This window comes from Pseudopipra pipra, chromosome 8 (genome assembly GCF_036250125.1).
Source record: "Pseudopipra pipra isolate bDixPip1 chromosome 8, bDixPip1.hap1, whole genome shotgun sequence".
In the NCBI taxonomy this organism is placed as follows: Eukaryota; Metazoa; Chordata; class Aves; order Passeriformes; family Pipridae; genus Pseudopipra; species Pseudopipra pipra.
In genome coordinates, this window is record NC_087556.1 from 4,211 (window position 1) to 70,119 (window position 65,909).

At 52.5% G+C, this 65,909-nt stretch overlaps 1 protein-coding gene and 1 long non-coding RNA gene across 3 annotated transcripts; both read right to left on the reverse strand.

The window, feature by feature from the left end:
• Positions 1–49,548: 49,548 nt before the first annotated feature.
• LOC135417690 (uncharacterized) lies at positions 49,549–53,507 on the reverse strand. The gene is made up of 2 exons (XR_010432178.1): positions 51,047–53,507; positions 49,549–50,919 (listed from the first exon to the last, which is right to left on the reverse strand). It is a non-coding gene; the product is annotated as an uncharacterized LOC135417690 (long non-coding RNA).
• Positions 53,508–53,742: 235 nt separating this feature from the next.
• Positions 53,743–58,757, reverse strand: LOC135417691 (uncharacterized). Of its 2 annotated transcripts, XM_064662066.1 has the most exons (7): positions 58,130–58,757; positions 57,703–57,834; positions 57,010–57,184; positions 56,625–56,754; positions 55,061–55,364; positions 54,128–54,960; positions 53,743–53,872 (listed from the first exon to the last, which is right to left on the reverse strand). In XM_064662066.1, exons 1-5 carry the CDS (start codon positions 58,314–58,316, stop codon positions 55,083–55,085), a joined length of 906 nt encoding a protein of 301 aa, XP_064518136.1. In that variant the 5' UTR covers positions 58,317–58,757; the 3' UTR covers positions 53,743–53,872; positions 54,128–54,960; positions 55,061–55,082. The 2 variants fall into 2 exon arrangements, 1 of the variants encoding a protein (XP_064518136.1); XR_010432179.1 differs by lacking the exons at positions 55,061–55,364; positions 58,130–58,757 and having other exon boundaries at positions 57,703–57,927.
• Between the last annotated feature and the right edge of the window lie 7,152 nt (positions 58,758–65,909).

Below are 65,909 nucleotides of genomic sequence, written 5' to 3' on the forward strand. Positions count from 1 at the left end.
GCTCTATTATGAGGTGTCTGGGCTTTATGAGGTGAGTGTGATGATGAGGCCTGCACCATTATGACGTGGCTGGGCGTTATGTGGTCAGTGTGATGATGAGACCTGCATCATTATGACATGTCTGGGCTTTATGAGGTGACTGTAATGATTTGGACTGCAACATTTTGACATGTCTGTGCTTTATGAGGTCAGTGGCAAGAGGTGGCCTGCACCATTATGACATGTCCGGGCTTTATGAGGTCAGTGTGATGATGAGGCCTGCACCATCATGTCATTTCTGGGCTTTATGAGGACTATGCCATGAGCAGGCCAGGGCCATTATGGCATGTCTTGGCTTTTTGAGGTCAGAGCCGTGATGAGGTCTGCACCATTATGACATGTCTGGGATTTATGAGGTCAGTGCCATGATGAGACCTGCACCATTATGACATATCTGGACTTTATGAGGTCACTGTGATAATGAGGCCTGCACCATTATGACATGTCTGGGCTTTATGAGGTCAGTGCTATGAGGAGGCCTGTACCATTATGACATGTCTGGGCTTTATGTGGCCACTGTGATGATGAGACCTGCACCATTATGACATGTCTGGGCTTTATGACATCAGTGCGATGATGAGGCCTGCACCAATATGAGGTGTCTGGGCTTTATGAGGTCACTGTGATTATGAGGCCTGCACCATTGTATCGGGACGAAGCTGGGATGTTATTTTTTGGTCTGTGTTTGGCCTTAGCCACCTGCAGTTAGTTTATATTTTCTCCTGCCAAGTCTTCTGATAAGCCAGTGAACTTGGTCTTGGAGGGAGAGCTTCTGTGTAAACTGTTTTAATTGGTCTGTTGTGATTGGTCAATTGCTCGTCAGGGGCAGTTGGAGGACAAAGTGATGATGATGGTGCTGAAGGCCATCCCCCAGACTCAATTGGGAAGACCCCCCCAAAATCACTGCGCCTGCGTCAGGGGATTTCCAAGGTGCTCACGCACGCGCAGGAGGGGTGCACTTACATAACAGAAGGGGTGGGATTCAGAGCCCTGACGGGGCGGTGCTGGCCACACCTCTCCGGGGCAGGTGCTCTCAAAAAACTTTATAAAAAAGCAGAGACGCTTCTTGGGGGGCCGGCTCTTCACGATGGATCAAGTTGCTTTCAGCGGGGACGCCTGCTTGAAGTGGGAGCCTGCCACCCCCCATGAACCCGCAGCTGCTGCAGAGGGATTTCATTATTGGCTAGGATGGGTAAGACTTGTCTATAGGTGATACCTTGGTGAGTATGGGGGGGAAGCCTTCTTCCTAGGGTCTTTTGGTGCACTTTTTCCTCCGCCCCAATGCTTCTCCCTCAGGTGCCTGTTTTGTTTTCTCCCTTTTCCCTGGTTGGCCACCTTTTCCTAATAAATAGCTATTATTTTTGCCAACTAGCAATGGTGTTTGGTTTATTCACGTACCAGTATCTCTCGAACCTGTGTTTTCCCTTTGGCTTAGTCCCTTCCCTGTTACATATTTGGCGACGAGGATGGGATACTGGTCATGAAAACTCACCGTTGGTTGGGGGCGGGGGTCCTGTAGGGACCCCAGATCTGGGAACGCGCTGCAGAGAACGCTGTCCCGAATGTGAGGGTGGGGCTCTGACAGCGGCCCCGGGAAACGCGCTGCTGGTTATTAGCGGGGTCCCGGGGTGGTGGGTTTTTTGTTTTTTTGTTTTGGTAGTTTGTCTGGCCGCGGGCGGCAGAGAACGCGCCGCCCCTGAAGTGGGCGGGGCTCTGTCGGGCTACACCGGGGAAACGCTGTTCTGGGTGAGCAGGGCCCCGGGGAGGCGTAGCAAAGCCGCGGGGGACGCGCCGCCCCTGAAGTGGGCTGAGCCGGGGAAGGGCTGTTGTGGTAAACAGGACCCCGTTGGAATAGGTTATTAGCCGAGTTCAGTCCCTGTCGCGCTCGGTTCCCCTCCACCCCCCCCCCTCGAGCCGCTCGGCTTTCCCCCCCCGCCCCGAGGCGCCCACGGCCCCGCACCGCGTTCGGCTCCACCCTTCCCCCCGAGCCGCTCGGCTTTTCCTCCTCCCCCCCCCGAGGCGCCCGTGGCCCCGCGCGGCGTTCGGCTTTGCCTCCCCCCCCCCGAGGCGCCCGCGGCTCCGCACCACGTTTGGCTCCGCCTCTCCCCCCCCCCCGCCGCGCTCGGCTTCGCCTCCTCCCCTCCGAGCTGCTCGCGGCCCCGCGCTGCGCTTGGGGCCCCCCCCCCCCCCCCCCCCCCGCTGAGCTGAGACTCTGTGGAGCCCAGTTCCTGGCCGAACCCTGGCCTCTGCCGCGTTCGGCCCCCCTCCCTTGCCGAACTGGGACTCTGCGGAGCTCAGTTCCTGGCCGGGCCCTGGTCTTTGCCGCGCCCGGCCCCGCCCCTGCTGAGTCCAGTATGAATCGAATAGCAAAGCTGTTAACCTCCCAGAAACGGGATGTGGGAGGGGGTGCTCCTTCCATGAAGCGGGCTGGGTGGACCCAGGAGTCCTGGAGTGTCTTTGAGGCCACCTAGAAACCTGTACTGGGGCTGTTCTTGTACTGTGGAGTTACAATAGCCCGACAAAAGTAGTGAAATTGTGGGGGCAGTGAGACAATAACTGCTAGCCTCCCAGTCGTTATGAGTTTAGGTTCCTGAAAGTCTAAAAATCGTGTTAATCTTGGGTTCACGCGGTGGCTATTTAGTTCACGCGGTGGGCACGTGTGAACTGGGATCACAAACTGATACTATAGGTTGGTATGAAATTATCAGTATGAGAAGTATAGGGGGTGTGGGGTTTTTTTTTTTGTGTGTGTTCTCTCCCACAGGACCCCACTGGCTTCCGACATGTGTGACAAAGCTTATCATGAGCAGCAAGAATTCTGAATGGAGTTAAGTGGAGGCTGAGCAGCATAAGACCAGCCTGGACATCGCCTAGAAGAGGGCATATCCTTAATATGGTTCATTTGTGTTCACTAACTACTACTAACGGGTGTGATGGTTCAGTCATCGTGTGTCTGTCGCTCAAGCTGTCTTGTCCATACCCAACGTTGTGATCTGTGTAATGAACAATGATGAAATTAGAATCTCAGGTAGAGTTTTCAACTGATACTGTTCCTTAACTGTGTGGGTTGCGCAGGAGATCCCCAGTTTTGGAGCGAGTAGAGGCCATAAACCAGCAAATATTAATGTAGGCTGCAGGGTTTGCAGAGCCTAGAGCAAGGTGCACCGCTTTGCATCCAGGTACTCAGGAACCATTCATACAATCCGTGGAAAGGCTGCCAGTTGCTGTAGGGAAGCAGGTTTTGAGATACTTGGTTACAGAAGCTGCTAGTTACGTAACTAGCTAGGGGTTATGTTAATACAAGCTGTCAAAGGTATTATCCTTGGTGCAGTAATGCAGGCTTGTGCCGGGATGGGGTCCTCAGACCATCAAATAATTGCATTTGTATCTGCTATGACAGTAGTGGGGGTTGTTTGAGCTTTTCTTTGTTTTCCAGGATTTAAATCGGGAGTTGTCTATGTTGATACCTTGCTGGTTCAGCTGTCATGGGGGGTATTGCTGACCTCAAGGCCCTCTTGTGTGCCTTTCCAATGACATCTGTAGCATTGTGGATAGGGTGTCTTCAAGCCTCCTCGGTGGAGGCCAAAGCAGACTAGTTATGTTGATCAGTATACTGTGTACGCAGAAAGATAGACTGCTTGTTTCCTACCAGACTTATCGCTTGCTTAATTTGTAAGCGGTGTTGTTCTGTCCATTTCCAAGTTTTTTTCCAGCAGCATTTGTACTCCCAGGAACTCCTTTTAACAGAGGATTGTTCACCCCTTTGGAGTTTTGGGAGAAACACGGTGCTTGGCCAGGGGCCTCCTTTAAGCTGATGATCTTGTAGTCCCTGTGGGAGCTGGGGGCAGAACGCAGTTTGCAGGTGGGGACCTTGTCCTTCTCGCAGTAGCATTCCAGCAATTTGCCGTGCTGGGGCATTTTCCTCTCAGCCAACACTTGGGCGCCGCAGAGCCCACCAGGACGTAGTTTGTCTATTCCTTGGGTGTTCTTTGTGCTGTGCTCGCTCAGGTGAGCTTGGCACGGGGGGGGGGGGGAGGGGGCCTTGCATGTCAGGCAAGTCTTCATGGCTGGATAGGGGCCCTGAAGGCAGAAATCATACAGGATCACCTCCGCTTGTTGTCCCAAATTCTCCTCCTTCTGTTTGCATTGCACTTTCTGCTTTTCCTCCCCTTGATGAACACAAGCGTCCAAAAGGTTCCCCACTATGTTGCGAAGATGGGAGTTGGGCTACAGCTCCCCGATGGGGCCTGTGGGGAGAGGCAGAGTGGGCACTTGGAAGGGCCCTGCTGGCATTTCTGCCCCTTCTGGGTGCATTCTGTGACCGCACCCCGGAGATATGGGGTTCCTGTAAATATCCAGGTCAGATAGAGCAGGTTAGCCCATCCTTCGGCCTGGCTGCAGTACCCGCCTCGACCATAGCGACTGAGCCTCGCGACAGAGCTGACAGCAATGAGGAGGGCACTGGTAGGATGCGGAGAGCATTAGACATGTGGCGTGCAGTGACTTTCAATCCTGCCGCCCAATCTCGACTGTGCTGAAGGGGTGTCAGGGGAGCAGACAATTGGCTAAGCTAGCTGCTATATGGCAAGCAATGGATGCGACGCTGTATAATCAAATCTGTTACATCTACACTGATCTTGGGATGTAGCCCAAGGTTTGGTAGACTGGTGAAGTAAATGGCAGCGCGATTCCTAGAGATAGGAACAGAAGAGGGGTGGATAAGGAATTTTGGGAACAGATCTGGAATGCGCTGAAGAATCGTGACGTCGTGTATTCATGTCAATGCCCACATGACCAGGAGATTGTGCCCTGGCCTTATGGGCACACGATAAGTCTGGGCACGCAGGGCAGGATGCAATGCTTGCTTGGCAAGGGCCCAAGACATTCTCATGCCCCAGATAGCTACCAGCAAGTGCTTAGCGAGTGTACTGTTTGTCAATTCTTGAGGGAGCGCAAAGTGCTCTCATTACCGCTAGGGCATTTGAAACGCAGATCACGCGGTGGAGAAGTATGGCAAATTGACTTTCCTGGTCCGTTGACAGGATATCAAAGGCAGAGGTATTTGCATAGCAGCGGTCACCCATTTTAGCCTTATAGTAGCCGTCAGAAATGGTTGCAGGTGGTTGGGTGTGGTACCAAGCCCCAGGTGAAAGGAGTCCTGTGGCTGCTGAGATTATGGCAGCCGATGATTCTCAGGCTGTTACCATTGCAATTGCAGGTCAAACAGAGGTTAAAGGAGTTCTCACTCCGCATCCGAGATGACGAGAGTGAGGGTGGGAGAGGGTGTCAACCTATAACCATTTTCCCATTCCTTCCGCATTTAGGTATCCGGGCGAGCGCGCACAGCTAGTCCAACCATCATGAACATGCTATTCCTGCAGTAAGCAAGCTGCATGTATTGAATAATGGTACACGTTTTTGTGTTTTATCTAGCAGGTTTCTCATTGCACCGATCTAGGGGGTCACTCTGTCAAAGGATCCGAGGAGCTGAACGTCATGGACATGTTATTTCCTGTTACTTGTGATAAAAGGGGGATAGTTTTCCTAATGATGGTCGCGCGGGTACTTATATTTTATGTTTGTATCTTTGCAATTGATTGTGGCGTTCCCCTTCCCCTTTGGACTGATGTAACACCCTTTTCGGGCGGGCAACCTCATGCGAAGTATATGGAACTAAGACCTGTGCCTGGTAGGCATGATGGTAATGAAAGGATTGTCGGTTATGTACCTTCCATGGGCTTCGGCCTGATCAAACCAGTAATACTGAGTGTTCTGTTTCATTTGTGCTTCAATTTCACAACCTTCCGGAACCCTCCAGTTGTGGACAACTGTCTTTTATAGCATGGAGGCAAGAGGTACCTGCACTACCACTCCATGAGGTGGAGGGGTTCGATTGCAGTCAGGGGCTCGCTATGGCAGGATGGCTTGCCCCCGATGAGGCCTTGAATTTACAAAAGGAGTGAAAACTGTCCGAGGGGGCAATGATTAAACCAGGCGGTTGTCTGGTGCTAGACCACACTCCAGGTGTACGGGACCTGCAATGGCTCCCCATAGGCCCATAAAAATGGTGGCTGGCAGTCGACCGCTTCATACTATAAAAGATGTATCGAAAGTATTAAGTTGTCCTATGGTTCAAACCGAATTCTAAGTTCTTTTATTGCAGTGTTTAAGCCCATGCAAGCGGACATACCGGCTCATCCGTTTCACCGTGATATCTGTCAACCAGAGACTGTCCAATAACTAATCACCAGAACACACGCGGACCTCCTCCCCGGGGATGGACATGATGACCGGGACAGTCTTGTCGGGACTCTCTCTATTTGAAACTCACCGGTGCCATGGTCCAAACACAGACCACGCGGTGGCATGTATCGGGACGAAGCTGGGATGTTATTTTTTGGTCTGTGTTTGGCCTTAGCCACCTGCAGTTAGTTTATATTTTCTCCTGCCAAGTCTTCTGATAAACCAGTGAACTTGGCCTTGGAGGGAGAGCTTCTGTGTAAACTGTTTTAATTGGTCTGTTGTGATTGGTCAATTGCTCGTCAGGGGCAGTTGGAGGACAAAGTGATGATGATGGTGCTGAAGGCCATCCCCCAGACTCAATTGGGAAGACCCCCCCAAAATCACTGCGCCTGCGTCAGGGGATTTCCAAGGTGCTCACGCACGCGCAGGAGGGGTGCACTTACATAACAGAAGGGGTGGGATTCAGAGCCCTGACGGGGCGGTGCTGGCCACACCTCTCCGGGGCAGGTGCTCTCAAAAAACTTTATAAAAAAGCAGAGACGCTTCTTGGGGGGCTGGCTCTTCACGATGGATCAAGTTGCTTTCAGCGGGGATGCCTGCTTGAAGTGGGAGCCTGCCACCCCCCATGAACCCGCAGCTGCTGCAGAGGGATTTCATTATTGGCTAGGATGGGTAAGACTTGTTTACAGGTGATACCTTGGTGAGTATGGGGGGGAAGCCTTCTTCCTAGGGTCTTTTGGTGCACTTTTTCCTCCGCCCCAATGCTTCTCCCTCAGGCGCCTGTTTTGTTTTCTCCCTTTTCCCTGGTTGGCCACCTTTTCCTAATAAATAGCTATTATTTTTGCCAACTAGCAACGGTGTTTGGTTTATTCACGTACCAGTATCTCTCGAACCTGTGTTTTCCCTTTGGCTTAGTCCCTTCCCTGTTACATATTTGGCGACGAGGATGGGATACTGGTCATGAAAACTCACCGTTGGTTGGGGGCGGGGGTCCTGTAGGGACCCCAGATCTGGGAACGCGCCTGCACCATTATGACATGTCTGGGCTTTATGAGGTCAGTGCCATGATGAGGCCTGCATCATTATGACATGCCTGAGTTTTATGAGGTCAGTGCCATGATTAGGCCTGCACCATTATGACATGTCTGGGCTTTATGAGGCCAATGTCAGGTTGAGGCTTGCACCATTATGACATGTCTGGACTTTATGAGGTCAGTGCCATGATGAGACCTGCACCATTATGACATATATGGGCTTTATGAGGTCAGTGCCATGATGAAGCCTGCACTATTATGATATTTCTGGGCTTTATGAGGTCAGTGCCAAGAGGAGGACTGAACCATTATGACATGGCTGGGCTTTATGAGGTGACTGTGATGATGAGACCTGCACCATTATGACATGTCTGGGCTTTATGATGTCAGTGCCATGAGGAGGCCTTCACAATTATGACGTCTCCGGGCTTTATGAGGTCAGTGTGATGATGATACCTGCACCATTATGACATGTCTGGGCTTTATGAGGTCAGTGCCATGATGAGGCCTGCACCATTATGACATGTCTGGGCTTTATGAGGTCAGTCCTATGAGGAGACCTGCACCATTATGAAATATCTGGGCTTTAAGAGGTCACTGTGATGATGAGGCCTGCACCATTATGACATGTCTGGGATTTATGAGGTCAGTGCCATGATGACGCCTGCACCATTATGACGTGTCTGGGCTTTATGAGGTCAGTACCATGATGAGGCCTGCACCATTATGAAATGCCTGGGCTTTATGAGGGCGGTGTGATGATGAGGCCTGCACCATTATGACATGTCTGGGCTTTATGAGGTCAGTGCCATGATCAGGCCTGCACCATTATGACATGTCTGGGCTTTATGAGGTCAGTGTGATGATGAGGCCTGCACCATTATGACACGTCTGGGCTTTATGAGGTCAGTGCTATGAGGAGGCCTGAACCATTATGACATGTCTGGGCTTTATGAGGTCACTGTGATGTTGAGGCCTGCACCATTTTGACATGTCTGGGCTTTATGAGGTCAGTGCTATGAGGAGGCCTGCACCATTATGACATGTCTAGGCTTTATGAGGTCACTGTGATGTTGAGGCCTGCACCATTTTGACATGTCTGGGCTTTATGAGGTCAGTGCTATGAGGAGGCCTGACCCATTATGACATGTCTGGGCTTTATGAGGTCAGTGTGATGATGAGTCCTGCACCATTATGACATGTCTGGGCTTTATGAGGTCAGTGCCATGAGGAGGCCTGCACCATTATGACATGTCTGGGCTTTATGAGGTCAGTGCTATGAGGAGACCTGAACCATTATGACACGTCTGGGCTTTATGAGGTGAGTGTAATGATGAGACCTGCACCATTATGACATGTCTGGACTTTATGACATCAGTGCGATGATGAGGCCTGCACCAATATGAGGTGTCTGGGTTTTATGAGGTCAGTGTGATTATGAGGCCTACACCATTATTAGGTGTCTGGGCTTTATGAGGTCAGTGTTATTAAGAGACCTATGCTATTATGATGTGTCTGGGCTGCCTGAGGTCACTGTGATGATGAGGCCTGCACCATTATGACACGTCTGGGCTTTATGAGGTCAGTGCTATGAGGAGGCCTGAACCATTATGACATGTCTGGGCTTTATGAGGTCACTGTGATGTTGAGGCCTGCACCATTTTGACATGTCTGGGCTTTATGAGGTCAGTGCTATGAGGAGGCCTGCACCATTATGACATGTCTAGGCTTTATGAGGTCACTGTGATGTTGAGGCCTGCACCATTTTGACATGTCTGGGCTTTATGAGGTCAGTGCTATGAGGAGGCCTGACCCATTATGACATGTCTGGGCTTTATGAGGTCAGTGTGATGATGAGTCCTGCACCATTATGACATGTCTGGGCTTCATGAGGTCAGTGCCATGAGGAGGCCTGCATCATTCCGACATGTCTGAGTTTTATGAGGTCAGTGTGATGATTAGGCCTGCACCATTATGAGGTGTCTGGACTTTATGAGCTCAGTGTGATGATGAGGCCTGCACCATTATGACTTGCCTGGACTTTATGAGGTCAGTGTGATGATGAGGCCTGCACCATTATGACTTGTCTGGACTTTATGAGGTCAGTGTGATGATGAGGTCTGCACCATTATGACATGTCTGGGTTTTTTGAGGTCAGTGTGATGGTGCAACCTGCACCATTATAACATGTCCGGGCTTTATGAGGTCAGTGTGATGATGAGACCTGCCGAATTATGATATGTATGGGGTTTATGAGGTCAGTGCCATGAGGAGGCCTGGGCGATTATGACATATCTGGGTATTTTGAGGTCAGTGTGATGATGAGGCCTGCACCATTATGAGGTGTCTGGGCTTTATGAGGTCAGTGTGATGTTGAGACCTGCACCATTATGACATGTCTGGGCTTTGAGAGGTCAGTGCCATGATGAGTCCTGCACCATTATGACATGTCTGGGATATATGAGGTCACAGTGATGATGAGAACTGCACCATTATGACATGTATGGGCTTTGAGAGGTCAGAGCCATGATGAGGCCTGCATCATTATGTCATGTCTGGGCTTTATGAGGTCAGAGCAAAGAGGAGGCCTGAACCATTATGACATGTCTAGGCATTCTGAGGTCAGTGCCATGAGGAGGCCTGCACCATCATGACATGTCTGGGCTTTATGAGGTGAGTGTGATGATGAGACCTGCACCATTATGAAGTGTCAGGGCTTTATGAGGTCAGTGCCATGACGAGGCTTGAAACATTATGACATGTCTTGGCTTTAGGAGGTCAGTGCCATGAGGAGGCCTGCACCATTATGAGGGGTCTGGGCTTTATGAGGTCAGTGTGATGATGAGGCCTGCACCATTATGACATATCTGGGCTTTATGAGGTCAGTGCCAAGAGGAGGCCTGCACAATTATGACATGTCTGGTCTTTATGAGGCCAGTGTGATAATGAGGCCTGCACCATCATGACATGTCTGGGCTTTATGAGGTCACTTTGATGATGAGGAGGCCTGCACCATTATGACATGTCTGGGCTTTATGAGGTCAGTGCCACGATTAGGCCTGAACCATTATGACATGTCTGGGCTTTATGAGGTCACTTTGATGATGAGACCTGCAGAATTATGACATGTCTGGGCTTTATGAGGTCAGTGCTATGATGAGGCCTGTACCATTATAACGTGTCTGGGCTTTTTGTGGTCAGTGCGATGATAAGACCTGCACAAATATGAGGTGTCTGGGCTTTATGAGGTCAGTGTGATGTTGAGGCCTGCACCATTATGACATGTCTGGGTTTTTAGAGGTCAGTATGATGATGAGGCCTGCACCATTATGAGATGTCTGGGCTTTATGAGGTCAGTGCTATGAGGAGGCCTGAACCATTATGACATGTCTGGGCTTTATGAGGTCAGTGCCATCAGGAGGCCTGCACCATTATGAGGTGTCTGGGTTTTATGAGGTGAGTGTCATGATGAGGCCTGCTCCATTATGACGTGGCTGGGCGTTATGAGGTCAGTGTGATGATGAGGCCAGCATCATTATGACATGTCTGGGCTTTATGAGGACTATGCCATGAGCAGGCCAGGGCCATTATGGCATGTCTGGGCTTTTTGAGGTCAGTGCCATGATGAGGCCTGCACCATTATGACATGTCTGGGCTTTATGAGGTCAGTGTGATGATGAGGCCTGCACCATTATGACATGTCTGGGCTTTATGAGGTCAGTGCTATGAGGAGACCTGAACCATTATGACACGTCTGGGCTTTATGAGGTGAGTGTAATGATGAGACCTGCACCATTATGACATGTCTGGACTTTATGACATCCGTGCGATGATGAGGCCTGCACCAATATGAGGTGTCTGGGTTTTATGAGGTCAGTGTGATTATGAGGCCTACACCATTATTAGGTGTCTGGGCTTTATGAGGTCAGTGTTATTAAGAGGCCTATGCTATTATGATGTGTCTGGGCTGCCTGAGGTCACTGTGATGATGAGGCTTGCACCATTATGGCATGTCTCGGCTTTATGAGGTCAGTGCCATGATGAGGCCTGCATCATTCTGACATGTCTGAGTTTTATGAGGTCAGTGCCATGATTAGGCCTGCACCATTATGACATGTCTGGACTTTATGAGGTCAGTGCCATGATGAAGCCTGCACCATTATGACGTGTCTGGGCTTTATGAGGTCAGTGCCATGATGAGGCCTGAACCATTATGACATGTCTGGGCTTTATCAGGTCAGTGCCCTGATGAGACCTGCACCATTATGACATGTCTGGGCTTTATGAGGTCAGTGCTCTGAGGAGACCTGCACCATTATGACATGTCTGGGCTTTATGAGGTCAGTGTGATGATGAGGCCTGCACCATTATGACATGTCTGGGCTTTATGAGGTCACTGTGATGATGAGACCTACACCATTATGACATGTCTAGGATTTATGAGGTCAGTGCCATGATGACGCCTGCACCATTATGACGTGTCTGGGTTTTTTGAGGTCAGTGTGATGATGAGACCTGCAAAAATATGAGGTGCCTGGGCTTTATGAGGTCAGTGTGATGATGAGGCCTCCACCATTATAACATGTCCGGGCTTTATGAGGTCGGTGTGATGATGAGGCCTGCAGAATTATGACATGTCTGGGGTTTATGAGGTCAGTGCCATGAGGAGGCCTGGGCCATTATGACATGTCTGGGTTTTTTGAGGTCAGAGTGATGATGAGGCCTGCACCATTATGAGGTGTCTGGGCTTTATGAGGTCAGTGTGATGATGAGACCTGCAGCATTATGACATGTCTGGGCTTTGAGAGGTCAGTGCCATGATGAGTCCTGCACCATTATGACATGTCTGGGATATATCAGGTCACAGTGATGATGAGAACTGCACCATTATGACATGTCTGGGCTTTATGAGGTCAGTGCAAAGAGGAGGCCTGAACCATTATGACATGTCTGGGCTTTATCAGGTCAGTGCCCTGATGAGACCTGCACCATTATGACATGTCTGGGCTTTATGAGGTCAGTGCTCTGAGGAGACCTGCACCATTATGACATGTCTGGGCGATACGAGGTCAGTGTGATGATGAGGCCTGCACCATTATGACATGTCTGGGCTTTATGAGGTGACTGTGATGATGAGGACTGCACCATTATGACATGTCGGGGCTTTATGAGGTCAGTGTGATTATGAGGCCTGCACAATTATGACATGTCTGGGCTTTAAGTGGTCAGTGCCATGAGGAGGCCTGGGCCATTATGACACGTCTGGGCTTTATGAGGTCAGTGTGATGATGAGGCCTGCACCATTATGAGGTGCCTGGGCTTTATGAGGTCAGTGTGATGATGAGTCCTGCTCCATTATGACATGTCTGGGCTTTATGAGGTCAGTGCCATGAGGAGACCTGCACCATTATGACATGTCATGGCTTTATGAGGTCAGTGTGATGATGAAGCCTGCACCATTATGACATATCTGGGCTTTATGAGGTCAGTGCCAAGAGGAGGACTGAACCATTATGACATATCTGGGCTTTATGAGGTCAGTGCCAAGAGGAGGACTGAACCATTATGACATGTCTGGGCTTTATGAGGTCAGTGCCATGAGGAGGCCTGCACCATTATGACATGTCTGGGTTTTATGAGGTCAGTGCCACGATGAGGCCTGCACCATTATGACATGTCTGGGCTTTATGAGGTCAGTGCCATGAGGAGGCCTGTACCATTATGACATGTCTGGGCTTAATGAGGTGACTGTGATGATGAGGACCGCACCATTATGACATGTCTGGGCTTTATGAGGTCAGTGTCAATATGATTCCTGCACAATTATGACATGTCAAGGCTTTATGAGGTCAGTGCCATGATGAGGCCTGCACCATTATGAGGTGTCTGGGCTTTATGAGGTCAGTGAGATGATGGGGCCTGCACCATTATGACATGTCTGGGCTTTATGAGGTCAGTGTGATGATGAGGCCTGCAACATTAAGACGTGGCTAAGCGTTATGAGGTGACTGTGATGATGAGGACTGCACCATTATGACATGTCTGGGCTTTATGAGGTCAGTGCAATCAGGAGGCCTGCACCATTATGACATGTCTGGGCTTTCTGAGGTCACAGTGATGATGTGTCCTGCACCATTATGACATGTCTGGGCTTTATGAGGTCACTGCGATGATGAGGCCTGCACCAATACGAGGTGTCTGTGCTTTATGAGGTCAGTGTGTTTTTGAGGCCTGCACCATTATGACATGTCTGGTCTTTATGAGGTCAGTGTTGTTATGAGGCCTACGCTATTTTGAGGTGTCTGGGCTGCCTGAGGTAACTGTGATGATGAGGTTTGTACCATTAAGACATGTCTTGGCTTTATGAGGTCAGTGCCATGATGAGACCTGCACCATGATGACATGTCTGGGCTTTATGAGGTCAGTGTAATGATGATGCCTGCACCATTATGACTTGTCTGGACTTTATGAGGTCACTGTGATGATGAGGCCTGCACCATTATGACGTGTCTGGGTTTTATGAGGACAGTGCGATGATGAGACCTGCACAAATATTAGGTGTCTGGGCTTTCTGAGGTCAGTGCCATGAGGATGCCTGGGCCATTATGACATGTCCGGGATTTATGAGGTTACTGTGATGATGAGGCCTGCACCTTTATGACAAGTCTGGGCTGTATGATGTCAGTGCCATGAGGAGGCCTGGGTCATTATGACATATCCGGGCTTTATGAGGCCACTGTGATGATGAGGCCTGAACCATTTTGACATGTCTAGGGTTTATGAGGGGTGCAGTTCTCATCATCACACCGACCTCATAAAGTCCAGACATGTCATAATGGTGCAGGTCTCATCATCACAGTGACCTCATAAAGCCGAAACACATCATAATGATGCAGGCCTCATCATGACACTGACCTCATAAAACCCAGACATGTAATAGTGGTGCAAGCCTCACCATTGCAGTGAGCTCATACAGCCCAAACACCTCATAATAGTGCTGGTCGCATCATCACACTGGCCTCATAAAGCCCAGACATGTCATAATGGTGCAGTCCTCATCATCACAGTGACCACATAAAACCCAAACACCTCATAATGGTGCAGGCCTCATCATCACAATGACCTCATAAAGACCAGACATGTCATAATGGTGCAGGCCTTATCATCACAGTGACTTCATAAAGACCAGAAATGTCATAATGGTGCATGCCTCATCATGGAACTGACCTCATAATGCCCAGACATGCCATAATGGTTCAGGCCTCCTCATGGCACTGACCTCATAAATCCCACTCATGTCATATTGGTGCAGGTCTCATCATCACACTGACCTCATAATGACCAGACACATCATGTTGGTGCAGGTCTCATCATCACACTAACCTCAGAAAGCTTAGACACTTCATATTTCTGCAGGCCTCATCATCACACTGACTTCATAAAGCCCAGACATGTCATAATGGTGCAGACCTCATCATCACAGTGACCTCATAAAGACCAGATATGTCATAATGGCAAAGGTCTCATCATAGCACTGAACTCATAAAGTCCAGACACCTCATAACGGTGCAGGCCTCATCATAACACTGACCTCATAAAGCGCAGACATGAAAAAATGGTGGAGGCCTCATCATCACAGTGACCTCAAAAAACCCAGACACGTCATAATGGTGCAGGCCTCATTATTGCACTGACCTCATAAAGCCCAGTCATGTCGTAATGGCCCAGGCCTCCTCATGGCACAAACCTCATAAAGCCCAGACATGTCATAATGGTGTAGGCCTCCTCATGGCACTGACCTTATAAAGCCCAGGCATGTCATAATGGTGCATGTCTCATCATCACACTGACCTCATAGAGCCCAGACACCTCATAATGGTGCAGGCCTCATAAGCACAGTGACCGCATAAAGCTTAGACACTTCATATTGGTGCAGGCCTCATCATCACACTGACCTCATATAGCCCAGACATGTCATAATTGTGCAGGACTCATTATGGCACTGACCGCAGAAAGCCCAAAGATGTCATAATAGTTCAGGCCTCATCATGGCACTTACCTTATAAAGCCCAGACATGTCATGATGGTGCAGGCCTCATCATCAAACTGACTTCTTAAAGCCCCTACATGTCATAATGGTGCAGGTCTCATCATCACAGTGACCTCATAAAGCCCAGACATGTCATAATGGTGCAGGGCGCATCATGGCACTGACATCATAAAGCCCAGACATGACATAACAGTGCAGGCCTCATCATGGCACTGACCTCATAAAGCCCAGATACCACATAATGGTGCAGGTCTCATCATCACATTGACCTCATAAAACCCAGATATGACATAATGGTGCAGGTCTCATCATCACACTGACCTCGTAAAGCCCAGACATGTCATAATGGTGCAGGCGTCACCATGGCACAGACCTCATAAAACCCATACAAGTCATAATGGTGCAGGCCTCATCATCACACTGACCTCATGAAGTCCAGACATGTCATAATGATGCAGGCCTCGTCATGACACTGACCTCATAAAGCCAGACATGACATAATGGTGCAGTTCTCATCATCACAGTGACCTCATAAAGCCCAGACATGTCATAATGGTGCAGGCCTCCTCATGGCACTGGCCTCATAAAGCCCAGACATGTCATACTGGTGCAGGCCTCATCATCACACTGACCTCATATCGCCCAGACACCTCATAATGGTATGGGCCTCATCATCACAGTGACCTCATAAAGCCCAGATATGTCATAATGGTGCAGGCCTCATCATGGCACTGACTTCATAAAGACCAGACATGTCATAATGGTGCAGGCCTCCTCAAGGCTCTGTCCTCATAAAGCCCAGACATGTCATAATGGTGCAGGCCTCCTCATCAGAGTAACCTCATAAAGTCCATACATGTCATAATAGTGCAGACCTCCTCATGTCATCACAGTGACCTCATAAAGCCCAGACATGTCATAATGGTTCCGGCCTCCTCATGGCACTGACCTCATAAAGCCCAGACATGTCATAATCGTGCAGGCCTCATTATCACACTGACCACATAAAGACCAGACATGTCATAATGGTGCATGCCTCATCATGGCACTGACCTCATAAAGCCCAGACACCTCATAATGGTGCAGACCTCATCATGGCACTGACCTCATAAAACCCAGACATGTCATAACGGTGCAGGACTCATCATGGCACTGACCTCATAAAGCCCAGACATGTCATTACGGTGCAGGACTCATCATGGCACTGACCTCATAAATCCCAGACACCTCATAATGGTGCAGTCCTCATCATGGCACTGACCTCATAAAGCCTAGGCATGTCATCATGGTGCAGGCCTCATCATGGCACTGACCTCATAAACCCCAGACATGGCATAATGGTGCAGGCCTCATCATCGCATTAACCTCATAAAGCCCAGACACCTCATAATGGTGCAGACCACATCATAACACTGACCTCATAAAGCCCAAACACGTCATAATGGACCAGACCTCCTTATCACACTGACCTCTTAAAGCCCAGACATGTCATAATGGTGCAGGCCTCCTCATGGCACTGACCTCATAAAGCCATGACGCCCCATAATGGTGCAGGTCTCATCATCACATTGACCATATAAAGCCCAGACATGTCATAATGGTCTAGGTCTCATCATGGCACTGACCTCATAAAGCACAGATATGTCTCAATGGTGCAGGTCTTCTCATGGCACAGACCTCATAAAGCCCAGACATGTCATAATCGTGCATGTCTCCTCATGGCAGTGTCCTCATAAAGCCTAGACCTGTTATAATGGTGCAGGCCTCATCATGGCACTGACTTCATAAAGACCAGACATGTCATAATGGTGCAGTTCTCATCATCACAGTGACCTCATAAAGCCCAGAAATGACATAATGGTGCAGGCCTCCTCATGGCTCTGACCTCATAAAGCCCAGACATGTCATAATGTTGCAGGCCTAATCACACCACTGACCTTATAAAGCCCGAACACCTCCTAATGGTGCAGGTCTCATCATCACACTGACCTCATAATGCCCTGACAATCCATAATGGTGCAGGTCTCATCATCACAGTTACCCCATAAAGCCCAGAAATGTCATAATCGTGAAGGCCTCATCATGGCATTGACCTCATAAAGCCCAGACATGTCATAATTGTGCAGACCTCATAATCACAGTGATCTCATAAACCTCAGACATGTTATAATGGTGCAGGCCTCATCTTCAAACTGACCTCATAAAGCCCAGACACGTCATAATTGTGCAGGCCTCATCAAGGCACTGACCTCAAAAAGCCCAGACATGTCACAGTGGTGCAGGTCTCATCATCACATTGACCTCATAAAGCCCAGAAATGTCATAATGGTGCAGGTCTCATCATGGCACTGACCTCAAAAAGCAAAGATATGTCACAATGGTGCAGGCCTTCTCATGGCACAGACCTCATAAAGCCCAGACAAGTCATAATCGTGCATGTCTCCTCATGGCAGTGACCTCATAAAGCCCAGACACGTCATAATGGTGCAGGCCTCCTCATGGAACTGACCTCATAAAGCCGAGACACGTCATAATGGTGCAGGCCTCCTCATGGAACTGACCTCATAAAGCCCAGACACGTCATAATTGTGAAGGCCTCCTCATGGCACTGACCTCATAAAGCCCAGACACCTCATAATGGTGCAGGCCTCATCATGACAGTGACCTCATAAAACCCAGACATCTCATAATGGTGCAGGCCTCATCATCACAATGACCTCATAAAGCCCAGACACGTCGTAATGGTGCAGGCCTCATCATGGCACTTATGTCATAAAGCCCAGACATGTCATAATGGTGCACGCCTCATCATCACAGTGACCTCATAAAGCCCAGACACCTCATAATGGTGCAGGCCGCATCATCACAGTGACCTCATAAAGCCCAGACATGTCAGAATGGTATAAGCCTCATCATGGCACTGACCTCATAAAGCCCAGACCTGTCCTAATGGTGCAGGCCTCCTCATGGCACTGACCTCATAAAGCCTATACACGTCATAATGGTGCAGGTCTCATCAACACAGTGACCTCATAAAGACCAGACATGTCATAATGGTGCAGGCCTCATTATCACAGTGACCTCATAAAGCTCAGCGATGTCATAATGGTGCAGGCCTCAACATCACACTGACCTCATAAAACCCAGACACCTCATAACAGTGCAGGCCTCATCATCACACTGACCTCATAAAGCCCTGACGCCCAATTATGGTGCAGGCCTCATCATCACATTGACCTCATAAAGACCAGACATGTCATAATGGTGCAGGCCTCATCATAACACTGACCTCATAAAGCCCAGACATGTCATAATGGTGCAGGCCTCCTCATGGCACTGACCTCATAAAACCCTGACACCCCATAATGGTGCAGGTCTCATCATCACATTGACCTCATAAAGCCCAGAAATGTCATAATGGTGCAGGTCTCATCATGGCACTGTCCTCATAAAGCACAGATATGTCACAATGGTGCAGGCATTCCCATGGCACAGACCTCATAAAGCCCAGACATGTCATAATCGTGCATGTCTCCTCATGGCAGTGACCTCATAAAGCCCAGACACCTCCTAATGGTGCAGGTCTCATCATCACGCTGACCTCATAATGCCCTGACACCTCATAATGGTGCAGGTCTCATCATCACATTTACCTCATAAAGCCCAGAAATGTCATAATCGTGAAGGCCTCATCATCACACTGACCTCATAAAACCCAGACATGTCATAATGGTGCAGGCCTCATCATCACAGTGACCTCATAAATCCCACACACCTCTTAATAATGCTGGTCTCATCATAACGCCGACCTCATAAAGCCCAGACATATCATAACTGTGCAGGTCTCATCATCACACTGACCTCATAAAGCCCAGACACGTCATAATGGTGCAGGCCTCCTCAGACACTCACCTCATAAAGCCCAGACATGTCATAATGGTGCAGGCCTCATCATCACACTGACCTCATAAAGCCCAGACATGTCATATTGGTGCAGGCCTCATCATCCTAGTTATCTCATACAGCCCAGACACCGCATAATATTGCAGGTCTCATGATCACACTGACCTCATAAAGCCCAGACTCCTCATAATGGTGCACACCTGATAATAACATTGACGTCATAAAGCCCAGACCTCTCATATTGGTGCAGGCCTCATCATGGCACAAACCTCACAAAACCCAGACATGTCATAATGGTGCAGGCCTCAACATGGCACTGACCTCATAAAGCCCAGACATATCATAATGGTGCAGTTCTCATCATCACTGTGACCTCATATATCCCATACATGTCATAATGGTGCAGGCCTCATCACGGCACTGACCTCATAAAGCCCAGACATGTCATAATGGTGCAGGCCTCATCATCACAGTGACCTCATAAAGCCCAGAAATGTCATAATGGTGCAGGCCTCTTCATCACAGTGCCCTCATAAAGCCCTCCCTGGTCTACCAATGGGTCTTGCTGCACCTGGGCTCTGCCTGCAGACACTAGCTGGGAGATAAAGAAGAAAAGCCATTAGAACTACTCTTTGCACTGGATGTTGTTTCCCAGAAGAAAGGGCACAGAAACAGTAAGGATGATACGGAGAAAAATTTGACGAGACTGTCAAGGTGTGCGGTTGTGGAAGTGTCCATTAGAGTTACTCGAGAGATAAGTGCGGGAAAGAGAGGTGGATTTTTGGAGTCACTGTAGAATGGGAAGCTGCGCGACTAAGCTAAGCAAGAGAGAAAGGAAAGCAGGAAAGGGGAAGGCCTCCTCTCCGCCTCCTCTCTCTCCTCTGTCTTCGTCTCCGTCCACTGCCCTCCTCATCCAACTCAGCCCGGGTGCTGTGCTTGCGCCGACGCCTCTGGGGCTCTCGTCGGGTGCAGGCTGGATCCGGAGGGCCGGCGAGAGCGGTGGCAGCGGGGCGCCGGTCGGAGCTCTGCGCCGCGGAGGCGGCGGGGCCGGGCTATGTGGGAGGGGTTAGGACTGGTCTCGAGGAGTTCAAGATTGACAGACCATGGGAGAAGCAGCATCCCCAGAGAAAGCTCGGATGTGGCATGGCATCTCCCACCTGCTTTGAACTTCCTGGAGATGCAACCTCCGTGAGGAGATCCCTTCTGTGTCCCCCCTCCTCCTGCTCCTCTTGCTCAGAGGACCAGGGAACAGCCTGTCACATCTGAACTGCATGTGGTGGAAGCAGCACATCTGCAGCAGGTTGAGGGGCGCTCAGAGGCGGGACTTCACGGTATTAAACAAACCCTAAAAGATATCTTTGGAATTTCATGGAATCAAAGGGGGAAAAAAAAGAATTCAATCCAATGACCAGAAACCATTGTATCGAACATTTCTTTAATATGTCAGCTGGGAATACATGGGGTACTCTGCCATGCATGGATCAAACATCTAGTATAAATTTCGGAATATAAGTACAGTGACGCTTGAGAGACCCCTTCCCCCTTCACCAGCAGTGGAGAATTAGGTTATGATTTTGAGGTCATATAGCATCTTGGGTTTTATTCGTGGAGCAAGACTGCCATCTAGCGTCCATTTCTTCGGGGGGGGGCAGTCATGTTCGGAGAGTGGTCCTTCTCGCTAATCAGGCCTCGTAGCGTCTCGGCTTGATCTATCCGACCTCGAACTCCTAAATTAAATGTTCTAGGACCAACTAAGACATATGTCTTAGAACTTCCCATTTGCTTAAACAATATTTAATTGACTTTCTTCTTAACAGAACAATCTCTTATTGAAGAACATTTCAGAGGCACGTAAGCTAATTTCTTGAAGATGGGCATACGATATACTCTCTATTCGTTTCCATGTGTTATCTACATTCTCTCTCCTAAAAATAACTGAAGTCTTAAAAGAATTAGGATATCATTTTTATCTTAGATAAAGCTTCTGATGTACTAAGTCGTTTAGAAAAGAGATCCTCTCTCATTTTAGTGCCATTGTGACAACATGGGGCTTCACGTAACACCTGGAACACTGAACACTGCAGATTCCCCTGGAATCAAAGGGCCATTGTGACACTCTAGGGCCTCATGGAAGAGGGAGGCAGTGCAGAGAGACCTCAAATTAGAGGTTTGCGCAATCATCCACCAGAGGAAGTTCAACAAGGGGAAGTGCCAGATTCTCTCCCTGGGATGGGGCAACCTCGGTTGTACGGACAGACTGGGAATGACATGCCGCATAGCGGTGCTGGAAAATGGCCTCTGGGATCGTGGTGGATGGCCAGCTGGCCAAGAGTCAGTGGTGCCCTGGCGGGGGCTCACTGCTCGCTCACACAAGGGTTTTCAGACACACGAGTCCTTCCCTTGCACACACCCAGCCAGACAGTTCATGGCAGCAGGGGCAGTATCTCCTGGGGCTCCTGCTGCCACGCCCGGAGCCTGGATACATCTCAACCCTTGTGAGGTGCCACTTGCTCTGCCACTATCTGAGAAGCCCCACGGCCTGAGGGATGGGCACAGGGAGCTCTGTCCACAGAAGCACATCCCAGAGCTGCATCCAGGGGCTTTGCCAGGGTTTAGTACCGTAAATTCAAAGTGACACCAGACACTCTTTGTCCCACAGAACTTCAAGGCTCCCCCATGAGGCTGATGGCAATTGTACTTGCTCAGGGTCATCTCCCCACACCACCACCAGGTGTGTGCTCAAGACTTGTCTCTTCAATGCAAAGAGAGTCACCCGCCCTAGTCCATCCGTGTCTCTCCAGGGAAGGCTAAAGAACTTCTGTGGGCTGGATGAGAAGCCAGTGCACATGGGAATGGACCACGCCCTTCCCTGGTGGTCCTTCGTGTCCTTTTACTGAGTTGAGAGCAATGGGAAAGGGAATGAACCTTTTGACTGTGCCTCAGAGTGCCCGTCAACCTGCTGCAGATATGCTGGTTCCAGCACATCCAGTTCAGATGTGACAGGCTGTTCCCTGGTCCGCTGAGTAAGAGGAGCAGGAGGAGGGAACAGAAGAGATCTCCTCACAGAGGCTGCATCACCAGAAAGTCCAAAGAAGGTGGGAGATGCCATGCCACGACCGAGCTTTCTCTGGGGAAGGTGCTTCTCCCATGCAATGCCTCTCCGTAGCACTCGTGCCACATCCCCTGACAAAAGCCCAGGTGGTCTTTGTCGCTAGCAGAAGTGCTCCTGTTACCAGTAGGGATGATCCCCGGGACAGGCCAGGAGAGGCTGACCCGGGGAGCTGAGCCAGGAGGGATGTTCTGCGTCTTGTGCCCCTCGAGCATTCTCAAAAGCGCCTGCCGTGGAGGACAATTCAGGAGTCCCCCCCGGGCCAGCAAAAGAGAGATGAGAAGGAAGAGATGATGGCCACGAAAAAAGCTCATGGTCTGTCAATCTTGAACTCCTCGAGACCAATCCTCAGCCCTCCCACCTAGCCCGGCCCCGCCGCCTCCGCGGCGCAGAGCTCCGACCGCCGCCCCGCTGCCGCCGCTCTCGCCGGCCCTCCGGATCCAGCCCGCACCGACGAGAACCCCAGAGGCGTCGGCGCCCCGGTACAGTACCCGGGCTTAGTTGGATGAGGAGGACCGTGGACGGAGACGAGAACAGTGGACGGAGACGAAGACAGAGGAGGGAGAGGAGGCGGGGAGGAGGCGGACAGGAGGCGGCCCGGCCGGAGCAGAGATGGGGCTATCGGAGGCAGCGAGAAGCCGTACGGCGGATGAGCACATTCGGCGCCGGCGGAGAGCGGGACTGGCGGCGCTGGCCGCGGTTCTGCTCGGTGCACAAGGTTGGCACCCGGCGACCGGGGGGCCGCGACTGGAGTTGCCGTGCAGGTCCCTCCAGGGAGGGAGGCTGCCGTCCTGCCTGGCAGGTTCTTCACAGAGCTCCGTCTCCCAACTAGCCTCCCGTCCGTCCCTCCCTCTGCTCCATAAACTATTCCCTCGGAACACTCAACGCTCTTTTCTTTGTCGAGCCGTTCCCGTTTCCTTGCTTTACTCTCGGTCCTTCAGAGACCTCCTGCAGTCCGTCCTTCCCCTTTTCTACTTTCCTTTCTCTCTTGTTTAGCTCAGTCGCGCAGCTTCCCATTCTTCAGTGACTCCAAAAATCCACCTCTCTTTCCCGCACGCAACTCTCCAGCAAATTCTAATGGGCACTTCCACAACTGCACACCTTGACAGTCTCGTCAAATTCTTCTCCGTACGGTCCTGACTCTTTCTGTGCCCTGTCTTCTGGGAAACAACATCCAGTGCAAAAAGCCATTCTGACGGCTTTTTGTCTTTATCTCCCCGCCAGTGTCTGCAGGCAGAGCCCAGGGCTACTAGGACACATTGGTGGAGACAACGGAAGGCAGTGAGATCATCAGAAAGTGTTCACACGCCAACCTCTGGAGCGGCGATTTTATCCCTTTCTACCGGCAGCTCCCGGGTCACAGCACGGAACTCCTCGCGCGCGCTGCTAAAGGGTGCCGAGAGCTGCGTGCGCCAGCGGGGCTGCTGTCGTTGTCGGGAGATGGACGTTGGACCTTCCTCTAACTCTCCGGACCCCGCCTTGGGGACACGGCTCTGTATTCCTTCCCCCTGGCAGACAGGGATTCATTGACACGGTCGTCTTTGGAACTTTCAGGGGATTTTCTTAGAAATGCACAATTAGTTTTATGAGGTCAGTGCCATGAATGCTCGAGGGGCACGAGACGCAGAACATCCCTCCCGGCTCAGCTCCCCGGGTCAGCCACTCCTGGTCTGTCTCGGGGAGCATCCCTGCTGGCAGCAGGAGTAATTCTGCTAGCGACAAAGACCACCTGGGCTTTTGTCAGGGGCTGTGGTACGAGTGCTACGGAGAGGCAGTGCATGGGAGAAGCAGCATCCCCAGAGAAAGCTCGGACGTGGCACAGAACCTCCGAACTTCTTTGGACTTCCTGGCGATGCAGTCTCTGTGAGGAGAGCTCTTGTGTGTCCCTCCTCCTGCTCCTCTTGCTCAGAGGACAAGAGAAGAGTCTGTCACACCTGAACTGGATGTGGTGGAAGCAGCACATCTGCAGCAGGTTGAGGGGCAGAGTGCCGAGACGGAACTGGTTGAGGAGGGCAGGGGAGGGAGAAGAAAGCAGAGGAGGGAGAGGAGGGGGAGAGGAGGCGGCCCGGCCGGAGCAGAGAGACGGGGCTGTTGGGGGTAGCGGGAGGCCGGGCGGCGGATCGCTGGATGCGGCTCTTTGGGGAGTGGGGCTGGCGGCGCTGGCCGCGGTTCTGCTCGGTGCGCAAGGCTGGTGCCCGGGGACCGTGGTGGCCGCGAATGAGGTGGCCGTGCAGGTCCCTCGAGGCTGCCGTCCTGCCTGACAGGTTTTTCACAGAGCTCAGTCTCCCAACTAGCCTCCCGTCCGTCCCCCCCCGCTCCATAAAGCATTCCCACGAAACACTCACCACTCTTATTTTTGTGAAGCCATTCTTTTCCCTTGCTTTTTTCTCTGTCCTTTAGAGAACTCCTGCGGTCCGTGCTTTGTGTAGTGGTGAAAGGCCCTTTTTTCATAGGGGCGCTACATTGCTGCCCTGTAGAAACTATTAAACGAGTAGTGCATTTCTAAGAAAATCCCCTGAAAGCTTCCAAAAAGGGGAAGGACGGACTGCAGGAGGTGTCTGAAGGACCGAGAGTAAAGCAAGGAAACGGGAACGGCTCGACAAAGAAAAGAGCGTTGAGTGTTCCGAGGGAATACTTTATGGAGCAGAGGGAGGGACGGACGGGAGGCTAGTTGGGAGACGGAGCTCTGTGAAGAACCTGCCAGGCAGGACGGCAGCCTCCCTCCCTGGAGGGACCTGCACGGCAACTCCAGCCGCGGCCCCCCGGTCGCCGGGTGCCAACCTTGTGCACCGAGCAGAACCGCGGCCAGCGCCGCCAGTCCCGCTCTCCGCCGGCGCCGAATGCGCCCATCCGCCGTACGGCTTCTCGCTGCCTCCGATAGCCCCGTCTCTGCTCCGGCCGGGCCGCCTCCTCCCCGCCTCCTCCCCGCCTCCTCTCCGCCTCCTCTGTCTTCGTCTCCGTCCACTGTTCTCGTCTCCGTCCACGGTCCTCCTCATCCAACTAAGCCCGGGTACTGTACCGGGGCGCCGACGCCTCTCGGGCTCTCGTCGGGTGCGGGCTGGATCCGGAGGGCCGGCGAGAGCGGCGGTAGCGGGGCGCCGGTCGGAGCTCTGCGCCGCGGAGGCGGTGGGGCCGGGCTCGGTGGGAGGGCTGAGGATTGGTCTCGAGGAGTTCAAGATTGACAGACCATGAGCTTTTTTCGTGGCCATCATCTCTTCCTTCTCATCTCTCTTTTGCTGGCCCGGGGGGGCTCCTGAATTGTCCTCCACGGCAGGCGCTTTTGAGAATGCTCGAGGGGCAAGAGACGCAGAACATCCCTCCCGGCTCAGCTCCCCGGGTCAGCCACTCCTGTCTGTCTCGGGGAGCATCCCTGCTGGCAGCAGGAGCAATTCTGCTAGCGACAAAGACCACCTGGGCTTTTGTCAGGGGCTGTGGTACGAGTGCTACGGCGAGGCAGTGCATGGGAGAAGCAGCATCCCCAGAGAAAGCTCGGATGTGGCATGGCATCTCCCACCTGCTTTGAACTTCCTGGAGATGCAACCTCCGTGAGGAGATCTCTTCTGTGTCCCCCCTCCTCCTGCTCCTCTTGCTCAGAGGACCAGGGAACAGCCTGTCACATCTGAACTGCATGTGGTGGAAGCAGCATATCTGCAGCAGGTTGAGGGGCGCTCAGAGGCGGGACTTCACGGTATTAAACAAACCCTAAAAGATATCTTTGGAATTTCATGGAATCAAAGGGGGAAAAAAAAGAATTCAATCCAATGGCCAGAAATCATTGTATTGAACATTTCTTTAATATGTCAGCTGGGAATACATGGGGTACTCTGCCATGCATGGATCAAACATCTAGTATAAATTTCGGAATATAAGTACAGTGACGCTTGAGAGACCCCTTCCCTCTTCACCAGCAGTGGAGAATTAGGTTATGATTTTGAGGTCATATAGCATCTTGGGTTTTATTCACGGAGCAAGACTGCCATCTAGCGTCCATTTCTTCGGGGGGGGGCAGTCATGTTCGGAGAGTGGTCCTTCTCGCTAATCAGGCCTCGTAGCGTCTCTGCTTGATCTATCCGACCTCGAACTCCTAAATTAAATGTTCTAGGACCAACTAAGACATATGTCTTAGAACCCATTTGCTTAAACAATATTTAATTGACTTTCTTCTTAACAGAACAATCTCTTATTGAAGAACATTTCAGAGGTACGTAAGCTAATTTCTTGAAGATGGGCATACGATATACTCTCTATTCGTTTCCATGTGTTATCTACATTCTCTCTCCTAAAAATAACTGAAGTCTTAAAAGAATTAGGATATCATTTTTATCTAAGATAAAGCTTCTGATGTACTAAGTCGTTTAGAAAAGAGATCCTCTCTCATTTTAGTGCCATTGCGACAAGAGGGGGCTTCACGTAACACCTGGAACACTGAACACTGCAGATTCCCCTGGAATCAAAGGGCCGTTGTGACACTCTAGGGCCTTATGGAAGAGGGAGGCAGTGCAGAGAGACCTCAAATTAGAGGTTTGCGCAATCATCCACCAGAGGAAGTTCAACAAGGGGAAGTGCCAGATTCTCTCCCTGGGATGGGGCAACCTCGGTTGTACGGACAGACTGGGAATGACATGCCGCATAGCGGTGCTGGAAAATGGCCTCTGGGATCGTGGTGGATGGCCAGCTGGCCAAGAGTCAGTGGTGCCCTGGCGGGGGCTCACTGCTCGCTCACACAAGGGTTTTCAGACACACGAGTCCTTCCCTTGCACACACCCAGCCAGACAGTTCATGGCAGCAGGGGCAGTATCTCCTGGGGCTCCTGCTGCCACGCCCGGAGCCTGGATACATCTCAACCCTTGTGAGGTGCCACTTGCTCTGCCACTATCTGAGAAGCCCCACGGCCTGAGGGATGGGCACAGGGAGCTCTGTCCACAGAAGCACATCCCAGAGCTGCATCCAGGGGCTTTGCCAGGGTTTAGTACCGTAAATTCAAAGTGACACCAGACACTCTGTCCCACAGAACTTCAAGGCTCCCCCATGAGGCTGATGGCAATTGTACTTGCTCAGGGTCATCTCCCCACACCACCACCAGGTGTGTGCTCAAGACTTGTCTCTTCAATGCAAAGAGAGTCACCCGCCCTAGTCCATCCGTGTCTCTCCAGGGAAGACTAAAGAACTTCTGTGGCCTGCATGAGAAGCCAGTGCACATGGGAATGGACCACGCCCTTCCCTGGTGATCCTTCATGTCCTTTTACTGAGTTGAGAGCAATGGGAAAGGGAATGAACCTTTTGACTGTGCCTCAGAGTGCCCGTCAACCTGCTGCAGATATGCTGGTTCCAGCACATCCAGTTCAGATGTGACAGGCTGTTCCCTGGTCCTCTGAGTAAGAGGAGCAGGAGGAGGGACACAGAAGAGATCTCCTCACAGAGGCTGCATCGCCAGAAAGTCCAAAGCAGGTGGGAGATGCCATGCAACGTCCGAGCTTTCTCTGGGGAAGGTGCTTCTCCCATGCAATGCCTCTCCGTAGCACTCGTGCCACATCCCCTGACAAAAGACCAGGTGGTCTTTGTCACCAGCAGAAGTGCTCCTGTTACCAGTAGGGATGATCCCCGGGACAGGCCAGAGAGGCTGACCCGGGGAGCTGAGCCGGGAGGGCTGTTCTGCGTCTCGTGCCCCTCGAGCATTCTCAAAAGCGCCTGCCGTGGAGGACAATTCAGGAGTCCCCCCCGGGCCAGCAAAAGAGAGATGAGAAGGAAGAGATGATGGCCACGAAAAAAGCTCATGGTCTGTCAATCTTGAACTCCTCGAGACCAATCCTCAGCCCTCCCACCGAGCCCGGCCGCGCCGCCTCCGCGGCGCAGAGCTCCGACCGGCGCCCCGCTGCCGCCGCTCTCGCCGGCCCTCCGGATCCAGCCCGCACCCGACGAGAGCCCGAGAGGCGTCGGCGCCCCGGTACAGTACCCGGGCTTAGTTGGATGAGGAGGACCGTGGACGGAGACGAGAACAGTGGACGGAGACGAAGACAGAGGAGGCGGAGAGGAGGCGGGGAGGAGGCGGGGAGGAGGCGGCCCGGCCGGAGCAGAGACGGGGCTATCGGAGGCAGCGAGAAGCCGTACGGCGGATGGGCGCATTCGGCGCCGGCGGGGAGCGGGACTGTCGGCGCTGGCCGCGGTTCTGCTCGGTGCACAAGGTTGGCACCCGGCGACCGGGGGGCCGCGGCTGGAGTTGCCGTGCAGGTCCCTCCAGGGAGGGAGGCTGCCGTCCTGCCTGGCAGGTTCTTCACAGAGCTCCGTCTCCCAACTAGCCTCCCGTCCGTCCCTCCCTCTGCTCCATAAACTATTCCCTCGGAACACTCACCGCTCTTTTCTTTGTCGAGCCGTTCCCGTTTCCTTGCTTTACTCTCGGTCCTTCAGACACCTCCTGCAGTCCGTCCTTCCCCTTTTCTACTTTCCTTTCTCTCTTGCTTAGCTCAGTCGCGCAGCTTCCCATTCTTCAGTGACTCCAAAAATCCACCTCTCTTTCCCGCACGCAACTCTCCAGCAAATTCTAGTGGGCACTTCCACAACTGCACACCTTGACAGTCTCGTCAAATTCTTCTCCGTACGGTCCTGACTCTTTCTGTGCCCTGTCTTCTGGGAAACAACATCCAGTGCAAAAGCCATTCTGACGGCTTTTTGTCTTTATCTCCCCGCCAGTGTCTGCAGGCAGAGCCCAGGGGTACTAGGACACATTGGTGGAGACAACGGAAGGCAGTGAGATCATCAGAAAGTGTTCACACGCCAACCTCTGGAGCGGCGATTTTATCCCTTTCTACCGGCAGCTCCCGGGTCACAGCACAGAACTCCTCGCGCGCGCTGCCAAAGGGTGCAGAGAGTTGCGTGCGCCAGCTGCGGCTGTCGTTGTCGGGAGATGGTCGTTGGACCTTCCTCTAACTCTCCGGACCCCGCCTTGGGGACACGGCTCTGTATTCCTTCCCCCTGGCAGACAGGGATTCATTGACACGGTCGTCTTTGGAGCTTTCAGGGGATTTTCTTAGAAATGCACAATTAGTTTTATGAGGTCAGTGCCATGAATGCTCGAGGGGCACGAGACGCAGAACATCCCTCCCGGCTCAGCTCCCCGGGTCAGCCTCTCCTGGTCTGTCTCGGGGAGCATCCCTGCTGGCAGCAGGAGTAATTCTGCTAGCGACAAAGACCACCTGGGCTTTTGTCAGGGGCTGTGGTACGAGTGCTACGGCGAGGCAGTGCATGGGAGAAGCAGCATCCCCAGAGAAAGCTCGGACGCGGCACAGAATCTCCGAACTTCTTTGGACTTCCTGGCGATGCAGTCTCTGTGAGGAGAGCTCTTGTGTGTCCCTCCTCCTGCTCCTCTTGCTCAGAGGACAAGAGAAGAGTCTGTCACACCTGAACTGGATGTGGTGGAAGCAGCACATCTGCAGCAGGTTGAGGGGCAGAGTGCCGAGACGGAACTGGTTGAGGAGGGCAGGGGAGGGAGAAGAAAGCAGAGGAGGGAGAGGAGGGGGAGAGGAGGCGGCCCGGCCGGAGCAGAGAGACGGGGCTGTTGGGGGTAGCGGGAGGTCGGGCGGCGGATCGCTGGATGCGGCTCTTTGGGGAGTGGGGCTGGCGGCGCTGGCCGCGGTTCTGCTCGGTGCGCAAGGCTGGTGCCCGGGGACCGTGGTGGCCGCGAATGAGGTGGCCGTGCAGGTCCCTCGAGGCTGCCGTCCTGCCTGACAGGTTTTTCACAGAGCTCAGTCTCCCAACTAGCCTCCCGTCCGTCCCCCCCCGCTCCATAAAGCATTCCCACGAAACACTCACCACTCTTATTTTTGTGAAGCCATTCTTTTCCCTTGCTTTTTTCTCTGTCCTTTAGAGAACTCCTGCGGTCCGTGCTTTGTGTAGTGGTGAAAGGCCCTTTTTTCATAGGGGCGCTACATTGCTGCCCTGTAGAAACTATTAAACGAGTAGTGCATTTCTAAGAAAATCCCCTGAAAGCTTCCAAAAAGGGGAAGGACGGACTGCAGGAGGTGTCTGAAGGACCGAGAGTAAAGCAAGGAAACGGGAACGGCTTGACAAAGAAAAGACCGGTGAGTGTTCCGAGGGAATACTTTATGGAGCAGAGGGAGGGACGGACGGGAGGCTAGTTGGGAGACGGAGCTCTGTGAAGAACCTGCCAGGCAGGACGGCAGCCTCCCTCCCTGGAGGGACCTGCACGGCAACTCCAGCCGCGGCCCCCCGGTCGCCGGGTGCCAACCTTGTGCACCGAGCAGAACCGCGGCCAGCGCCGAAAGTCCCGCTCTCCGCCGGCGCCGAATGCGCCCATCCGCCGTACGGCTTCTCGCTGCCTCCGATAGCCCCGTCTCTGCTCCTGCCGGGCCGCCTCCTCCCCGCCTCCTCCCCGCCTCCTCTCCGCCTCCTCTGTCTTCGTCTCCGTCCACTGTTCTCGTCTCCGTCCACGGTCCTCCTCATCCAACTAAGCCCGGGTACTGTACCGGGGCGCCGACGCCTCTCGGGCTCTCGTCGGGTGCGGGCTGGATCCGGAGGGCCGGCGAGAGCGGCGGCAGCGGGGCGCCGGTCGGAGCTCTGCGCTGCGGAGGCGGCGGGGCCGGGCTAGGTGGGAGGGCTGAGGATTGGTCTCGAGGAGTTCAAGATTGACAGACCATGAGCTTTTTTCGTGGCCATCATCTCTTCCTTCTCATCTCTCTTTTGCTGGCCCGGGGGGGCTCCTGAATTGTCCTCCACGGCAGGCACTTTTGAGAATGCTCGAGGGGCAAGAGACGCAGAACATCCCTCCCGGCTCAGCTCCCCGGGTCAGCCACTCCTGTCTGTCTCGGGGAGCATCCCTGCTGGCAGCAGGAGCAATTCTGCTAGCGACAAAGACCACCTGGGCTTTTGTCAGGGGCTGTGGTACGAGTGCTACGGCGAGGCAGTGCATGGGAGAAGCAGCATCCCCAGAGAAAGCTCGGATGTGGCATGGCATCTCCCACCTGCTTTGAACTTCCTGGAGATGCAACCTCCGTGAGGAGATCTCTTCTGTGTCCCCCCTCCTCCTGCTCCTCTTACTCAGAGGACCAGGGAACAGCCTGTCACATCTGAACTGCCTGTGGTGGAAGCAGCACATCTGCAGCAGGTTGAGGGGCGCTCAGAGGTGGGACTTCACGGTATTAAACAAACCCTAAAAGATATCTTTGGAATTTCATGGAATGAAAGGGGGAAAAAAAAGAATTCAATCCAATGACCAGAAACCATTGTATCGAACATTTCTTTAATATGTCAGCTGGGAATACATGGGGTACTCTGCCATGCATGGATCAAACATCTAGTATAAATTTCGGAATATAAGTACAGTGACGCTTGAGAGACCCCTTCCCCCTTCACCAGCAGTGGAGAATTAGGTTATGATTTTGAGGTCATATAGCATCTTGGGTTTTATTCGCGGAGCAAGACTGCCATCTAGCGTCCATTTCTTCGGGGGGGGGCAGTCATGTTCGGAGAGTGGTCCTTCTCGCTAATCAGGCCTCGTAGCGTCTCGGCTTGATCTATCCGACCTCGAACTCCTAAATTAAATGTTCTAGGACTAACTAAGACATATGTCTTAGAACTTCCCATTTGCTTAAACCATATTTAATTGACTTTCTTCTTAACAGAACAATCTCTTATTGAAGAACATTTCAGAGGCACGTAAGCTAATTTCTTGAAGATGGGCATACGATATACTCTCTATTCATTTCCATGTGTTATCTACATTCTCTCTCCTAAAAATAACTGAAGTCTTAAAAGAATTAGGATATCATTTTTATCTTAGATAAAGCTTCTGATGTACTAAGTCGTTTAGAAAAGAGATCCTCTCTCATTTTAGTGCCATTGTGACAAGAGGGGGCTTCACGTAACACCTGGAACACTGAACACTGCAGATTCCCCTGGAATCAAAGGGCCGTTGTGACACTCTAGGGCCTTATGGAAGAGGGAGGCAGTGCAGAGAGACCTCAAATTAGAGGTTCGCGTAATCATCCACCAGAGGAAGTTCAACGAGGGGAAGTGCCAGATTCTGTCCCTGGGATGGGGCAACCTCGGTTGTACGGACAGACTGGGAATGACATGCCGCATAGCAGTGCTGGAAAATGGCCTCTGGGATCGCGGTGGATGGCCAGCTGGCCAAGAGTCAGTGGTGCCCTGGCGGGGGCTCACTGCTCGCTCACACAAGGGTTTTCAGACACACGAGTCCTTCCCTTGCACACACCCAGCCAGACAGTTCATGGCAGCAGGGGCAGTATCTCCTGGGGCTCCTGCTGCCACGCCCGGAGCCTGGATACATCTCAACCCTTGTGAGGTGCCACTTGCTCTGCCACTATCTGAGAAGCCCCACGGCCTGAGGGATGGGCACAGGGAGCTCTGTCCACAGAAGCACATCCCAGAGCTGCATCCAGGGGCTTTGCCAGGGTTTAGTACCGTAAATTCAAAGTGACACCAGACACTCTTTGTCCCACAGAACTTCAAGGCTCCCCCATGAGGCTGATGGCAATTGTACTTGCTCAGGGTCATCTCCCCACACCACCACCAGGTGTGTGCTCAAGACTTGTCTCTTCAATGCAAAGAGAGTCACCCGCCCTAGTCCATCCGTGTCTCTCCAGGGAAGACTAAAGAACTTCTGTGGCCTGCATGAGAAGCCAGTGCACATGGGAATGGACCACGCCCTTCCCTGGTGATCCTTCATGTCCTTTTACTGAGTTGAGAGCAATGGGAAAGGGAATGAACCTTTGGACTGTGCCTCAGAGTGCCCGTCAACCTGCTGCAGATATGCTGGTTCCAGCACATCCAGTTCAGATGTGACAGGCTGTTCCCTGGTCCTCTGAGTAAGAGGAGCAGGAGGAGGGACACAGAAGAGATCTCCTCACAGAGGCTGCATCGCCAGAAAGTCCAAAGAAGGTGGGAGATGCCATGCCACGTCCGAGCTTTCTCTGGGGAAGGTGCTTCTCCCATGCAATGCCTCTCCGTAGCACTCGTGCCACATCCCCTGACAAAAGACCAGGTGGTCTTTGTCACCAGCAGAAGTGCTCCTGTTACCAGTAGGGATGATCCCCGGGACAGGCCAGGAGAGGCTGACCCGGGGAGCTGAGCCGGGAGGGCTGTTCTGCGTCTCGTGCCCCTCGAGCATTCTCAAAAGCGCCTGCCGTGGAGGACAATTCAGGAGTCCCCCCCGGGCCAGCAAAAGAGAGATGAGAAGGAAGAGATGATGGCCACGAAAAAAGCTCATGGTCTGTCAATCTTGAACTCCTCGAGACCAATCCTCAGCCCTCCCACCTAGCCCGGCCCCGCCGCCTCCGCAGCGCAGAGCTCCGACCGGCGCCCCGCTGCCGCCGCTCTCGCCGGCCCTCCGGATCCAGCCCGCACCCGACGAGAGCCCGAGAGGCGTCGGCGCCCCGGTACAGTACCCGGGCTTAGTTGGATGAGGAGGACCGTGGACGGAGACGAGAACAGTGGACGGAGACGAAGACAGAGGAGGCGGAGAGGAGGCGGGGAGGAGGCGGGGAGGAGGCGGCCCGGCCGGAGCAGAGACGGGGCTATCGGAGGCAGCGAGAAGCCGTACGGCGGATGGGCGCATTCGGCGCCGGCGGGGAGCGGGACTGTCGGCGCTGGCCGCGGTTCTGCTCGGTGCACAAGGTTGGCACCCGGCGACCGGGGGGCCGCGGCTGGAGTTGCCGTGCAGGTCCCTCCAGGGAGGGAGGCTGCCGTCCTGCCTGGCAGGTTCTTCACAGAGCTCCGTCTCCCAACTAGCCTCCCGTCCGTCCCTCCCTCTGCTCCATAAACTATTCCCTCGGAACACTCACCGCTCTTTTCTTTGTCGAGTCGTTCCCGTTTCCTTGCTTTACTCTCGGTCCTTCAGACACCTCCTGCAGTCCGTCCTTCCCCTTTTCTACTTTCCTTTCTCTCTTGCTTAGCTCAGTCGCGCAGCTTCCCATTCTTCAGTGACTCCAAAAATCCACCTCTCTTTCCCGCACTCAACTCTCCAGCAAATTCTAGTGGGCACTTCCACAACTGCACACCTTGACAGTCTCGTCAAATTCTTCTCCGTACGGTCCTGACTCTTTCTGTGCCCTGTCTTCTGGGAAACAACATCCAGTGCAAAAGCCATTCTGACGGCTTTTTGTCTTTATCTCCCCACCAGTGTCTGCAGGCAGAGCCCAGGGGTACTAGGACACATTGGTGGAGACAACGGAAGGCAGTGAGATCATCAGAAAGTGTTCACACGCCAACCTCTGGAGCGGCGATTTTATCCCTTTCTACCGGCAGCTCCCGGGTCACAGCACGGAACTCCTCGCGCGCGTTGCTAAAGGGTGCAGAGAGTTGCGTGCGCCAGCTGCGGCTGTCGTTGTCGGGAGATGGTCGTTGGACCTTCCTCTAACTCTCCGGACCCCGCCTTGGGGACACGGCTCTGTATTCCTTCCCCCTGGCAGACAGGGATTCATTGACACGGTCGTCTTTGGAGCTTTCAGGGGATTTTCTTAGAAATGCACAATTAGTTTTATGAGGTCAGTGCCATGAATGCTCGAGGGGCACGAGACGCAGAACATCCCTCCCGGCTCAGCTCCCCGGGTCAGCCTCTCCTGGTCTGTCTCGGGGAGCATCCCTGCTGGCAGCAGGAGTAATTCTGCTAGCGACAAAGACCACCTGGGCTTTTGTCAGGGGCTGTGGTACGAGTGCTACGGAGAGGCAGTGTATGGGAGAAGCAGCATCCCCAGAGAAAGCTCGGACGTGGCACAGAATCTCCGAACTTCTTTGGACTTCCTGGCGATGCAGTCTCTGTGAGGAGAGCTCTTGTGTGTCCCTCCTCCTGCTCCTCTTGCTCAGAGGACAAGAGAAGAGTCTGTCACACCTGAACTGGATGTGGTGGAAGCAGCACATCTGCAGCAGGTTGAGGGGCGCTCAGAGGCGGGACTTCACGGTATTAAACAAACCCTAAAAGATATCTTTGGAATTTCATGGAATCAAAGGGGGAAAAAAAAGAATTCAATCCAATGACCAGAAACCATTGTATCGAACATTTCTTTAATATGTCAGCTGGGAATACATGGGGTACCCTGCCATGCATGGATCAAACATCTAGTATAAATTTCGGAATATAAGTACAGTGACGCTTGAGAGACCCCTTCCCCCTTCACCAGCAGTGGAGAATTAGGTTATGATTTTGAGGTCATATAGCATCTTGGGGTTTATTCGCGGAGCAAGACTGCCATCTAGCGTCCATTTCTTCGGGGGGGGGCAGTCATGTTCGGAGAGTGGTCCTTCTCGCTAATCAGGCCTCGTAGCGTCTCTGCTTGATCTATCCGACCTCGAACTCCTAAATTAAATGTTCTAGGACCCACTAAGACATATATATAATTACGTGGTTAATTTTCATTACAGAAGTAAATTTAATACCTTGTACCACCACCTAATAAACTAAGGAGAAGAGCCTAAGAGAATAAAAATCAGGAGACGAGCCTAAGAGAATAAAAATCAGGAGACGAGCCTAAGAGAATAAAAATCAGGAGAGGAGCCTAAGAGAATAAAAATCAGGAGAGGAGCCTAAGAGAATAAAAATCAGGAGAGGAGCCTAAAAATATTAAAATCAGGAGAGGAGCCTAAGAGAATAAAAATCAGGAGAGGAGCCTAAGAGAATAAAAATCAGGAGAGGAGCCTAAGAGAATAAAAATCAGGAGAGGAGCCTAAAAATATTAAAACCAGGAGAGGAGCCTAAGAGAATAAAAATCAGGAGTGGAGCCTAAGAGAATAAAAATCAGGAGAGGAGCCTAAGAGAATAAAAATCAGGAGAGGAGCCTAAGAGAATAAAAATCAGGAGAGGAGCCTAAGAGAATAAAAATCAGGAGAGGAGCCTAAGAGAATAAAAATCAGGAGAGGAGCCTAAGAGAATAAAAATCAGGAGAGGAGCCTAAGAGAATAAAAATCAGGAGAGGAGCCTAAAAATATTAAAACCAGGAGAGGAGCCTAAGAGAAGAAAAATCAGGAGAGGAGCCTAAGAGAATAAAAATCAGGAGAGGAGCCTAAAAATATTAAAATCAGGAGAGGAGCCTAAGAGAATAAAAATCAGGAGAGGAGCCTAAGAAAAAAAAAACCAGGAGAGGAGCCTAAAAATATTAAAATCAGGAGAGGAGCCTAAAAACATTAAAAGCAGGAGAGGAGCCTAAGAGAATAAAAATCAGGAGAGGAGCCTAAAAAATTTCAAACCGACTCCCTTCCCCTCTCTGGCTCTTTGCCCCGCACTTATCTTTCCGAGAGCCGGGGATGCGAAGCCATCTTTGATGCACAGGAGGGGCACCTGGGCTGCCTCAGGGGTTCCTGCCATCGTCACACTACTAGCAGTCAACTGCGAGAAAGAAAACCAGACTCCATATCTGACTAGCGTGCCACGTGGCCCCAGCCCCCACGATCCCTCGACTCACTCTCAACGAGGCAGGTCCTCACGTCGCTGCCTCTCACCGGACTCGCACACTGGGGCTGTCCTCTTCTGGGATACCTGAGTGAGCGAGAGACAAAATTAGAGGCCATCTCTAAAGCTGCAGTGGATCCCCGCTCCTCCTGCTCCCTCCCCAACTCACCTACAAGGCTCCTCTCTCTTCAGCTGCTCCCCAGACCGCCCCTGCAAATGAAATGGCCAAAGGCTCAAACACTCAGCTCTCAAACATTTAGGGACTGCGCACAACGAAAGCCAAAAACCTCTAAACCCTACACACTCTTTGCTACTCTACCTAGCCGGGACTCTAGACACCCCAGAGGGCATCGCAAGACCATCCTGCTCACAGACTGGACAGCCATCAGCTCCACTGTCTAAGGGAACTGACATCTCGATGTCAGACTCCCAGCCATATTCCATCTACCCACTGATCCACGGAGCAGGGCACAGCAGGTCCAGGCTGACCCCAAGTGAGACACCCCACACCTGCGACCACACACACCACGTGACACAAAACACGCACCACACAAAGGACGGGACACAGACCGAAACTGCTCTGCCCGGCACACGTGAATCCAAAGATAAAAAGTCAGTCCTTCCTTTGATGAGTCCAAATAACCTGGCACAGGATACCCCGTGCACCGGACTCATTTCAAAAATCCCTCCAGGCCAGGCACACACTTGCACCGACTCCCAACCCCTCTCTGGCTCTTTGCCCCGCACTTATCTTTCCGAGAGCCGGGGATGCGAAGCCATCTTTGATGCACAGGAGGGGCACCTGGGCTGCCTCAGGGGTTCCTGCCATCGTCACACTACTAGCAGTCAACTGCGAGAAAGAAAACCAGACTCCATATCTGACCAGCGTGCCACGTGGCCCCAGCCCCCACGATCCCTCGACTCACTCTCAACGAGGCAGGCCCTCGCGTCGCTGCCTCTCACCGGACTCGCACACTGGGGCTGTCCTCTTCTGGGATACCTGAGTGAGCGAGAGACAAAATTAGAGGCCATCTCTAAAGCTGCAGTGGATCCCCGCTCCTCCTGCTGCCTCCCCAACTCACCTACAAGGCTCCTCTCTCTTCAGCTGCTCCCCAGACCGCCCCTGCAAATGAAATGGCCAAAGGCTCAAACACTCAGCTCTCAAACATTTAGGGACTGCGCACAACGAAAGCCAAAAACCTCTAAACCCTACACACTCTTTGCTACTCTACCTAGCCGGGACTCTAGACACCCCAGAGGGCATCGCAAGACCATCCTGCTCACAGACTGGACAGCCATCGGCTCCACTCTCTAAGGGAACTGACATGTTGATGTCAGACTCCGAGCCATATTCCATCTACCCACTGATCCACGGAGCAGGGCACAGCAGGTCCAGGCTGACCCCAAGTGAGACACCCCACACCTGTGACCACACACACCACGTGATACAAAACACGCACCAGACAAAGGACGGGACACAGACCGAAACTGCTCTGCTCGGCACACGTGAATCCAAAGATAAAAAGTCAGTCCTTCCTTTGATGAGTCCAAATAACCTGGCACAGGATACCCCATGCACCGGACTCATTTCAAAAATCCCTCCAGGCCAGGCACACACTTGCACCGACTCCCAACCCCTCTCTGGCTCTTTGCCCCGCACTTATCTTTCCGAGAGCCGGGGATGCGAAGCCATCTTTGATGCACAGGAGGGGCACCTGGGCTGGCTCAGAGGTTCCTGCCATCGTCACACTACTAGCAGTCAACTGTGAGAAAGAAAACCAGACACCGTATCTGAGTAGTGTGGCACGTGGCCCCAGCCCCCATGATCCCTACTCCTCCTGCTGCCTCCCCGACTCACCTCCAATGCTCATCTTCTCCCAAAGGTTAGCCAGATGGCACCTGCAATCAAAAAAGCTCAATGCTTCATTGCTGATCCGTTTTATACTTGGAGATTACCTACAAGGGCTGCTCGAAAGGATCAAATTTTGTTCATCACATCACTGTGAGTTGGCTTCAGCCCTGTGAGGCTGCCTACATCTCCTGCCAAAAAACCGAGAGGCAAGTGTAAGAATTGATATACTGCCCAAGAGTTTGCTGCTCCCATGGCAGTTTCTGTCTGACACCCCTTGACCGTGACCTCTTACAGGCAGGGTCTCTGTCACGCTGGACTGTACGTTAGAAGTTGGTGCATTGCCTGGAAAACAAAAAAACAAGTATGTACACAGATTCACCACAAGTACCCTGCCCACAAAAGAGCAGCTAGTTGTGTCCTGCAGTCACTGCTCACCTTCCTCACCGGGCTCAGCTTCCCTCTGGTGCCTATCGTCTGCTGGGCTGAAGGCTCCGCATCTTAAAAAAAACCAAAAAACCACAAAACTAAGCCACCAAACCATCCAAATGATCAAGTAAACCTAGGGCCAAAAGTCATGTCTTGGCTCTGACCTCACATGAGAAGCCACCTTCTGACTCTCCTCCTCCAGCCTCTTCTGTTTATCTCTGCTTTACATCCAGTCCCTCTGACATCACAAAGAAATGAGTTAGCCAAGTCAGCCATATAAATGGAGGGACCTTAACTGCTGTGCAATTCTAATTTCTCTTTAGACAAGCCATCTGGGGTCTGAAGACAACCTGCACAAACAAACACTGACCTAACTTTAAGGCCCTGCTGTACCAGTCCCATCGTCTCTGGAAAAGCCTGCTCTCGTGACTGCACTCACACTGCAGGCAGGGGCTGCCTCCGGGAGGACCAGAGAACTGCTGCCCTGAGTGACTGAGCCTATCACAGGTTACCTGTAAAGTCTCCTTCCTACTCCACCTATCCTCAAGTCTACACTGCAGGGCAGAGCAGTTCCAGGCCAAACACAAACTCCAGTGGCACATTTCTGGACAACTGCTGTGGTGCAACAATTGTGAATTGTGATTGTGAATTGTAAGACACAAAACACAGACTGGACAAAGGACACGACACAGACCTGAACGACTCTGCCCTGCACATCCTACCCCAGTGATGGAAAGTAAACTGTTCCTCCTATGTGTGCCAAGGGCCTCTTAGGGCAGACCCTTTCCCCTATGTTAATTTGAAAATCCCTCCCTCCTAACCATAAAACTGGACCCAGCTCCCATCCCCTCTCCAGGTGATAGTCCTCCACTTATCTTTCCCATAGGCGGGGATGTGAATCCACCTTTGACACAAAGGAAGGACGCCCGGCTGGCTCAGAGGGTCCTGTGATCCCTGACTCGGTCGCTATGAGAAAGAAAACAGAAACTGACACAAGAGTTGGGCAGCACGTGGGAGATAACCCTGCAATTGGCTACTCACCCTCCCCTGAGCTGAGAGGTTCTCTGGCCACTGGCTCCAACTCGAGTCAGAGGCTGCTGCCGTCACCGTGTGCCGTACCTGGGGGAGTGAGGAAAAAAAGTTACGTGGTGTCTCTGAAACATCCAGCACCTCCTCGCTACCTCCCCGACTCAACCTGAAGGCTCCTCCATTGCCAAAGGCAGGCTGGATAGCAGCTACAACTGGAAGAGGTTGAGCCTTAATTGATGACCCTCGTAGTACTAGGAGATTACTCACACGGGCAGCTGAAGACCATCAAACCTAATTAGCAGGTGGCTCCAGCCCTCTGAGGCTGCACACGTTCTTTGCAAAGTAAAAAAACCAAAAGCAAATGTACATACTGAGATACTGCCTGAAAGGATGGCTTTCCTGTGGGAGCTCCTACCTACCTCTCCTCCCCAGTGACCTCTTACCAGCAGGGTCCCTGAAACATTGGTCTGTCTGTTAGAAGGTGGCAGAACCCCTGGAAAACACAAGAAACAAAGCATGTGCACAGATTCACCACAACACCTGTAAAAGACCATCTAGTTCTGTCCTGGAGTCAATGCTCACCTTGCTCACAGGTACTCACCTGGATCACCTCCCCTCCGGTGCCTAGAGCCTCCTAGGCTGAGAGCTCTGCAGCTGAAAACAAAGAAAAAACAAACCCAAACAACAAAATCCTTAACACATCCAGTAAACATGGAGCCAAAAGCCACATCTTTGTGCTGATGTCAGGTGACCACCCACCTTCTTGCTCTGTTCCTCTGGCCTCTGTTCTGTTCAACTCTGCTTTACACCCTGTCCCTCTGACATGGTAAAGAAACCCTAACCAAAGTCACCCAGATAGATGGGGAGAGCTCAAAGAGTCTCCTTTCTCTTTAGGCAAACCACTCAGGGTCACTGCCTGCAGCCAAACACTGCAGCTGTAATCACACAGAATATCTGGGTGAAGGAAAGGAAAACTTAAGTGGCACATCTGAAAAGTCAGTGGATGCCTTCACAGACATTTAGGGGGCTCCTGGACACTGCTTTCCACCCGTACTACCTTCAAAACACCCCTGGCAATTCCTAAGATGACACCCCAGCCCTCACTCCATCTGTGGGCTGTAACCCCCCACTGACTACTTGCAAACCTGGGTGCCTGTAGCCATCTTCAACACAGAGCAGCTTCATCTCAGGGCAGGATAACACTTGTGAAAAAATGCCAAGCTGCAGTTGAGATGATCAGGAGAACTCAAAAGATGCAATGCTCCTAAGGAAAAGAAAAAAAGATAACAAATTACAAAAGCACCTTACCAACACAGGACACAAAATTAGTAAATTTAAAAACCTTGCATTTGAGTGTAATCCTCTTCATTGCCATATACAGCTCTGCTTCTTTGGATGCCAAAGCTGATGCTTCAATAAAGCAGTAATAGCTTGAGAAGTCCCATTCATTGAAAGAAGGGGAGAGCTCTTATCCCATTGAAGCCCAGCTGCTAAATGACCTCCTCGGGCAAAGGCTGGGGTTAATATACCCCTGGCCACGCCCACACACCTTCCCATGAGGCCCGAGGGAAAGGGAGGAGCCAAATGCCACAGAGTATAAAAGCTCTGGGAGGAGTAGCACTGAGTTTTTTAAGTTCAGGAGGGGTGAAGGCCCTGATGCAGGAAAACACTGCTAATGAGGATAAATACACCATCTCTCTTTCTGCAGCTATACCCACCAAAACAGCAAAGACCGGGTAAGAAACTAAACTTGTCTGTTGGGCAGAGGGAGAAAAAGATAAACAACCTAAAAATGCAGACAAAAAATTAACTTATCAAAGAAGATGAAAGGTTAAGGTGGTGGGCCATCCTGACACTCCATAGGCAGCAAGAGTTTGTGGTCCTGGCATCTTTTCTCTGAGAAAAAGCTTCAGCTGTGTTCAGTCTGGAGGCTGACATGGCAAATTTCACTGCAGGGCTCCTGGAAATGAACAAGAACCCTTTTCCCCAGGGAAAGAAAGCCCTCACCCTAATGGTCTCAGACGGAGGTGAAGAGAAATCCAGGCACTGCATAGGCAGCAAGAGCTTCCGACCCTAGCAGCTTTTCTCTGACAAAAAGCTTCAGCTGTGTTCAGTCTGGGGGCTGACATGGCCAATTTCCCTGCACAGCTCCTGGAAGTGAATGAGGACCATTTTCCCCTTGGATAATGAAGTAATTAACTTTTCCACCAGACCTTAATTAGCTACCAATTAACTAATTCTCTTTGTACAAAGCATGCTAATTATTCACTAATGACCTAATTCAGCAATTAATTTCTTGCACTGCACCCTAATGGGTTATTAATTAATTAATTAGTTTCACAGGCAGCAAGATTTTTCTGTCCTGTTACCTTTGGTTTCAGAGAAATCTTCGTCCATGTTCAATTTGGAGAGGAGGATCAGGTATTTGAGGCAGGACTCTTGCAAGCAACAGACAGCCGTATCCCCAAGGAAACAAAGCCCTGACCCTCAGGGTTTTAGGTGCAGATAGTGTGAAACTTGATGGGCAACAAGAGTTTTCTGTCCTGCCACCTTTTTTCTGAGAGGAAACTTTGTCCATGTTCATTTTGGGAGTCAGACTGGCAATTTCACTGCAAGGCTCCTGCAAATGAATTACAGCCCTTTTCCCCAGGAAAGACAGCTTGTAGCCTTAAAATTTTAGGGGCAGTTGGTGGGCCAGGCTGGACACTCCATGGGCAGCAAAGCTCTCTGTGGTGGCACCTTTGGTCCAAGAGGAATACTCATTCATGTTCAATTTCAGGACTCAGACTAGAATTTTCAGAGCAGGAAAACCAGGAAAGAACCAGGGAAAGAATCCCCAGGAAGGAAATCCCTTACCCTCACGGTCTCAGGTGCAGGTGGTGTGACACTCCATGGGTGGCAACAGCTTTCTGTGGTGGCACCTTTTGTCTGGGAGGAATCTTTGCTGGCATTCAGTAGAGGGAGTCAGACTTCCACTTTCAGGGGAGGGCTCTGAAAAGCAAAAACCAGCCCTTTCCTGTAGGAGAGAAAGCCTGTAAACTTTGGGATTCAGGTGCAGTTGATGGACCAGCCTGGGCACTCCATGGGCAACAAGATGTTTGTGTGGTGGCACCTTTTGCCTGGGAGAAATCTTCATCCCTTTTGAATTTTGGCGAGTCGGTCCAGCTATCTTGGCACTGGGCTCCTGCAAGCAAATTACAGACCATTTCCCCATGAAAAGCAACATGTAGCCTCAGACTCTCAGGTGTACTACATGAGACACCCAGGGCACTCCATGGGAAGCCAGAGATGTCTGTCCTGGCATCTTTTGTCTCGAGTTATGTTCACCTGTGTTCACTTTTGAGAGTTGCACCATCATTATCACCACAAGTCTCTGGAAATCAAACAATAGCCCTTTCCCCCAGGTAATAAAGCCCTTCATCTCAGGGCTGCACATGCAGGTGCTGTGGCACTCCCTGTGCAGGAAGATCTTTCTGTCCTGTCACCATTTGTTTGGGAGGAATCCTCGTCTGAGTTCATTTTGGGCAGTCAAACCATCTTTCTCAGTTCAGGACACCTGTAAGTGAACAAGAGCCTGATTCCCCAGGAAAGAAAGCCCTTACCCTCAGGGCCTCAGGTGTAGCTGATATGAAACTCCATGGGCAACAAGAGCTCACTGTCCTGGAACCTTTTGTCTGGGAGGAATCTTCATCTGTATTCAGTTTTGGGACTGGCAATTTCGGTGCAAAGCTCTGAAAAACAAACAACAGCATTTTCCCCCAGGTAAGAAAGCCTGCAATCCTTGGCTGTTAGTTGCACTTGGTGGGCCAGCCTGGGCACTCCATGGGCAGCAAGAGCTTGCTGTGGAGGTACCTTTTTTCTGGAAGGACTCTTCGTCCGCATTCAGTTTTGGGAGTCGGACTGGCAGTTTCAGCACAGGGCTGAAAATAGACAACAACAGCCCTTACCCCCAGAAAAGAAAGCCTGGAACCTTTGGCTTTCAGGTGCAGTTGGTGGGCTAGCCTGGCCATTCCACGGGCAGCAAGAGGTTTCTGTCCTGGCACCTTTTGTCTGGAGGAATCTTCATCCTTATGCAATTTTGGGAGTAAGACTGACAGTTTCAGCACAGGATTAAAAAACACGATCAACAGCCCTTATTCCCAGGAAAGAAAGCCTGGAACCTTTGGCCGTTAGGTGCATTTGGTGGGCCAGTCTGGGCACTCCGTGGGCAGCAACAGCTCTCTGTCCTGGAACGTCTTGTCTTGCAGAAATCTTGGTCTGTATGGAATATTGGGAGTCGGACTGCCAGTTTCAGCGCAGGATTCCTAAAAATAAACAACAGCCCTTTTCCACAGCAAAGCAAGCACTGACCCTTTTAATTTCAGGTGCAGGTGGTGGGCCAGCCTGGGCACTCCTTAAGCAGCAAGAGCTTTCTGCTGTGGTACCTTTGGTCTGGGAGGCATCCTCGTCCGTATTCAATTTTCGGAGTCAAACTGGCAGTTTGAGCTCAGGGCTGAAAAAAGCAAACAACAGCCCTTATCCCCATGCAAGAAAGCATAGAACCTTTGGCTTTCAGGCGCAGTTTGTGGGCCAGGCAGGGCACTCCGTGGGCAGCAAAGGCTTTCTGTCCTAGCACCTCTTGTCTGGGAGGAATCTTTGTCCATATGGAATACGGGGAGTCGGACTGGCAGTTTCAGCGCAGGATTCCTAAAAACAAACAACAGCCCTTTTCCACAGGAAAGCAAGCACTAACCCTTTTAATTTCAGGTGCAGGTGGTGGGCCAGCCTGGGCACTTGGTGGGAAGCAAGAGCTTTGTGTGGTGGCACTGTTTGTCAGGGAGGAATCTTCGTCCGTATTCAATTTTGGGACCTGGACTGCCCATTTTGGCTCTAAGATTCCTGCAAGGTAACATCAACCCTTTTCCCCTGGAAGGAAAGCCCTTACCTTCTTGGTTTCAGGTGCAGTTGGTGGGCCAGCCTGGGCACTCTTTCAGCAGCAAGAGCTTTGTGTGGTGGCACCGTTTCTCTGGGAGGTATCTTTGTCCGTATTCAATTTTGGGACCGGGACTGGCAATTTCAGGACAAGACTCCTGCAAGCGAACAACAGCCCTTTCTCCCAAGAAATAAAGTGCTTACCCTCAGGGTCTCCTGTGCAGTTGGAGGGGCAGCCTTGGCACTCCACGGGCAGCAAGAGCTCTCTGCCCTGGCACCTTTTGTCTGGGAGGAATCTTGGTCCATATGGATTTTTGGGAGTCGGACCTGCAGTTTCAGGGCAGCATTCCTGAAAATGATCCACACCCTTTTCCACAGCAAAGGACACACTGACACTGGTAGTTTCAGGAGCAGGTGGTGGGCCAGCCTGGGCACTCCTTAAGCAGCAAGAGCTTTCTGGTGTGGTACCTTTTGTCTGGGAGGAATCCTCATCCGTATGCAATTTTGGGAGCAGGACTGCCCATTTCGGCTCGAGGATTCATGCATCAACTCTTTTCCCCTGGAAGGAAAGCCCTTACCTTCTTGGTTTCAGGTGCAGTTGGTGGGCCAGCCTGGGCACTTGGTGGGCAGCAAGAGCTTTGTGTGGTGGCACCGTTTGTCTGGGAGGAATCTTTGTCCGTATGGAATTTTGAGACTGGGACTGGCAATTTCAGGGCACAATTCCTGCAAGTGAACAACAGCCCTTTCTCCTAGTAAACAAAGCGCTTACTCTTCGGGTCTCAGGTGCATTTGGTGGGCCAGCCTGGCCACTCTTTCAGCAGCAAGAGCTTTCTGTGGTGGCACCTTTTGTCTGGGAGGAATCTTGGTCCATATGGATTTTTGGGAGTCGGACTGGCAGTTACAGGGCAGCATTCCTGAAAATGATCCACACCCTCTTCCACAGCAAAGGACACACTGACTGTTGTAGTTTCAGGAGCACTTGATGGGCCAGCCCGGGCACTCCTAAAGCAGCAAGAGCTTTCTGGTGTGCTACGTTTGATGTCCTTGTTCATATTCAATTTTGGGAGTTGGACTCCCCATTTCAGGTCTAGGATTCCTGCAAGGTAACATCAACCCTTTTCCCCAGGAAAGAAAGCCCTTACCTTTTTGGTTTCAGGTGCAGTTGGTGGGCCAGCCTGGGCACTCGGTGGGCAGCAAGAGCTCTCTGTGCTGGCAGCTTTGGTCTGGGAGGAATCCTCGTCTGTATTCAATTCTGGGTCTTGGACTGGCAATTTCACTGCAGGACTTCTGCAAGCGAACAACAGCCCTTTCTCCCAGGCAAGAAAGTGCTTACCCTCAGGGTCTCAGGTGCAGTTGGTGGGCTAGCCTAGGCACTCCATGGGCAGCAACATCTCTCTGTCCTGGCACCTTTTGTCTTGGAGGAATCTTCATCTGGATGCAATTTTGGGAGTCGGACTGCCAGTTCCAGCACAGGATTCCTAAAAATGAACAACACTCCTTTTCCACAGCAAAGAAAGCACCGGCCCTTTTAATTTCAGGTGCAGGTGGTGGGCCAGCCTGGGCACTCCTTAAGCAGCAAGAGCTTTCTGGTGTGGTAGCTTTTGTCTGGGAGGTATCTTTGTCCGTATTCAATTTTGGGAGAGTCTAGATGTTTCCTGTTTGATCTCTATGACTTTGGAAGTCTCAGCTGTCAGTTCCAGCTTTTTAGTTTTGGGGTTTTTTTCTCTTTTTTTCACTGATGCCTGCAATTGTTCTCTGGGTGGTTTTGTTTCTTTGTTTTTGCAAGAAATTTTTGGCTAAAGGTGTTCACAATTCTTTATGAAAAGTCAAGAGAAAAAATTATAGCCCCTAAGTTGCAGAATTAATGGTTAAATTACATTACTTCTCATTAATAATCATTCACAGAAACAAATGAACACGAGACAAGCTTCAAAGCGCATGGATGCAACTTGTATCTGCCCTGCAAACCCCTGCTCTCCTGACTGAACATTCCTGACCACTCTTCCTGAGAACACTGCAGAACCCTGGCCTCAATCAGCTCAGCATTGCAGCATGCTAATGATGCATAGTAAGGAACCTGTTCCACTGATTTCTGAGTCTACATGTTGGGTAGAGCAGTTCAAGGCTACATCACACTTCCTAAACATGTGCTTTTGTACAGAGGAGGACATGGACCAATACTATGGAAAGTTGTGCCCTTCCCCTTCTCCCCCGCTGACAATAATCACACAAGGCACTAGCTAAGGCTCAAAGGGGGCTTGTCCCAGTCCAAGTGACTCAGTGAAAGGTGAGCTGGGGAAAAAAAACAGCAAAAGCCCCAGCCAGCAGGGCATTCTCTTGCTTCCAAGGCAGGACCAATTATCTCTCTAGGGAAAGGGAAAGAGGCAAGGGTTCATCAAGCAATGCACAACTTAGCAAGTGAGTTTAACAAATACCATCAGGTTTTGAGCACAGAGGAAATAAAACTCACTGTTTTTAATAGCAAAATATCTGTGGAAATTACTGGCTTGGTACAGCAGTGAGCTTCCTACAGCCTCTCATACTTACGGATATATCAGAAGCAGCAGTTTCAGGTGCCTTCCTTTGGAGACCAGCCCCAAAGCAGAAACTCCTTTTGACTGCTCCTCAGAGAGCCTACTGGAACTCTGGGTTCTCAGCAAAGTGACCCCCTCCCCTGCATCCTGGCTCCCCTGCCCAAGCACCTCCAATGCTTATATTCCACCTCACTCCCTGTTTTGCATATTCATATCAGTAAAAGACACCTCTGAGCTCTTCCTCCCGTCCGAGCTGCATCTTCCCTGCACCCCCACACTCCCCCACCTGGTCACATGCACTACTCCCCTCTCCTGCACTGCCTCTTGGCACAGGGCTCATCTCTTGGCACCTTCCTTGAGCGATGATCCATCTCCAGACACACGCAGGGGCTTCCTGCAGCTGCTGCAAGGTGCTCTCACCATCACTGCTTCAGAGACTCCCTGCAATGGGCTGCTCCCCTGCAAAAGCTCCCCACATGAAGTGCTCCGAGCTGATCCCCCAGCGGGGCCTCCCCCTCCTCATCCTCACTGGCCCCCCCTGGGGCTGCCCCGCAGGGGAGGGGAGGGCACGTGGAGCCACAGGCGAGGGGGAGGGACGAGCCCGAGGGGGCGGAGCCAGGCGCCTCCTCTGGGGCCGACTGCAGTACTCCGTGTTCATCAGCAGGTGGCAGCAGTGGTTTAAATCCCAAATGGGCCCCAAATTTGACCCAAAAAATGCAAAAAAATCCACCAAAACTGATCCAAAATGACACAAAATCACTCCCCAAAAATGACCAGAAATTGACCCCAAAACCCCAAAAAACTGACACCAAGACTTAAACAAATCATCTCAAAAATTGACTCAAAATTGACCCAAATCTGCCCCAAAAAAATGACCAGAAACTCATCCAAATCACCCAAAAAATGACTCAAAAACTGACTCAAATCTCCTCAAAAAATGATCAGAAAGTGACAAAAAATCTACCGAAAAAATGACCAGAAACTCAAACAAATCTCCCCAAAAAATGACCAGAAACTGACCCAAATCTCCCCAAAAAATGACCCAGAACTCACCTACTGTCAAGGTTTGAGATAGTCCCAAAATCCAATCCCCTAGTCTAAGCCCCCTCCCACATCTCAACCTAATGTGAGATGGGTTTTTTCCAGACAAAACACACCAGACTCCAAGTGGGGGAAAGGGAATATATTACAATGACTGTACAAATAAATACCATATCACATTATACACACAATCACAACTATCTCTACCATGGCATATAGTATTTACAATGGACCAGATCTCTTCTCTCCTCCAAATAAAAGTCCAGGAGGGAAAGAAGGACAGATCCCTTCCAGTCCTTAAGCAGCAGCTCCTCTTCTGTCCTCCATGCAGCAGTAACCGGGTTGCTGTAGCTGGATCTCTGTTCAACATACACAAGGGGGTCTCCAAGCCCCTCAGCTCTCCTTCGGTCCAAGCGAAGGCCTCACCTGTGGACTGCCAGCAGGGACAAGACTCGCATCACCACAGGCATATCACGAAATGCAGGGGCATCTTCGTGAAAGTCCCTTCCTCAGGGGATTCACCCCTGAGTCAGAACATCTTGGGCAGCATTCAGTTGCAAGCCTTTGCCTCAAGAGTTCTACCAGAGCTCCTGTGCTCTGTCTCAGGCGGCCAGGCTTGTCAGCAGCAGCGAGGGGGGCCAAGGTCAACCCCCCCCATTCCATCTGGCCGGCCCGGTCCAGCTCCAGGACGCTCTGAGCTTCTCAGCTCAGAGCTCACCCTTCTCAGCTCACCCTTCCTCTCTCTCCAGTGCTGCATGTCTAAAACTCTTCTCCTAAATAGGAGTCCATGTCCTCCTTTCCGGAGGTCTCAAAGGAGTTTTGGGGGGGCTGGTACAGTCTTACCCCAAACTCTGTCTCCTTGCTGCTTCCCCTTTTGGGTTTTCACTTGAAAAACAAAGGCTTGGGACAAACTCTGCCCAGTCACTCGCTGAACATGAGACATCAAACAGAGCACACAGAATAAAATGCATCAAACTCTAAATCATGTTACAATGACTGTCCACCCCAGTCTAGCACTGACATTAAAAACATCCAACCAATCAGAAAGACCTCCAACCATCCCTTAGATAGAGAAAAGCACACAAGGAACAAATGCAAAAAGAAAAATTCCAAACAATGCTCAATTAAATAACCATGGACTGATATAAAACATGTTTAATGAACTTAAACCACTTCACTTCTTCCCACTATTCTCCATCAGAAATTAACCTTATTTAAGTTCTCCTTTTAACACTTCAGTAAAACTGACTGAGAAGCAAATGGTTTGAACCAAACTTCATAACTTGATGACTTCAGGGTCTGTGCTCCTTGACTTTTGCTGAAGGTGTTTGGAACCCAGGCTTTGTTCTGGAGCTTTTCCCCAACCTAAAAACCCTTCTGCAGATGGGACTCCCTTCCCTCACGGTTCGGTGGCCTCTGGTTTTCCTGAAGGCTGGGGGGGATCTGGGAGCCAAATCCCAAGGGCTCCAGCCCAGCTCTGCACACACACACACACACATTTCCAGCTGCTCACATCTCACGGGGCCACCACCACTCAGCACATTTGCACCCAAACACCCCTCTGAGCTCATGGCACTGGGTTTGAGGGACTCAGAAATGAGCAGGCTGGTGGTTTGCCCTCAGAGGAGTAAGATCCAATGATGCATTTCTATTTTCATGACAGTATCACCTGTAAAACACAAACATATTTCTGCTTCATGTGCAATTTAAAATTCAAAGACATAGAAACATTCCTCTAGTTCAAAGGGAAATATACACTCCTATTTCTAAAGCCAAACAAACATTTCCCCATGCTAATGGGGTTTGGACTTCAAAGAGAACCTGGCAGTAGTCCCTGCAAAAAACTTCAAGAACTGTCAAAATACAAAACCTCTCCTTCTCCCCCCTGTTTGTGCTGCAGCTCAAACCAATTTGGGCTATTTAGGTAAACAACTTCCCAAACCAGTTCATAAGGTTATCTCCTGAACTTGGCTTTCCTCACTCCCCCCTTTGTTTTAGTAGTTTATTCACATAAAAATCATCTCTTTCTAAATTTGTAACATTCCAAATTTCACTTGAAACAACTGTAAGAATGTCTTCAAAACACAGCTGGCACTTCAAAGGTGTATACAATTTAAGACAAATGGCAAATAAAATAAGTACTTAGTGATACCAAAACCACACTGAGCTTAGGATGTTCTCAAAAACCAGAGTCCACTTCCAAGTGAAGCTGTTGCTGCTCCCCTCCCTGGGCACTGTTAAAGGAAAGCCCAGCACAGGAAACAAGAAGTACCACAGGCTCCTTTTTAAACATCAAAGCTGCAGTTCTGGATTATCCCCACCAGGACAGTCCCTGGAAATGGAATTCAGTAACAGCTTTTAGGCACTCTTGGATTCACATTTATTGCAATAGTTCATGACTTTCTTTCTTAAATCATATCTCAGGATTTCCCTGAATTATTACAGTGGAGGAAACAAACCTTCTCCTAACAGGAGCCAACCAAGCAAACAGAGAAGCAAAGCTGACAGCGGCACACACGGACTCAACAGCCCTGCACAAGCCCAGGAGTGGGGGGGAAATACCCTTGAGAGCACTGCTGGATTGCAAAAAGAAGTCAGTCACATCAACTTTGTAACAAATAAAAAAGAGAAGCCAAAATAAATAACTGTAGACAGGGTATTAAACACCTTGAGAATACCAATAAGAAAAAAATAAGAATAAAGGCATCTATTTGAAGTACAAAGAGTTTGGGAGACACCATTTCTTTGCCATGAAGCCTTTATTTTGTTGGCTCTTCTATAGTTAGAATCCAAACCTCACCCTCCCACAAAAAGCAGAAAACCTCTTCAGACAGTTAGGAGACAGAGTCAGTTTGGATTAATGGGCAGAATATCTCTGGAGACAAAATAAAGCAGAGAAAATAACCCCATCCTCAACAGCAGAGCTGCCTCCCCACTGCCTGCCCCTGGAGACTTGCTCTGGGGGTGACCAAGCCTGAAGTCTCCTGCCTAATCCTGGGCACCACAGCACCACTGAGTTCCTAAAAATATCACAGGTTGGGCAGGTGCTTGGATTTTGTCTGGATTAACTCCCCCCTTCCTTTCCATGTGCTGCACTACTCACTCTAATGGTGCTTGTACTCCCTGACCCATTCCCTCACCCATCCAACCATCCCTTTGCCCTCTCTGACAAGGACAGTGGCTCCAGGTGTTCTGCCACGCTCCCAGGGCACAGGGGGGGACTGTGGAGCCACCCTCGAGGGGGGAAACGTGCCCTGCCTGCCCTGCCCAGGGAAAGGGAACTGCCCCCAGTGTTCCCCAGCACAAGGCACCCTTGGAAATATCCACTGCAGTGGGACACTCAGGGACAGCAACAAGCACTGCACGAGGCTGCTCTGGCACAGGACCAATTTTAAGCTCAGCTTGTCTCTGGACCACTTCACTTTGTTTCCCACCTCATCCTGCAGTCAGAACTTGCTGTCCTTGCAACCTTTCAGGGTGACCATAAATCACAGAGGCCTCTGCTCCAGCACCCACGAGGGCCTGAACCATCTGACAGGATCCATTTTTCCAGGGAATTCAAAGCTCCACCTGAGGACCAGGGTCTTTTCTCACCCATCCCTGTGCTGGAGCTTGGCCTCCATCTCACTCTGCTCTCAGTTCTCTCCATGGTTGAACATTGGCAGCCCTGGCCCTGGGTGGAGCTCGGCATCCTGATCCCATCCCTCCTGGCCCCGGAACCGCTGACTCAGCAATGGGGGGCCCTCCATTGCCAAGGGCACGGGCCCGGCGGGGCTCACGGGGGGAGCAGGAGGGCGAAGGGCTCCAGCCCTGCTGCTACAACCTTCCACCACCACAGCCAACAGAGGAGCCTCTCCAGCCCTGCCTCCCAAGGCATCCTGAACTAACCCATCCCAACTCCACAGGACAAACTGCTCCCTGTCTGCCCAGTCCAGTCTAATCCCAGAGGCTCCCAGATCATGCAGGACAACTGCCCAGGGGAGCAGAGACTCCAGTCCATCTCTTCCTATCACAGGTTTGGGTGAGTTTGGCAAACAGACAAACTCAAGAATTACCCAATGTTTTCCCAGTTTAACCCCTGTCACACCAATCACCTGAACAGTGCCAGTCCTTCATTCTCCCTCTCTTGGGTTAAGGACTGAGCAAGTTAGACCTGTGTCTGACCAGGACATGTGCAAACCAAATGCTGGGGACTGGAACACACACCTGGCACTCCTGCAGCTCTCACAGTCACATTCCAGAGAAAACAGCCAATTGGACCCTCACTGCTCATTTCTTAATCCCAATCCCACACTTCTTTGGCACTTGGAGCACCACTTTTAGAACCCAATTCCAGCCCATTAGAGAGCTCCATGTCTAGCATGGACAGGGACCCCTGGGATACTCTCAGCAATGCCTGAATCCATGGCAGGGACCTTGCTTTGAGCTCCCCAGGGCCGGGCACCCCGAGGATCTCCCCAAATAATCCTTTCGGTGCGCGCTGGAGTCCTCGGGGTGCCCCAACCCGGGGGGCACCAACAGCACTGTCCCTCCAGGGGCCCAATTTGGTCCCAAGGCTTCAATGGACAGCCCAAAAGGCATTTCCAGAGGCCTTCTTTGGAACCCACCGACGGGTACGGGGAGGAAGCCACAAGAAGGCCTCATTTCTAAAGGCAGGGGGATCTTGCCTGTGTCCCAGACTGGACCGGGGATCTGAGGCCCTTCCCGAGAAAATCTCGGTGCCGGCGTGAAGGGCCAGAGATCCCTTGGAGCCACGGGAGAGCAGGCACAGAGTCCCTCCTGCGGGGGGCAATTTTGCTGCCTGGACTCAGCTCTTCAAAGAAGCCTCTAAGACTCAGCTGGTGACTTTAAGAAGCCAGGCATTCCTTGCTTACAACCCCCTGCCATGATCCCAGCCCCACGGGGGTCCTGGCAATCAGCTCCCAAAGGGCACACACAGGTGTCTCCATGCAGCTGATATGGCAGCATTACAGCAGGGTTCATTTTCCTTCCCTGCATTCCTGTTCCACATTCAGGACAATCCCAACACTTATCACCATACACACCTACCCTTAGAAGGTCTCTGAGGGGCTTCACCGAGGGCCTTCCCAGGTCTGCTCTGTCTGGAGCCCTCCAAGTCCTCAGGGCCTGCCTGAGGAACCTCAACACAACTCACCTGCTTACACAGGAACTTGGTGCTGCTTGCCTGCTGCCTCACTTCCCTTCTTCCTTCTTTCTTCACCTCCCTTGCTTGGTCCCTTTCAATCCCTTGGCTCAGCTCTGTGCACTTTCCAGGCTCCATCCCACTGCAAAAAGGATCAGTTCTTGTTACATCTCAACACTCACATATCATTCCCCCTTTTTTCTTGACACTGGGCCATCAGGCCAGGGTCTCCTTATTTAAAGCACAGTTTGACTCCTCAGTGACAACACCTGACAGCCCTGAATCCTAACACAGGCTGAGACACAAACACGGATGGGAACTCTGAAGGATCCACTTTGTCCTGCTCACCAATCAAAAGGAGCTTTCTTAACTCAAGGTCCTTGTTCTGCAACTTTACCTGCTATCAGTGTGACCCACAAGACCTGCAAAGGCCCTTCCCACTTCCCCTGCAGGGCTGGCAGTGCCACCACTCGACACGGCCCCAGTGGCTGGGCAGGAACGGAGGGGCTGGGGCGTCCAATCCATCGGCCCAGGCGGCACCAGGAGTTCCTGCAGTTCCTGAGGGGAGAGCCTCAAGCCAACAAAGGATTAGGAAGAGCATTTTCAACTTTAATATGTATATCACCTGGAAGATGAGGAGTTGGACAAGGCCCACTGGTGCAACAAGGACACACTCAAGGCTATCTATTCAAAGGATCTACCAGCACTCAAAAGCTGTCACTGTCCTTCTGTCAGGGGGAACTCAGGAAACTCTGTTTGCCAAGAGCCTCCAGGAGGATTTCCAGCTTTTGGGGCTCCCTTTTAACCATTTTTCCCATCCCTGTAGCTGGGACTGTCACCTGCCCTACAGGGGGAACAGCCCACAAAGTTCACCATCAGGGATGCCATTAACTCAAAGTCCCTTCTCAGGGGGTCACTGCACACCTTGGCCTTTCTTTGCCCTCCCCACCAAAGATGCTTCCAACAGTTCTGACAAATCTGGCAGACCCAGAGCTCTCCTCAGGGAATGCTTCAGCTGCTTAAAGGCTGCCCTTGCACCATCTAGCCAAGGCAGCAAATGCTTACAGGCTGTTGGAAAAGTTGCCCTAACAGTCTTACCACACATCCAGAGGGAGCAATCCAGAGTCCAGCCCGTCCCACCATTCCCAGGAAGGCAGTTCAGGGGCTGGCTGGGGCTCAGGGAGGAGTCACGGGGCTTCTCTTCTTCCTGCCCGCTTGCCCCATTTTCTCCTGCAAAAGCAAAGGTTTCTTGGCTTTCCTTGCTCAAGGAGATGCAGCAAAGGCCATCTTTGCAATCTAATACTGGAAACTGCTCCAGGTTGTCACTTACAGGGGTTCTCTCAGGTCCTGCACTAATCAATCATCTTGGCCATTGGTTTTCTTGGCAGGTTCTGGCATTCACGTCCTACAAGCAAACCAGGAGGAGCAAATTCAGCTGTTCCTGCAACCAATCCAAGCTGGCATTCTGATTTTAAAGGATACTGGCTTGGCCTTACCAGGAGAGATCCCACATCAGGGGTAATACCTACAGGTTCTGCCCTCTTCCACTCTCCTGCAGTTCCACTGGCCCACACCACAGGAACAACTGCAGCTGCCACTTCAGTCGGGACCTTGCTGCTGACAGGAGTTATTCCCTGCACAACAAGAGCTGCTGCTTGGACACATTATTTTCAGCAATCACGGTTTCAATAGCCCCAGTTTTCAATTCCATTTCTGCCTCAACTTTTCCAGTCCCTCTCTTCCTAGCAGAAATTTGGCTGACTTTGGCAAAGAGAGAAACTGAGCAATCACCCAATGTTTTCCCAGTTTGACCCCTGTCACACCAAACACCTGAACAGTGCCAGTCCTTCATTCTCCCTCTCTTGGGTTAAGGACTGAGCAAGTTGGACCTGTGTCTGACCAGGACATGTGCAAACCAAATGCTGGGGACTGGAACACACACCTGGCACTCCTGCAGCTCTCACAGTCACAGTCCAGAGAAAACAGCCAATTGGACCCTCACTGCTCATTTCTTAATCCCAACCCCACACTTCTTTGGCACTTGGAGCACCACTTTTAGAACCCAATTCCAGCCCATTAGAGAGCTCCATGTCTAGCATGGACAGGGACCCCTGGGATACTCTCAGCAATGCCTGAATCCATTGCAGGGACCTTGCTTTGAGCTCCCCAGGGCCGGGCACCCCGAGGATCTCCCCGAATAATCCTTTCGGTGCGCGCTGGAGTCCTCGGAGTGCCCCAACCCGGGGGCACCAACAGCACTGTCCCTCCAGGGGCCCAATTTGGTCCCAAGGCTTCAATGGACAGCCCAAAAGGCATTTCCAGAGGCCTTCTTTGGAACCCACCGACGGGTACGGGGAGGAAGCCACAAGAAGGCCTCATTTCTAAAGGCAGGGGGATCTTGCCTGTGTCCCAGACTGGACCGGGGATCTGAGGCCCTTCCCGAGAAAATCTCGGTGCCGGCGTGAAGGGCCAGAGATCCCTTGGAGCCACAGGAGAGCAGGCACAGAGTCCCTCCTGGGGGCCAATTTGCCTGCCTGAAATCAGCTCTTCAAAGAAACCTCTAAGACTCAGCTGGTGAGTTTTCCAAGCCAGGCATTCCTTGCTTACAACACCCTACCATGATCCCAGCCCCACGGGGGTCCTGGCAATCAGCTCCCAAAGGGCACACACAGGTGTCTCCACTGCAGCTGATGGGAGGGGTCAGCATTACAGGAGGGTTCATTTTGCTTCCCTGCATTCCTGTTCCACATTCAGGACAATCCCAACACTTATCACCATACACACCTACCCTTAGAAGGTCTCTGAGGGGCTTCACCGAGGGCCTTCCCAGGTCTGCTCTGTCTGGAGCCCTCCAAGTCCTCAGTGTCTGCCTGAGGAACCTCAACACAACTCACCTGCTTACACAGGAACTTGGTGCTGCTTGCCTGCTGCCTCACTTCCCTTCTTCCTTCTTTCTTCACCTCCCTTGCTTGGTCCCTTTCAATCCCTTGGCTCAGCTCTGTGCACTTTCCAGGCTCCATCCCACTGCAAAAAGGATCAGTTCTTGTTACATCTCAACACTCACATATCATTCCCCCTTTTTTCTTGACACTGGGCCATCAGGCCAGGGTCTCCTTATTTAAAGCACAGTTTGACTCCTCAGTGACAACACCTGACAGCCCTGAATCCTAACACAGGCTGAGACACAAACACGGATGGGAACTCTGAAGGATCCACTTTGTCCTGCTCACCAATCAAAAGGAGCTTTCTTAACTCAAGGTCCTTGTTCTGCAACATCACCTGCTATAAATGTGACCCACAAGACCTGCAAAGGCCCTTCCCACTTCACCTGCAGGGCTGGCAGTGCCACCACTGGACACGGACCCAGTGGCTGGGCAGGAATGGAGGGGCTGGGGCGTCCAATCCATCGGCCCAGGCGGCACCAGGAGTTCCTGCAGTTCCTGCAGGGGAGAGCCTCAAGACAACAAAGGATTAGGAAGAGCATTTTCAACTTTAATATGTATATCACCTGGAAGATGAGGAGTTGGACAAGGCCTACTGGGGCAACAAGGCTATCTATTCAAAGGATCTACTAGCACTCAAAGCTATTACTACCCTTCTGTCAGGGGGAACTCACAGGAAACTCTGTTTGCCAAGAGCCTCCAGGAGGATTTCCAGCTTTTGGGGCTCCCTTTTAACCATTTTTCCCATCCCTGTAGCTGGGACTGTCACCTGCCCTACAGGGGGAACAGCTCACAAAGTTCACCATCAGGGATGCCATTAACTCAAAGTCCCTTCTCAGGGGGGTCACTGCACACCTTGGCCTTTCTTTGCCCTCCCCACCAAAGATGCTTCCAACAGTTCTGAGACATCTGGCAGACCCAGAGCTCTCCTCAGGGAATGCTTCAGCTGCTTAAAGGCTGCCCTTGCACCATCTAGCCAAGGCAGCAAATGCTTACAGGCTCTTCTTAAAAGTTGCCCTAACAGTCTTACCACACATGCAGAGGGAGCAATCCAGAGTCCAGCCCATCCCACCATTCCCAGGAAGGCAGTTCAGGGGCTGGCTGGGGCTCAGGGAGGAGTCACGGGGCTTCTCTTCTTCCTGCCCGCTTGCCCCATTTTCTCCTGCAAAAGCAAAGGTTTCTTGGCTTTCCTTGCTCAAGGAGATGCAGCAAAGGCCATCTTTGCAATCTAATACTGGAAACTGCTCCAGGTTGTCACTTACAGGGGTTCTCTCAGGTCCTGCACTAATCAATCATCTTGGCCATTGGTTTTCTTGGCAGGTTCTGGCATTCATGTCCTACAAGCAAACCAGGAGGAGCAAATTCAGCTGTTCCTGCAACCAATCCAAGCTGCCATTCTGATTTTAAAGGATACTGGCTTGGCCTTACCCATATAGATCCCACATCAAGGGTAATACCTACAGGTTCTGCCCTCTTCCACTCTCCTGCAGTTCCACTGGCCCACACCACAGGAACAACTGCAGCTGCCACTTCAGTTGGGACCTTGCTGCTGACAGGAGTTATTCCCTGCACAACAAGAGCTGCTGCTTGGACACATTTAGTTTCAGCAATTACAGTGTCAATAGCCCCAGTTTTCAATTCCATTTCTGCCTCAACTTTTCCAGTCCCTCTCTTCCTAGCACAGGTTTGGGTGAGTTTGGCAAAGAGAGAAACTCATGAATTACCCAATGTTTTCCCAGTTTAACCCCTGTCACACCAAACACCTTAACAGTGCCAGTCCTTCATTCTCCCTCTCTTGGGTTAAGGACTGAGCAAGTTGGACCTGTGTCTGACCAGGACATGTGCAAACCAAATGCTGGGGACTGGAACACACACCTGGCACTCCTGCAGCTCTCACAGTCACAGTCCAGAGAAAACAGCCAATTGGACCCTCACTGCTCATTTCTTAATCCCAATCCCACACTGCTTTGGCACTTGGAGCACCACTTTTAGAACCCAATTCCAGCCCATTAGAGAGCTCCATGTCTAGCATGGACAGGGACCCCTGGGATACTCTCAGCAATGCCTGAATCCATGGCAGGGACCTTGCTTTTTTGCTCCCCAGGGCCGGGCACCCCGAGGATCTCCCCGAATAATCCTTTCGGTGCGCGCTGGAGTCCTCGGGGTGCCCCAACCCGGGGGCACCAACAGCACTGTCCCTCCAGGGGCCCAATTTGGTCCCAAACTGCAGGGGGATCTTGCCTGTGTCCCAGACTGGTCCGGGGATCTGAGGCCCTTCCTGAGAAAATCTCGGTGCCGGCGTGAAGGGCCAGAGATCCCTTGGAGCCACGGGAGAGCAGGCACAGAGTCCCTCCTGGGGGCCAATTTGCTCCCTGAAATCAGCTCTTCAAAGAAGCCTCTAAGACTCAGCTGGTGACTTTTAGAAGCCAGGCATTGCTACACACTGTGAGATACTTTAAGAGCTTACTGAGTGAAAAAACATCAAGATTTTGTCATGGACATCTGACCTCCCACAGACAGCTCCTTTCCCCTTTCACTACAAAATGACTTCCATGGTATCATTTAATACCAAGTGCCCAGGAACCCCAGACTGTGCTTTTCAGAACAGAAAATAAGCAGAGGGAAGGAGCTTTGCACAAGTGTAACAGGCTCCAGAACAGACCTGACTTTAGTTCTACTCTTTGTGTTCAAATACAGCAGACAAAAGCTCCAGCAGGAGAGCTGGCACACGACTCATGGCACCCTGAAAGTCCCTCTCACGAGGGCTGGAGGAAAATCACAGCTGTACGAGTCCCTTGTGCCTGCAGATCCCTGGGGATCCTCTCCATCCACCTCGTGCTCTCCCCACACCAGAAAGGGTGACCTCAGGGACACGGTGGCACTTGACATTCTGCTGAGAGAGCAAGGAAACCTTTAGCAAAAGCTGAGTTAGAATCTAAAGCTTCCTTTCCCAGGAGCTTTGTGCAACCAAGAAGGGGAAAATTTGCATCTCCTTTGGTGCAGGTGTCAACAGAGGCTGAGACTTTTTGCCTTTTTCAGACAACTGTGCCCTGTTTGGCTCCCTGGCAGCTCCAATGGCACCAGAACCCCCTTCCTGCACACCCACGGCTGTCACACACAGGCACCCACACACCTTTGCTCCAGCCCACACGGGGCCAACATTTCCTCACCCTCCACATCCCAAGGGCAGTATTTTTGCTAGAGAGCACAGCAACCCCCCTGTCCTTGCAAACTGCCTCCCTGTAAAACAGGAATCATCTTACCAGGACATTTCTCCAACACTCAAGGTCTTTTCAAACTGCTGTCGTGCCACCAAACCTGCTCAGGGTCCCTCCCAGCTTCTGCCTGTCCTTGCATTTAAAGGCACGGGCACATTCTACCTTCCAACAGCAAACCCAGCTCCTCCCTGGCAGTATAAGCCCTGCTCTTACCTGGACAGACTCCCGGGCTCGGCACAGCTGTGGCTCATGGAGCAGCTTCCCAAGGCCCTTCTCTCTCCCCGCAGGAAGCACAACTCGCCTCCGCCCCAGGGGAAACCACGAGCGAGGCTGCAAATGGACACAGAACGAACAAAAAACATTAACGCAGCACCAAAAAACCAAAAAGCCCGGCCCCCGCTGCCCAGCACAAGGCGCCCCTAAACGCCCCCCGGCTGCCCCGGTCCATAACCCAGCGGCCAAGGCGCTCTCCCCTCTGCAGCCCGGGCAGCAGCGGGGCCGCGCCCTCAGCCCTCACACACAACCGCCCGCACCCGCCCCGCCGGCCCTTTATACCGCTGGCCGGCAGCGCTGCCCAATCAGCGGTCGAGCGCCTCCGCCCAATCCCAGCCCGCCCGGCCCTGCGGCCCCGCCCCGCCCGCTCAGCCAGGCCCCGCCCCTCGGCGCGGCCCCGCCCCCCGTTCCCTCAGCGCGGCCCCGCCCTCCGTTCCCGCAGCCCCGGCGGGCGCTGCTGGGGCCGGGGAAGGGCGGTGGGAGCTCCGCGGTCACGGCCCGGCCGGGAGCTCTCCCGGGACAAGGGGAGCGGGGCGGGCAGCGGGGACGGCGGCGTTCTTGGGGGCGGGCAGGGCGGGGCCGGGCGGCGGGGCCGGCGCGAGCCGGGGGGCGGGGCCTGGGCGGGTCAAGGGGCGGGGCCGGCGCGATCCCGCGGCGCTTTGCTCTGGGCTCTGGGGCTGTTCCGGGCTGGTTTTGGGTGCGGGTTTGGGGCACTGCGCGCACCCTGCCCTGGTCACAGCCCCGCCCCAGCTCCCTGCACTCCCCGCACCCCTTGCTCAGCTCCGCGGGGATTTGTGCCTCCTCCGAAGGTGGCAAATGTCTGCAAAGCCAGTCGGGAAGCCAGAGAGCTGCAGCCCCCGGGCCCCGCCGCGGCTTCCCCGCCCTCCCCCGGCCCCTCCCGCCCCGCAGCGCCGCTCCCGCTGCCGCCCTCGAACCCAAGGAACGAACCCCGTGCCCCCAGCGCAGGCCGGTCCCTCCCCGGCAGCCTCGGCAGCGCCGGGAGCGGCCGCAGCCCCCAACGCCGGGCGGGGCGCGCCGGGAGGGGCCGCGCGGGGCGGGGGCGGGTCCCGCGGCTGCGACCCCGCGGGGAAGGGGCCCCCGGGCCGGCCCCGTCCGGCACCGCCGCTGGCCCTGCTCGGCCACCGCCCCTCGCCCACAGTTTTAACATTAGAGAGCCAAGTTTAATCCCGAGCGCCCAAGTTTAATTCCCCCCAAGTGCAGGGCATTTCCATAGACTTGTTACTTTTCTCTTTTTAATGACCGCGTTGCCAAAGGGGGGGAAACACAATCAGCGTTCCCTAAACACAATCACAGCATCTCCACGGCACGGCAGGACCGCCGAGACGGGGCTGCCCGCGCCGGTGCCTGCCGCCGCCCACGAACCTGCCGCCAGCGCCCTGCGCCGCCGAGCGCCCCGCCCTGTCCCCACAGCGGGAAGCGGCGCGGCGAGACGGCGCTGCGGGCGCGGGGCGGGGGTCCGGGTCGGGGCGGAGGTCAGGCAACAGGATAGACACCTCTCTGAGGCAAGGGGGCCTGTCGCCGCCATCTTTAGTGTGGTCTCGGCTAAGTTCCGGTCCTGGCGGCGCCGTCTTTACTGTGGGGTTCGGGGGGACTTTCGGGCCGGGGCCGCCATCTTTGTGTACGGACTTGGAGGACTTCCAATGGCAGAGCGCCGCCATCTTTCTTTCTTGGCGGCCTCGGGCGACTTCCGGTCCGAGAGGGCGCTATCTTTGGTGGTGCGCAGTCGAAAACAGTCCGGTCGCTCTCTACTTCCGGTGCCCGACTTTACCCGAATTAGCGTCCCTCGCTAATTTCTGCGCTTTCGCCCCAAAAATCCTCACGTTATTCCCCCCACGCACACCTCGGGAGAGACAGGAGACCGCAAGTCCCGCCGTTCCGCCGGAATCGGCTCTCAAGTTGAGCGGGGAGCGCTGCAGAGGCACAGGAGCCACTGCGCACGCGTCGCCGGTCCCTCTCCCTGCCGCCCTTACTTACCGCGTGATCGCCGGCGTCTTGCCAAGGACTGCGCATGCGCCGCCGTCGCCACCTTGGCTGCCCCTCCCCGCCCTGACCTTCTGGCTTCCCTCTCTCACTGCGCGCCTCGCCCGCTTTTTTCGGGCCCCTCCCTGACGTTTCGCGGCTCCCCCTCCGCTTTTTCGGCTCCCTGGGGTTCCCCCACCCACGTTTTGGGGTCCCCTTCTCACAGTTTAGGGGTGACCCCCAAGTTACGGGGCGGAGGGCGGGGCCGGGGGGGCGGGCAGTAAACGGGCACCCAAGAAGGGTGTTTTTTTCTCTTTTATTGAATTTTATTTCCTTTTAGTTTTCTTGCTTTTATTTTCTTTAATGTTCTTTTCCATTTTCTTCTTTATTTCGTTTATTTTTTGTTCTCTTTATTTTTCGTTTTCTTTTCTTTCTCGTTTGGTTTTTATTTTTTTAGGTTTTATTCTTCCGGAGAGGGAAACACTGCAGCTCCTCTGGGCCAGAGAAAGGCTCCCCTGCCCTTCCCTTAAACACAACGCCTGCCAGGAGTGCCCTGGAAGCCCGCTCCGCTCCTGCCAGGCACTGGGGCTCACCCCCAGGGGGGCTTTGCCAGCACCCAGTGGAAATTAAAATTACAGCCTGGGCAAAGGCGCTTCCAGCAGGACCGCTGGGACGCTCCTGGCCAAGGCCACCGGTCCGTGCAAGTCAGACCAGTGACCACCCGGGGCTGGGGATTTTCAGGGGGATACTTCCAGCTTTTATTCTCCAGGAACTCCAGTTCTTTCTGGCCCCGCTTGCTTCAGTCTTCCCCTGTTGGAAGAGGTCACACAGTCTTTCTGGGGGCCAGATTGCCAAAGCCCGGCCGGTCCATTCCCTCCACACCCCCTCGCTCAGGGCCCGAGGGGCAGCCCTGCCCCGCACAGACCCCGGGCTCGCCTTCAGGCCGTCTGTCCCAGGGCTGGAGCGATCCCGCCATCAGCCCGTGGCCACGAGGGGCACAGAAAGCCCAGGGCCAACAGCAACTCCAGGCAGCTGCAGGCAGAGGTTATCCCTTCCCAGCTTTTTGGCAGTGGGGGGAAGGTGCCTTTCCCCGGCCGGCAGCGGCATCGTCCCGCCGCAGAGCCCGCCCCGATCCCGGGCCGCCTCGGAGACAATTCCCCTGTCCCAGCCCCCCTCCTGCAGAAAACTGTTCGGGTTGAATGCGTTCTCTGTTGTATTTTTAAACGTTTATTTTGTCGTTAAACTTCGTTATTATTCTCTCGAAAGCCCGGGGAAGGCGGCCACCCCCCTCCCACACCCCCCCCCCCCCCCGGCCGGTCCCCGCCCCTGCCCTGCCCGGCGGCCCCGAGCGCTCCAGGCCCGGCCCGGCCAACGCCTCGCTCTGCGCAGGCGCCGCTTCCCAGCCCGCCCCGACCGCCGGGCGCTGCCCCGCAGTCGCCGCCTGGCGGACACGGCCGGGAACGGCACTGCAGCCGCGCCCCCACTCACCCCCAAGGACCTCGGGGACTCCCGGAGCGCAGATTGACAAAAACAAACGTCCTGCAAGACCGACGTCGCCTTTCGGAAGTATTTCCTTCATTTTTGAGAACGATAAAGGGCCAAATCAACAATAAACGTTATTTCATCCCTTTGCCAAGAATAACCCTGCAGCTTGCCTTCCTTTCTGGGCTGACAGCAGACAGCTTGGATGCCCTGAGGTAAACATTAGACAGCTCTCTCCAACGTTTCCTAAAATCTCCTTCATCTTTCCCGTGGTAAAACCCACCCTTTTCATTGCATGGAGAAAAACCAAGCCAAACCAAACCCCACCACCTGACACGGGTCACAAGTTATGAAAGAGACTCCAAGCCACGGGAGGAAAGCTAACGAACAGGTGACGTTTCAAAGGAAATCCCACGTCTTCCAACATCCTGCTCGTGTTGCCTACGCTGCCCCCTGCATATGACCCACTCCCAGGCATCTGCCCAGCAGCAGACACCACCGCTGCCCTCTCAAACAGCAGCACTTCAGTCACGAGCCACCACTGTTCCAAGAACCACAGCTGTAGATTGCCGTGCCCATCAACAGCAGATGTGGCAACTAAGCCATGTCCACTGTCTGCTACCTGTCACACAGGACCCTCTTCTCTAAAAACAGCAGCTCAGCGGGCAGCACTGCCATTTTCCAGACACGTACTTACTCCCAGCAGTCAGGTCACACTTCAGTACTTCACCAAGTCTGCGGGAGGACTTGCAGGGCCTGAAGGCTCACGCTAGGGTGTGGCACTCACTTGGTGTCTATGGAAACCATTCTGCTACCACGGAATGTTTTCTCCTAGGAAACACACCCATTACACAAGTTACACATCTGACCAAAAGGCAGCAAGTGGCCTCCAATCCCACCAATTGTCTTCTTGCTGTCACCACATCCTTAGCCTTAGAAGGCAGGGGGAAGTCTACAGCTGTTGGAGCAGTTCCTGGGAACGCCATAAAACACCCTTTCTTTGGACTGCCCAAGAGCAAGTGCTGAGGGAACCCCCCAGCTCCTCCCCAAACATCCTGTCCCGTCCCCATCCATGCCAGGAGCCCACAGCCTTGGAAAACACACGTTCCCGGGCTGCAGCTCCCAAGGGATGACGCAGCTATCCAAGCGCACGCCCGCGGGCAGGGGAGCACTCACCTGGGGGGCCGCTGGCCCCTCCAACTCCCCCCCCCCCGGCAGCGCGGCCCCTGACCGCGGATGCCCCGCTCCCCCCGCTCCCCCCGCTGTCCCGCCACAGGGAACGGACGGGCAGGACCCGGCAGTGCCGGGACACCGGGCACGTGCACCCGGGCACCGGCAGCAGCGGGGGCCGGTTCCCCCCGGCAGGGCCCGGGCCAGGGGGTGAGGGATTCCCTCCGCCCGCCGCTGCCCCTGTCCCAGCCTCGGGGAGGCGGCGGCTCTCTGGGAGCACACGTGGAAGCGATGCCGCCTGCCCTCCGGGTGTGGGACAGCACAGCTGCCGTGACTCCCCTCCCTCCAAAGAGCTTCCACCGAGCAATCGCCGGAAAGACCCAAATCCCAGCACTTGGGGCCCTTTCGACGTTGCTGTGAAACACCGCGTTCAACCCTGGGAACGGTTCAGCCCCAAAATCGTGCTCCATAAGCAGTGGACAAAACCTCCCTTTTTGGACCGAAAAGCGGTCCAGCAGCAGCAGGAGGCTGCCTCTGCCCATCCGAGCCCTGTCTCCTTTCTCCCGGCTGAAACCTCCCGCATATTCAGGGCTCACCTGGAGGGAAGACCCCCTAACTTACCTCCTTTCTCCCGGGGGAAACCTGGACTGGACTCTGAGCGGAGTACGGAATGGGGGAAAAATCCGGACTGGATTTTAGCTGGAGTACGGAATGGGGGGAAACCCAGACTGGATTTTTCTGGAGTATGGAATGGGGGAAAACCCAGAATGGATTTTGGCCCAAGTACCGAATGGGGGAAAACCCGGACTGGATTTTTCCAGAGTACAGAATGGGGGAACACGGACTAGATTTCAACAAAAAAAAAAAAAAAAAAAAAAATTAAAAAAAAAAATGAAGGGTTGGACTTGATGACTTAAGAGATCCTTTCCAACCCAGTCGATTCTATGATTTTCTCTGTGAGGAATCTTTGTCCATGTTCAATTTTGGGAGTCAGACTGGAAATTTCAGTGCAGGACTCCTGCAAACAAATGAGAGCCCTTTCCACCAGGAAAGAAAGTGGTTACACTCAGGGTCTCCGGTGAAGGTGGTGAGCCAGCCTGGGCACTCCGTGGGC

Coding starts and splice junctions, on each gene's coding strand:
- LOC135417691 (XM_064662066.1), bottom strand. CDS start 58,316: ATGGAATTGAAAACTGGGGCTATTGACACTGTAATTGCTGAAACTAAA. Junction 57,835..58,129: donor GAAGAGGGCAGAACCTGTAG/GTATTACCCTTG, acceptor TTGCTTTTGCAG/GAGAAAATGGGGCAAGCGGG. Junction 57,185..57,702: donor TTGCTCCCTCTGCATGTGTG/GTAAGACTGTTA, acceptor TGTTGTCTTGAG/GCTCTCCCCTGCAGGAACTG.